This window comes from Capricornis sumatraensis, chromosome 7 (genome assembly GCF_032405125.1).
Source record: "Capricornis sumatraensis isolate serow.1 chromosome 7, serow.2, whole genome shotgun sequence".
Taxonomy (NCBI): domain Eukaryota; kingdom Metazoa; phylum Chordata; class Mammalia; order Artiodactyla; family Bovidae; genus Capricornis; species Capricornis sumatraensis.
In genome coordinates, this window is record NC_091075.1 from 115,015,367 (window position 1) to 115,086,931 (window position 71,565).

At 46.1% G+C, this 71,565-nt stretch overlaps 2 protein-coding genes across 3 annotated transcripts; one reads left to right on the forward strand and one right to left on the reverse strand.

Moving 5' to 3' along the window:
• Positions 1–34,169: 34,169 nt before the first annotated feature.
• QDPR (quinoid dihydropteridine reductase) lies at positions 34,170–53,315 on the reverse strand. Of its 2 annotated transcripts, XM_068975262.1 has the most exons (7): positions 53,211–53,315; positions 50,022–50,114; positions 46,537–46,633; positions 43,531–43,671; positions 38,550–38,658; positions 37,507–37,590; positions 34,172–34,873 (listed from the first exon to the last, which is right to left on the reverse strand). In XM_068975262.1, the coding sequence occupies exons 1-7, from the start codon at positions 53,307–53,309 to the stop codon at positions 34,768–34,770; spliced, it is 729 nt and encodes a 242-aa protein (XP_068831363.1). In that variant the 5' UTR covers positions 53,310–53,315; the 3' UTR covers positions 34,172–34,767. The 2 variants fall into 2 exon arrangements, with proteins under 2 accessions (XP_068831364.1, XP_068831363.1); XM_068975263.1 differs by lacking the exon at positions 50,022–50,114 and having other exon boundaries at positions 34,170–34,873; positions 53,211–53,309.
• Positions 53,316–56,199: 2,884 nt separating this feature from the next.
• Positions 56,200–65,977, forward strand: CLRN2 (clarin 2). Its single transcript, XM_068974767.1, has 3 exons — positions 56,200–56,452; positions 62,543–62,722; positions 65,712–65,977. The coding sequence occupies exons 1-3, from the start codon at positions 56,200–56,202 to the stop codon at positions 65,975–65,977; spliced, it is 699 nt and encodes a 232-aa protein (XP_068830868.1).
• Positions 65,978–71,565: the final 5,588 nt, after the last annotated feature.

Sequence of the window (71,565 nt, forward strand, 5' to 3'; positions counted from 1 at the left end):
GATTCCAACTGTATGCACCCTGTGCTTTATAGCAGGTTCCTACTAGCCTGCTATAAAGCATGGGCAATATATTAACGTATTTTCCCAGTCAGGAATTTTCTGTTTAGCAGTTAGTGGGAACCTGCTATAAAGCACAGGAAGCTCAGCTCAGTGCCCTGTGATGACCTGGAGGGGTGGAATGAGGGGAGGGGGTGGGAGGGAGGTCCACTAGGGAGTGGTCGTATGCAGACATATGGCCGATTCCTGGTGGTGTACAGCAGAGACTATCGCAACATTGTAAAGCAATTTTACTCCAATAAAAAGAATTGGTGCTGCTTGTATAGGTTGTGCATAGTAAAGGATTTGTTTTCAATGCAAATGCACCAACCAGAGAAGAAGTCAGAATAATAATGAAGAGCTATGGTTTCTTAAGTTTGCATATCATATTTATGACTGCAACATGGCATTGTCAAACCTGTAATGTTATGTACCTTTTAACATGTGTGTGTGTGTGTGTGTGTGTGTGTGTGCGTGCGTTCAGTCATTCAGTTGTGTCTCACTCTTTGCAACCCCATAAACAGTAGCCCACCAGGCCCCTCTGTCCATGGGATTCTCCAGGCAGGAATACTGGAGGGGGTTGCCATTTCCTCCTCCAGGCCGTCTTTCTGACCCAGGATTGAACCCGCGTTTCGTGCATTTGGCCGGCAGATTCTTCACTACTGCACCACGTAGGAAGCCCTTTAAACATATACCAGACTAAAAGCAAAACAAACCAAAAAACAAACAAAAACCACTGCCAATTAAACAGCACTATGCTTATTTATCACTCATCATTTTATTTGGAAATGCTTTTCAGGCTCATTTCAACCTGAACTCTTATCTTCCATCATTCTTGTACCAACACAAAATGGAATATACACACAAGATAAATTGCCTGGAGCATTGCTTAAGGTAGTGACACTCAGTGTCCAACTCTTCTAATCCTTTTTGGATTCAGAATAGATATGTTCATTTTTCCTTCCCATATAAGAGCATCCTCTGTGCCATTAAATGCATTGAGGATACAGCATTTCTTGAAAGTGGTACACTGGTTTCTCCAGACCTATTCTTCCATACAGCTGATACCCATTCTGTAAGTTTTGATGCTGAAATGTCTTTTACCAAAAGGTATCCATGAAAGGTTTCTCAAATGGCTACCACGACTTATATTCAATCTTTGAATACCCCTGGAATAAAAACCAAATTCATAGCTTTAGGGACAATGACGACAACTCAACAATCACCTGGCCAAGATCTATTGTAATATTCCACTGATGGTGGGATATATCCCAAGTCCGGAGAAGTTAAAACATGAGCGTTTTGAGAGCCAGTGAAATACGGTGTGTTTCAGGCACTTTCATTCATTGCCCAACTTGTATGTACTATACCCGTATGATATAGCATAGGGCTTCACTGGTAGCTCAGCTGGTAAAGAATCTGCTTGCAATGCAAGAGACTCCAGTTCGATTCCTGGGTCCGGAAGCTGCCCTGGAGAAGGGATGGGCTACCAATCCTAGTATTCATTGGCTTCCCTGGTGGCTCAGATGTTAAAGAATCTGCCCGTAATGCAGGAGACCTGGGTTCAATCCCTGGGTTGGGACGATCCCCTGGAGGAAGGCATGGCAACCGACTCCAGTATTCTTGCCTGGAGAATCACCATGGATAGAGGAACCTGATGGGTTACAGTCCACAGGGTCGCAAACAGTCAGACATAGCTGAGCGATGAAGCACACGTGATATCACAGACAGTAAGTGAGGCACAGAGTTACAGCAAAGGCTTTATACAGGATCACAGTGGAAGGTCTCTGGAGTCATGAATGAGAGTCTCTTTTAACTCCCACAACAAGTCTGAAAAATTGGCATAGATACACTCATTTGAAAAAGTGAAGTCAGAGTGTTAGTCACTCCGTCACATCCAACTCTTTGGGACCCCATGGACTGTATAGTCTGCCAGGCTCCTCTGTCCATGGGATTCTCCAGGCAAGAATACTGGAGTGGGTTGCAATTCCCTTCTCCAGAGGATCTTCTTGACCCAGGGATCGAGCCTGGGTATATCCTGCATTGCAGGCAGAGTCTTTACTGTCTGAGACACCGGGGAAGCCCATACTCAACTTACTGGCAAGGAAACCAGTGATGGAGCTTGGACAGTGAACAGGGTCTTTCTTACTCTTAAATCTATATGCATTCCATTAAAAACATTAAAAGAACATAATTCAGAACTTGGAGAAAGCAATGGCACCCCACTCCAGTACTCTTGCCTGGAAAATCCCATGGACAGGGGAGCCTGGTAGGCTGCAGTCCATGCGGTCGCAAAATGTCAGACACGACTGACCGACTTCACTTTCACTTTTCACTTTCCTGCATTGGAAAAGGAAATGGCAACCCACTCCAGTGTTCTTGCCTGGAGAATCCCAGGGATGGCAGAGCCTGGCGGGCTGCCGTCAATGGGGTCGCACAGAGTCGGACATGACTGAAGCGACTTAGCATACAATTCAGAACTGACCTAAACAGACCAGTCGTTAGAAACCTATAAAGGTTTTCTCCAATTGTTTGAGAAAGGAATTGAAAATAAATATCAGAAGCCCACTGCGTCTTAGTTATTGGATAAAATTATCCTCCCACTGACTGTCTTCCGTTCTTGCTCCCGACCATGGGGTTGGAAATTCTCAGCTAAACCATTTAAAGTCGCCAAAGAATATCTTGGATTTTACTGCAGCTAGAAAATATACCTTGCATAGTTGTGGTAAAGAGGAGCCATTAAGAGCACAGATTTTAAAGCTGCCTGGGTCAGACTCTTGGCTGTACTACTTACCAGATATGTGACCTTGGGCAGGTTATCTCCATAGTTTAGTTTCCTCTTCTGCAAAGTGGAAATGTTGATGACCTTATTTCCCTTATAAGCTGTAGTAAAGGTTAAATGAGTTAATATGTATAAAACATTCAGAATAATATATGTAGTCAGCATTAAGTATAAGCCAAAATATTATTATTCCAAAATATTTCTATACCTAGATTGGTGTGTTACACTTGGATCGTCCAACTCATTGGAAAAGACCCTAAAGCTGGGAAGGATTGAAGATAAAAGGAGAAAGGGCAGCGGAAGATAAGATGGTTAGATAGCATCATCAGCCCAATGGACATGAGTTTGAGCAAACTCCAGGAGACAGCGTAGTAGACGGGGGATCTGGCATGCTGCAGTCCATGGGCTTGCAAAGAGTCAGACACGATTCAGCAACTGAACAACAATGGACAACACCCGGATTGGCATAACTTTATGCCTAAATCGATGTCCCACTGAAATCCTGGCGTTCCAAAAGAGTAGCTGAATAAATCAAGTGAATGAATAGAAGTTGCTTTCACAAGGGGTGTTTCTGGTTAAGGAGCAGGGTATTACCCTTGTGCCAGTAGAGATATGCTCTGTTCATCCCCAGGCATACTTATCAGCAAGTAACTTTTGAAGCATGAGATGTAAAGGGATCTCAGAAATCAGACATCATTCTGTCACTCACATACAATCCAGTTCAGATTTTAAAATACCTTGTTTATAGAAGCTCAACTCTGAGTTCACTTAACCTGGAATGAATACTTAAAACATTATTTTCTAGTGAAAGAAAAGTGATAAGTGTTACTGGCTCAGTCGTGTCTGACTCTTTGCAACCCCACGGACTCTAGCCCGCCAGGATCCTTTATCCATGGAATTCTCCAGGCAAGAATACTGGGGTGGGTAGCCATTCCCTCCTCCAGGGGGTCTTCCCAACCCAGGGATCAAACCCAGCTTTCCTGCATTGCAGGCAGATTCTAGAGTGCCTCAGGTTTCCTCTAAGTGGCATCAGAGGAATAACCTTCAATTAAACCTGAACGTGTAGAATGGAAACGCTTAAGATCAATGCCCACTCTTTTCATTACTTTATAGTTAACAGAGTGACTGCTCTGCCTTGACAGTTACAGCTTACTGTGGGAGGGGAAGCCCCTCCCCCAGGATGGGAGTGGGAGAAGCAGGTGAGATAGGCTGTAATCCTTCAGAAAACGTCTTTTAGAGTCTTCTCATTTTCCTGAGGCTTTGTTTGAAACCTTCTGCTGCTGCTCCATTTCAACTCATGTTGCATTTATGCATTATGAATTTGTTTTGCAATGAACTGAGAAGTGATTTGGGGCTGCCCTGGTGGCTCAGATGGTAAACAATCTGCTTGCAATGCAGGAGACCCAGGTCCAATCCCCTGAGCCTGGAAGATCTCCTGGAGAAGGAAATGGCTACCCACTCCAGTATTCTTGCCTGGAGAATTCCATGAACAAAAGAGCCTGGCGGGCTACAGTCCGTGGAGTCACAAAGAGTCGGACAAGACTGAGTGACTAACACTAACTTTAGTGCAGTTTTTAGAACTGTTTAAAGATGAACGCTCTTGGCCGCTGTCAGAGCACTGGAGGAAGCTGTGCTCTTTGGAGCTGCCCTGAGGAGCTGGCTGACAGAGGGCTGAGGGGAACAAACATTATAACCCGAAAGAGGAGAGGAGATGGAACATGAGATCTGGTGCCAGAGCATCAAAGGAACCTGAGCCCTGGTACCTGAGCCCTGGTCTGGAACATGGGTGTTCACAGCCGGTTTTGTCTACCCAGCAACTTGTATTTATTTCCCTTCAAAGAGTCCCTCATCTCTCATTCTCAGTTTGTGGATTTCCAGTGGGACTGACCACGACCATCCCGAGAATGACCATAACATTTATCCTTCAAATAAATTTGGGGGACATTTTTAAATTAATTAATTTTAATTGGAGGATAATTACAGCATTGTGATGGTCTTTGCCACACATCAATATGAACAGGCCATAGGTATACATGTGTCCCCTACATTCTGAACTCCCCTTCCACCTCCCTCGCCACCCTATCCCTCCCGGCCGTCACAGAGCACCACTGTGCATGCCTGCATTATACATCAAACTCTCACTGGTTACCTGTTTTACATATGGCAAGGCACATGTTTAAATGCTGTTCTCTCAAATCATCCCACCATCGCCTTCTCCCACTGAGCCCAGAAGTCTGATCTTTATATCAGTGTCTCCCTTGCTGCCCTGCATGTAGGACCATCAGTACCATCTTTCTAGGTTCCATGCTGCTGCTGCTGCTAAGCCACTTCAGCTGTGTCTGACTCTGTGCGACCCCATAGGCGGCAGCCCACCAGGCTCTCCCGTCCCTGGGATTCTCCAGGCAAGAACACTGGAGTGGGCTGCCATCTCCTTCTCCAATGCATGGAAGTGAAAAGTCAAAGTGAAGTCGCTCAGTCGTGTCCGACTCTTAGCGACCCCATGGACTGCAGCCTACCAGGCTCCTCCGTCCATGGGATTTTCCAGGCGAGAGTACTGGAGTGGGGCGCATTGCCTTCTCCTTTCTAGGTTCCATGTATATGCATGAATATACGGGTACTTTTTCTTTCTGACTTACTTGACTGTATATAATAGGCTCTAGGTTCATCTATCTCATTAGACCTGACTCAAATGCATTCTTTTTTATAGCTGAGTAATATGCCTGGATAGGGTGCGGAGAAAAGGGAACCTTCTCACACTGATACAATCACTATAGAGAACAGTGTGCAGATTCCTTAAATAACTAGGGATAAGACCACTATGAGGTGAGGTGAAGTCGCTCAGTCGTGTCCGACTCTTTGCAACCCCATGGACTGTAACCTACTAGGCTTCTCCATCCATAGGATTCTCCAGGCAAGAATACTGGAGTGGATTGCCATTTCCTTCTCCAGGGGATCTTCCCGACCCAGGAATCGAACCCGGGTCTCCCACATTGGAGGCAGACGCTTTAACCTCTGAGCCACCAGAGAAGCCCAACAACCCAGCAATCCCACTGCTGAGCATGTACCCTGAGAAACCAGAATTGAAAAAGACACACGTACCCCAGTGTTCACTGCAGCACTATTTACAACAGCTAGGACATGGAAGCAACCTAGATGTGCTTCGGCAGATGGATGGAAAAGGAAGTTGTCGGGCATTTTTTAAAGTAATTTTTTTAAGGTGACCTTATATAATTTTGAAATATTTATTTACTGACCAGCAAACTGGTTTTCTTCAATCAGTAGACCTATAAAATTTTTCTATTCAAAAAACTTTTTTCAAAAGTAAATATTCTCTTAGATAACTAATGAAAACCTACTGCATAGCACAGTGAACTCCATTTGGTGCTCTGTGGTGACCTAAACTGGAAGGAAACCCAAAAGAGAGGGGAGATATATATATATGTATGTATGTCCAGCTGATCCACTTTGCTATAAAGCAGCAACTAACACAACACTGTAAAGAAATCATATTCCAGTGAAAATTAATTTTAAAAAGGACACTGCCAATAAAATGTGACTAGAATTTTAAAAAGTAAATATTTCTACTTTGTGCAAAATATAATCTTTTACATTTTCATTGGAGTAACGTTTAAATGTTGTGATAGTTTCAGGTACACAGAAAAGTGAATCAGTTACACATACAAATATATCCACTCTTTTCAGATTCTTTTCCTGTATAGATCACAGTATTCCCTGAGCTATACAGCAGGTCCTTATTAGTTTTATATTTTATAATAGTAGTGTGTATATGTCAGTCCCAATCTCCCAATTTATCCCACCCCCTAGAATCACAGATGTATTTTTTCTATGTAATATTTTCTAAGTATGCAATATTTTCTAAAAATAATTGTGACGAGTAGAGTAAAATGGAAGAAACTTTCTTTACATTGATTTTCTAAACATTCAAAATAACAGAATAATTATTCTTAACACATTGAGTACTTCAATTTCTTAACCATGTCTGTCTAGTAAAATGTCAGTTATTTTCTGAAGAATGGATGGATTTATCAGTTTTAATGTTTTCACACAATCGCCTGTCCTGCTTTTCCAAACTGTATTACATATTTCATAAACTTTTAAACTGTTGAAAGCTTCAGTTGACATTTGTTTGTAGATTTAAACATTTCTAATATTGCTTATTAGTGGGCACTAAGGGAAAAAAAAGGTATGTTCTGACATGCTGAGGGTTTTTTATAACTGACACTAGTTTAATTACAATAAATTGTGTGGTTCAGTTGCTCAAGCTGCATGTACCAAAAAAAATGTTTAAAATTTGACAGGCAAAGCTCTATTTTCATTAGTAGGATATTACAGCTTATTTGCAGGCAATTTTGAATTATGTATATAATTCAACCAATCCCAAGTAAAAAATTGCAATATAGGCTTTATAATTCAGCCTTCATAATTAAAAAATATATATTTTACTTCGACATTGTGTTGTACCAAAAACTGCATTTTTTTTTATTGTTAGACAAATAATTTTATTTTTAATGTTTACTTTTTGAACGTAATTTACAAGAGTCTCCATAATGCCATATAATTCACCCTCAATAGAATTTCTGAATTTATTTAGTTTCCAATATTTGAGTGAAAAATTTAAACCTTTATAAAATTTAGCTAATGTCATCAGTGTTCCAGAAACAGTCTGCTCCAATTCCTGGGTCCTGAAGTGAAGACACAAAACAAACCTTTAACCAAGCCATACAGACATGTAGTGCCAGCAAGAAATAATGAATGAGTCTTCGTGGTGTAAGCCCCTGACGTTTTGTAGTCATTTGTTTTCAAGGCGTAACTAGCCTGATGGTTCTCAAAGTGTGGTCCTCAACCCCTGTGAATGCCCAGACTCAAGTGTCTGAGAAGTCAAAACTGCTTCGATAATAATACGAGGACACTGTCCGCCTTTCCCACCTTGTTGACCCATTAACGGCGGAACAGCAATGGCGGGTGGCACCACTGGTCCTCATCCGCAGTCACATGGTGCCAACGCTCTGTGCCAGCGCTCACTGCATTTGGTACCCATGCAGCCAGTCTGTTTAAAAATGTAAATTTCACTTCATCACCCAATGAAACAGAAAAAAAAAGGGCCAATTTTATAGGTCTCACTCTTGAGTATACGTCTTCTCAATACTCTTTGTGATGAAATGGAAAGTGGGCAGAAAGCTGTTCACTGTGCTCTGACATGAGGAAGGTCACTTGTGACTGAGTTGCAAGCTGAATTAGCCACTTTTTCATTCAAAAAACTTTTTATTTGAAAGGGTAACTGACAAACAATGGTTACTCAGATTTAGTCAATTGTCAAAGACTTTCTTGCCAGTGCTAAACTTCAGTGAATATTAGAATTCAATTAATATTAGAATGTTAATGCTAGCATTAATATTAAAATATTAATATTCAAGTGAATATTTTAATGTTTTTAAGCTTATATCTGTCATTGTGATGTTGGCACTTTCTAATCAAGATTTTTTTTTCCCCAATGGAATCAGTGGTGATATTAAAGAAGGTGGTTTTCTGATATTATGTAATGAAATATGTCACCATTCAGAAGATCTGTACAACTCAGTGAACCAGTATTTTCCAAATGACCAATTCTGAAACTGAAAATTCATAGGTAAAAGACACTCAACGTACAAGAGAGACCAATGAATTTTAATTTCAGATTCCACACTGCAACTAACCTCTTGAAAACTATCAGTTGATGAATTTTTGTGTTGCATCAGAGAATATTCACAGGTGTCTTAAATACTCCCCACTTTCCAAACTATGTATCTTTGAGAAGCCAGTTTTTCTTCATAAATTTCAAACTGATATGTCACAATGGAGAAGACGCATGAAGTGTTTACCAAAGACCTACAAGAACTAAAAAGCAAACAAACAGAGACAAACAATACACTAGAAAGAATCAGTAGCAGAAAAACTGAGACAGGAGAGTGGATAAGTGACCTGGAGGACAGAATGGTGGAAATTACGCCCACGGAACAGAATATAGAAAAAAGAATGAAAAAACATGAAGACAGCTTAAGAGACCACAGGGACAACAGTAAGCACACCACATTCACATTATAGGGACCCCAGAAGGAGAGGAGAGAAAGGACCCAAGGAAATATTTGAAGGGATAATAGCTGAAAACTTCCCTAATGTGGGAACGAATACAGTCAATCAAATCCAAGAAGCACAGAGAGTCCCAGGCAGGATAAATTCAAGGAGGAACACACGGAGACACATAGTCATCAAACTGACAAAAATTAAAGACCAAGATAAAATATTGAAAGAAACAAGGGAGAAATGACAGATAACATGCCAGAGAACTCCCGTAAGGTCATCAGCTAACTTTTCAGCAGAAACTCGAGCCAGAAAGGAATGGCACAACATACTCGAAGCGATGAAAGGGGGAAAAAGCTAAACAATTTGGCACAAGAGACTGCAGAAGCAGATATGAGAATCCAGCTGTCTTCATTAAGTCAGACATGAAAGATATTTGCAGAAATGTGAATCCATACTGCTCTTCTCATTCATACTTCTGGTTTGAAAAATAAATATTTTTCAATATGACTTAACACGTAATGGGTTTATCATTTTATAGGAATTAATAAATACATGTGTTTACATTTTGTTCCATTTTTATATGGAAATATCAAGAGATATACTTGAACAAAAGCTCTTTGGAGTCCTCAATAATTCTAAGAGTATAGAGGGGATCCTGAAAATCAGTGTTTGAGAACTACAGCTGGATTGTCACAGTCCCAGGAGGACCAGTGAGGAGACAGGAGCCCCACGGGAACTTGAACAGGGAAAGGTTAATATAAAGGTTACTGACTCTAAAGAATTTCCCAACATCATAAAGGAGTAACTATAAAGACGAACCTAGAACTGTAAATAATGCCCTATGGGGCTTCCCTGGCCACCCAGGGGTTGACCGACCACCTTCCAGGTGCGGGGGTGGATGTGAGTTCCATCCCTCCTCGGAGAGTTAAGATCGCACATGCCCCATGGCCAAAAAAAAAAAAAAAGGCATAAAACATTGTAACAAATTCAATAAAACCTGTAAAAAAATGGTCAACATTAAAAAAAAATCTTTAAGTAATCCTAGGGCTGCATAAGAGCATCTAAGGAAGGACAAAACCTTGCAAGAGAGAGCCCCTCCCCCACGGCTGGGATGCCAGAGAACCAGGTGTGGCTGCAGCCCCCTAGATGGGCCTGCAGGTGGGCTTCCCAGGGCCCAGGTGAGCAGGACACACACCTCCAGAGCACAGGAGGGCAGGCTGCAAGGTTGTCGGGGCAGCACAAAGCCTGAGTGCCCGGCGTGCTCTTCAGTAGGACTGTGTGAGGGCTGGCTGCGTGAGCGCTGTGAGCTTGCAGTGGAGGAACAGAGATGCTGACAACCGTGCATCTGAAGCGAGAAGAAAACTGCCGCCTGGAGCCCGGAAGAGCACCCTCTTCTTCCTGCGGTGTCTCTCCAGCGCCCTCTACTGACAAATCCTAATACGCTCTCTACAAAGGAGAATTACTTAACGCTTCATCATGGAGCTGGTAATATTCAAGGTGCATTTGGAACGAAGTGATAAATCGATAGTTGACACACTGACTTAAAACACTCAGTTCAATTCAGCTCAGTCGCTCAGTGGTGTCCGACTCTTTGCGACCCCATGGACTACAGCATGCCAAGCTTCCCTGTCCATCACCAACTCCCAGAGCCTACTCAAACTCATGTCCATCGCGTCGGTGATGCCATCCAGCCATCTCATCCTCTGTCGTCCTCTTCTCCTCCCACCTGCAAACTTGCCCAGCATCAGGGTCTTTTCCAGTGAGTCAGTTCTTCGAATCAGGTGGCCAAAGTCCTGGAGTTTCAGCTTCAGCATCAGTCCTTCCAATGAGTATTCAGGACTGATTTCCTTTAAGATTGGCTGGTTGAATTTCCTTGCAGTCCAAGGGACCCTACACACTACACAGACCTTTTTTTTTTAAACCTCTGTGAATCTTTCCAAAAAGAAATAATGCTCTGGATGCTACAGGTTAAGAAGCACTGATCTTTGTATATCATAGATTTATTCTGAGCCTTCTGTCCTCATTATACATATTCATTGTTGCTGAATTCCAAAATTTGCATGTCAACAACCACATCTGGAAAACACACGCTGCTTAGGAAGACTGCCAGGCACCAAGAGCTGGGTGTGTAGATATGCGGATTAAATTCTATAGCAAGATTTTTTTTTTTTAGTGCAGGAAGGAAAAAAGAGTTGACGAATCATTAATAAGGGCAATTTAGCAAAATATATCAACAAGTTCTTGCATTCAGTGACAATGTTATGACTATGTTCCCATTAGCCCAGAAATCTGGTTACATCGGCTTTAAAAAGGCCCAAATCACACATCTCCTGAACTCATGTTTCCGCAGCCTAGGAATAAAAACCCAAAAAGCTAGAGATACAGCACTGGCCAGTTTTCATTTCCCGAAGAAAGCTGTCAAGGTCTTCCTTGTCCTTCAAGCACTAGCTCAAACACACAGTCTTCCCACCATCCCTTTGCCCCCACACCCGTGGAACTCTCCCTCCTCTGGATCCGGCTTTGTCTTGTTTATGCCTCCACTGAAGCACTTCCCCAGGCTAGCTTGTTTTGCAGCTAGTTTTGTCTGCATCTTTCTCTCCCACTGCACTGTGAGCTCCTCTAGGGGAGGGTCCAGGGCTCCCAGAGCCAGACGCACACGACTTGATGCGGTGAGCCTGCCGCCCGAAGGTCTTGAGCCAGATTTCTTCATTTCAAATGAACAGGAGCTTGAAGTCTCTGGATTGCCAAGGAGCCCAGCCATAGACAGGCACTCGGTTACTTTCTACTGTGAGCAGTCTTCAAGGCATTTTGAAAACAGGGGTCTTCAAGGGGAGTCTTTGGAGCTGGGCAAAGAGTAAACAGAATTTATTTGAGAATTCTGGAATGCAGAAAGTTTATAAATGAATTTAAAACCCAGAAAATATACTCAGGCACTCTTGTATGCTGTAATTCTCTTGCAGTTTGTCTTGATTCATTGCTTCCCTTCTTCTCACCTCCCACCTCAAACCTCAATCCCTCATAAGCTAAGAAATGACCGTTTGTCTGGCAGAATCTTAGGGTATTTTGCTGGAAGCATGCAATGCTCCTCATGCCATTTGAAACTCTCCTAAAGAGTCTCTGCTGGTCAGGATCAACTCGGTGATGAGGCAATGGCAAGCATCAATAAATTTCAGTGCTTTAATGCCTTAATAGTTTATTTCTCACTTCTGTAAAGTCCACTGTGGGTCCTGGCAGCTCTCCAGGGCAGTCGTGACTAAGGCATTAACTCAGTGGTGCAGGGGACTCACCTGGTTCCTCTGAGGGAAGGTGAAGAAGAGCATGGAGATTTCACGTCTGCACATCCTTTGCTCTGACTCAGAAGTGCCACATGCTCTATCAGCCGCAGCCCCTCACCCAGAATGAGACAGGTAACCCCACTAACAGGCAAGGAGGCTAAGAAGTGCTGTTCTGTCTGTGGACAGGGAAGGCGAGGAAACCAGTGGTCGTGAACTCTGGTTCCATCTACTTCCAAGGCTTCACAAGGACTTCATAAGTCAAGGCAGAAGTAAGGCAGGCTGGAAGGGGCAGCTTCTTCTCCCCACTTTGCCTTCTGTCCTAAGACACATCTAAGAAACCAGGAAAGGCGTCCTCAGCACTGGACGGCTCACCTGCTCAGAGCAGACAGTGAGAGGTCATCCTCTTCCCTTTCTCATCTACAATCTTATTTTCCTGGAGGCACGGGCTTCCCTGGTGGCTCAGATGGTAAAGAATCTGCCTGCAGTGCAGGAGAACCAGGTTCAGTCCCTGGGTTGGGAAGACCCCGCAGAGAAGGGAATGGCAACCCACTATGGTATTCTCGCCTGGATGGACAGAGGAGCCTGGTGGGCTACAGTCCATGGGGTCGCAAAGAGTCGGACACGACTGAGCGACTAAACACGAAGGCATGGATGTTCTGAGAGGTCATTTAGTTAGAAACAAAGAAATTAGACAAAGAATTGGCCACTTCAGGACATCTGTCCTTGAAGAGTTCCATGACTAGGAAACGAAGAGAGAGTTAGGTCTGAACAGTTTCAGCCCTCTTTCTAACTTCAGTAATTTGATTTTCATGTTACACCCCATTTTGACTATTAATATCATGACATCTTCCAGAAACAGTCATTAAATACTCACAATATACCTGACTGCAGAAAATGGGGACCCAGGTATTTTTTGAACCACCGTGATGTTTGAAATTTCACACTATATGCTCTTTATAAATCATAAATTATTTTACCCTTTTCACAACCTTTGGGGGGATTGTCATGATTGCTCCCATTTTACAGCCAAGTAAACTGAGGTTCAGAGATTTAAATCATATGACCAAAGTCATGGCAGGTAATAGTGGGGAAAGGAGATCTCAACCCACATCTGTCTGGCTCATACTAAGGGGATCCCACATACTCACTCCAAATTAATTAGAACTTAGAGGTTTGGGGCTTACAGCCTGATTTTTTGGACTTTATGTATTTGAGGAGTATAATCAAGAGATTATTCATTAACTGAAATAACCACAGTTCTATCTGAAATTGGAAAGAATGTTGATCATAGCTTTTGTGTACTCTTCCTTACATCACGATAATCTTTTAAACTGCATCAACTTCCCTTTCTCCCAAACAAGACATTGAACATTATGCCTTTCTGTTACATGGTCCAGACACGCGAGGGAAACCCTACCCCAGGATTAAGTGAGATCGCGCTCACTTAACAAAGTGTCTGTAACAAAGTTAAGCAGTTTATTTTAAAACAACAACAAGAAGAAGACCAACTATTATGTTGTTCGGCAGATTTGTAGAAAATTGGGTCTCTATCTCCTAAAATGAATAGAAATCTGAATAAAATAAAACACTAATACTCTGGTAGATGTGTAAATATTACAAACTGAGACGGAGGTGGGAATCCTCATACGTGCTCTACAGCGGCAAATCTAAGCTTCAAGCACATACTCGTGAGCTGAACATAAGCAATGGTGGATTCAGTTATGGAAGCCACATAACAAAAACAAATTTACAAACATCTTAAAATACTGGAAATTATTGGCAAAACTTGCAACCCAAAGGCAAGATGTAAATTAAGAGAGTATAATATTTGGGGGCTTTTTGAGAACAAACCCTCCCCTATAAGAGATAAGCCTTCTGTTTAGGCCTTCTTACATTTGATTTTATACATATTTTCCTTAGCTATTACACACAAACTTAGGATCCCAGCATCTGAAGCAGTGCCTGGCACACAGGAGGCTCTCAGCAGACATCTGATGAATAAACAAGCGCCCAGATCAACGGAAGAGACTAGATGTGGCAGCGAGGGGAAATACTTCAAAAGCCGGAACAAAACTCTTCTTGGGGAGACAACTGTCTTTTTCTGGATGATACAGTGACGGGAGCTTTTTTCATCCCAGTGGAATACAACTTATTCTTGTTCTGTGGACATCGGCCAAGTTTGTCAGTTTTGTTCCTATGCTCAGACAGTGAAGAATCTGCCTGCAACGCGGGAGACCCAGGTTCAATCCCCGGGTCCGGAAGAATGATAACCCACTCCAGCAATCTTGTCTGGAGAATTCCATGGACAGGGGAGCCTCGCGGGCTTCAGCCCATGCAGTCGCAAAGGGTCGAACACTGCTGAGTGACTTTTTAATTTATTATTTATATTAATTTTTTGGTTGCAGACATTTGTTTATCTATACTGGAGCATGATTGCTTTGCAATGTGGTGTTAGCTTCTACCGTGCAAGGACGTGAATCAGCTGTATGTGTACCTATATCCCCTCCCTCTTGAGCCAGCCTCCCGCCCACTGCCGTCCTGCGCCTCTCGGTCCCCACACGGCTCCGAGCTGAGCGCCCTGTGTTACAGGGCAGCTTCCCGCCAGCCGCTTGTTTTGTGCGTGGGACTGCACATGTCGGGGCCGAGCTGAGCGCCCTGTGTTACAGGGCAGCTTCCCGCCAGCCGCTTGTTTTGTGCGTGGGACTGCACATGTCGGGGCCGAGCTGAGCGCCGCAGCTTCCCGCCAGCCGCTTGTTTTGTGCGTGGGACTGCACATGTCGGGGCCGAGCTGAGCGCCCTGTGTTACAGGGCAGCTTCCCGCCAGCCGCTTGTTTTGTGCGTGGGACTGCACATGTCGGGGCCGAGCTGAGCGCCCTGTGTTACAGGGCAGCTTCCCGCCAGCCGCTTGTTTTGTGCGTGGGACTGCACATGTCGGGGCCGCCCTCCGCATCCACCCCTCCCACCCCTTACCCCTGCGCCCCGTGTCTGCCCTCCGCAGCAGCATCTCTTTCCCTGCCTGGACATAGGCTCATCTGCCCCATTCTTCTCGACCCCGCATAAGGGCATCAATGCTCTGTATTGCTCTTCCCTTCCTGACTTGCTTCGCCTGGTATTTCTGGCAGGATGGCAGACCAGCTGCTTTGAATTTCATTTCCAATGAAAAACCACTAAAATATGAAATGATATCTTTTTTTAATAACATGATGCCCATTTTCTTTCATTTATGGTTTGGGCCTCACCACGTGGCCTGTGGGACCTTAGTTCTCTGACCTGGGATTGAACCCTGGCCCCTGGCAGTGGAAACCTGGATTCCTAACCGCAGAACCACCAGGAAGTCCCTGAAATGAAATATTTAAAAAGCATCTTTTAAATGCATCACCAGGCAAACTGGGAAAGAGGTAAGGTGTGTGGAGGGGCAAAAATACGCAAGACAAATGCAGGAGGTCATGGAGCTCTGAGACTCACTTCCACTGATGTTTTCTGCTACACCTACAGAGCTTGAACTTTCCTGGGCGGGGGCTGAAAAGTAGGAATGTGACCAAAACCATAGACTGCTCAAGGTGGCCAGTTCTTGTTATTTTTACCCCTTTCTAAGGTTGACTTTCAATTCCTACATGTAAAGCTGGTATTACAAAGGGCTAGAACTCACTTGTAAAGAACTAGAAATTAATTTGCGGTTCAGAAGGGGAGTATCTGAAATGGGGAGAAGGGGAGTGGAAGGTCTTACAGCGAGACCAAGCTCTGTGACCCGTTTTCCCGCTGGGTGATGAAGACTACTTGCTTTCACACGTTCTGAGCTCATTCCGCAAAACAGAATGGGGTGTGCTTAAATGACAGCTCCGCTGAGAAGAGATAGAAGTCCCCCGATCAACTAGACTTCTCATTCTTTATCACTGACTAGGAAGGGTTTGGCCTGTTTGTTTGTCTTGATGCAGCCTTCTCCTGACTTGTCCACTCAAAGTCATTCTTTAACCTAACCTAAGGCATTCAGAGAAAGGAAACTAGCATATTCCTGAGGTCTGGCTATGTGTGTGCAGGAACTAATAATATATCTCAGCACTTCAACCTACAAAGGACCTGTGAGGTAGGCACCATTGTGTTGTTCAGTTGCTATGTCTGATTCTTTTCGACCCGAAGGTCCTTCACTATCTCATGGAGTTTGCTCAAACTCATGTCCATAGAGTTGGTGATACTATCTAACCATCTCATCCTCTGCTGCCCTCTTCTCCTTTTGCCTTCAATCTTTCCCAGCTTCAGGGTCTTTTCCAATGAGTTAGTTCTTCACATCAGGTGGCCAAAGTACTGGAGTTTCAGCTTCAGCATCAGTCCTTCCAGTGAATATTCAGGGCTGATTTCCTTAGGATTTACTGGTTTGATCTCCTTGCAGTCCAAGGGACTCTCAAGAGTCTTCTCCAGCATCACAATTTGGAAGCATAGTTCTTTCACACTCAGCTTTCCTTATGGTCCAACTCACACATCCGTACGTGACTATTGGAAAAACCACAGCTTTGACTATACGGACCTTTGTAGACAAAATGATATCTCTGCTTTTTAATACACTGTCTAGGTTTATCAAAGCTTTTCTTCAAAGGAGAAAGCGTCTTTTAATTTCATGGCTGCAGTCACCATCCACAGTGATTTTGAAGCCTAAGAAAATAAAATCTGCGACCGTTTCCACTTTCCTGTTGGCAGGTATCAGTGCCCCAGTTTCACAGACAAGGAGCCTGGGAATCAAAGGCTGCAGTAACAAGTCCAAGTTCACATAGATAGAAACGGGAAAACTTGGGAACTGGGGGCTGCCATCCACTTCAGAGTCATGTTCCACCGTAGGTCTTCCCCGCTGCTCTGGAATCTAAGATCCTTGAAGGTAGGACCCAACTTCCATCACCAGGGCATCACGGAGCTTCAGGACAGGAAGACTGACCAGTAACCAGTAACAAACCTCTGATTCCCAGTGCTGCCTCATGCCACCTCCCTGACAGCTCTGTAGACGTGCAACTCTGCCTTGTATTCACTTCCCACCCCGACACGAGTCTTGATGGGTTTGTTCCCTTGACAAGTACATATTGTCTTAAAACTCAAGGTTCTCTTTCTCATTTTATCCTTGTGTCCCTGGGGAACGGTTTCTCATTCCCCTACTCAGGCAGCCAGTTTAGGGAAATCACACAGGAAGGAGACCTGCTTGTCCACTGAACTGCCAACCAGGAGCGTAAACTACGTTTGGAATTTACAGCCCAGGAAACCATCCAACCTGCTTGCAAAGCATCAGCAGCGGAGGCTCAAAGAAAACCAGGTACAACATAATCCTCTTCTTGTACTCTCATTTACATCCTCACCATATTAATTTTCTTTGTTTCAACCTGAACTAAAGTCAAGGAAGTCTTCTTAGGCAGTGTTATTCTCATGCATTAGACATCCCTAAAATGACAAAATGCTTTAATTCCATCCGCTGATAAAAGTAAATTTGACACCAGCACTAAGCTGTTATTTTTCAAATAACAATGGTAACATTTAATTAGAATTTAACCTGGCTGCTTGCTTTCACTTAACAATGTACAGTACAGTTCCCTGGCCAAAGCAAAGATTGACATCCAGTGTAAACACTGAATTTTAAAAAGAGCTGCTCACTAGTCTAATTATGCGTGGTATCCTGCCATTAATTGCTAGCATTTCAAGTGGCTTGAAGGGTCAGCTGGTCTTCAGTCTTTCTTATTAAGATTGCAGGGTGGATTAAGTCTTTGAGGAGCTATTGCAGCTGTCTATCCGTAGAGTTAACGCTGTGGTTTTCCCAGTAGTCACATCTGGATGTAATAGTTGGACCATAAAGAAGGCTGAGTGCTAAAGAATTGATGCTTTCCAATTGCGGTGCTGGAGAAGACTCTTGAAAAGTCCCTCGGAGATCAAACCAGTCCATCCTCAAGGAAATCAACCCTGAATATTCATTGGAAGGACTGATGCTAAAGCTGAAGCTCCAATACTTTGGTCACCTTATCTGAAGAGCTGATTCATTGGAAAAGACCCTGATACTGGGAAAGACTCAGGGAAGAGGGAAAAGGGGATGACAGAGGATGAGACGGTTGGATGGCATCACCGATTCAATGGACATGAATTTGAGCAAATTCCAGGAGCTGGTGATGAAGAGGGGAGCCTGGCATGCTGCAGTCCATGGGGTGGCAAAGAGTCAGACACGACGGAGCAGCTGAATGACCGGAAACACACAGTTGCCTTGTAAAGATTACTTCTGTAGGGCTTACCTGGTGGTCCTGTGGTTAAGAATCCACCTTGCAAAGCAGGAGACACATTTCAACCCTGGTTTTCCCAATCCAGAGGTCAAACTTAGCTCTCCTATAGCTCCTGCATTGGCAGGTGGGCTCTTTACCACTGAGCCACCTGGGAAGCCTGGCATCAAGACCACCCTACCTGTAAAATACAGTAACCAGGCGTGTTTGTCCATGACAACAAATTTGAGAACTGGCCTTCAGTCAACACAGACATGACTAAAATCCCAGCTGGTCCATTAAATCCATTGCATGACCTCTCTGGGTCTCAGAGTCTCTGGTGGGGATTAACTGAGATGATATACAAGGAAGATGTACAAAAATCCCCCTGAGATATCTGCAAAGACTTTATTCTCTTGGGTCCCTCCAGCTGGACCAGCCTCTAACACTGTCCTGATACATGTTCTGTTCACAATCTGTCCCCTCAAGACCTGGATGTAGAAATCACTCTTTCCCCAATAGAGAGGAAGAGGGGCCAGAGATAAAATGTCAGCCAGTGTGGAAAAAAGCAGAGACATTACTCTGCCAGCAAAGGTCCATCTAGTCAAAGCTATGGTTTTTCCAGTAGTCATGTGCAGATGTGAGAGCTGGACCCATGGAGAAGGCTGAGGGCTGAAGAATTGATGCTTTTGAACCGTGGTGTTGGAGAAGACTCTTGAGATTCCCTTGGACTGCAAGGAGATCCAACCACTTAATCCTAAAGGAAACCAGTCCTGAATATTCATTGGAAGGACTGATGCTAAAGCTGAAACTTTACTACTTTCTGTCTGATGTGAAGAACTGACTCATTGGGAAAGCCCCTGATGCTGGGAGCGACTGGGGGCAGGAGGAGAAGGGGACGACGGAAGATGAGATGGTTGGATGGCATCACCGACTCAATGGATATGAGTTTGAGCAAACTCCAGAGATAGTGAGACAGGGGAGCCTGGTGTGCTGCAGTCCGTGGGGTCACAAAGAGTCGGATACAACTTGGCAACTAAACAACAAACCTGTCTCCTAGTGTGTGGAGGTGATGGGGCCTTTACAGAGATTTGTGGCGTATTGATAGGGGAAGAGTCCTTTTCGGTCTAAACAGTTGTTTTTCGTGCATATGTTGTCATCTGTCCACAGGAGGATCGTGCTTTTAAAAGGTTGCAAGCTCCATCACGTTTAGGAAGGATCTACAGTAAGTCCCCTACATACGAACTTTCAAGTCATGAGCTTTCAGAGATACGCACCTGCTTTCCATAACGACAGGCGTGGGTGAAATCGCAGCTTGCCCTCCGTCTCCCGTTGCTGACGACCCTTCACCCCTCACATCTCCTACCTCCTCTCCCTCCGCCAGGCAGTCACCCTTCTTGCCTCTTCACTCGATGCCAGCCCCTGGGCACCAGCTGCTGTACTGCACTGCCGGACTTTTCAAGGTACTGTGCTGCAAGATTAAACGTGTTTTCTTTATTTTTGTGTGTTTGTTCATTATGTATCATTTGTATAAAAAGTGCTATAACCCCATTACAGTACAGTACTATATAGCCGATGGTGTTAGTTGGGTTCCTAGGCTAACTCTGTTGGACTTTTATAAATGAGCTCTCAGAAGGAAACCCATTCGTCTGTGGGGCACTCACTGTGCTTGTTTTTTTAACCTGACTTTCCACTTCAGTGAAGAAAGTTCGCAAGAGGAATCCAGAGGAGAAAGGGTGAGAGGAGAGGAGGAAGGAAGGCAGGGAGGGAGAAAGGAGTTGGGATGAACAGCAGCGAGTCTCCAGTGCCCGAGGTTCTGTATCGATCTTAGGCCTCCTCAGAAAGCTGAGCAGAGGCCCCTGAGAAAAAGAAAATCGAACCAGTTTCACAGGCTGCTTTTCCTACGCCAGCCTTCTCATCTGTTGCTGACGCCTGCCCCCCTGTGGACATTCTTACCATCGCTTGGATTTTCAGAAACGGAAGGGCTCACGGTGGAAAACAACGTTTTCAGTTTTCAGAGCGTCCCCAGTGCCTGCAAGATAAAACTCACTAAACAAAGAGCCTTCGGGATCCAGTCCCTGCCAAGACAGCCTCCTCTCCGTGTCCGCCCGCACCAGCCTTCATAGTTCCCCAATAACAGCTTCGATCAGAGACCAACCCTGGGGTCAGACCAGAGTTCAATCTCCAGTCTTCCTTTTCTCCTCAGCTGTTGACTCTGGGCAAGTCACCTAACCTCTCTGAGCTTGTTCCTCATCTGTAAAATGGGCACAATAATAGCACATACCTCCTGGAGCTGTTGTAGGGTTAAATGCCATAAAGCATGAAAACTGTCTTACAGGTTACACACCTCAGTGAACTTCAGGGGCTCTGCGCTGTGTGCCAAGTCACTCAATTGTGTTCGACTCTTTGGGACCCCATGGACTGTAGCCCACCAGGCTTCTCTGTGCTTGGAATTTCCCAGGTGAGAATACTGAAGTGGGTTGCCATGCCCTTCTCCAGGGGATCTTCCTGACCCAGGGTTTAAACCCATGGCTCTTACACCTCCTGCACTGGCAGGCGGCTTCCTTACCACTAGCACCACCTGGAAAGCCCTCTCTGTAAATTCATTCTTTCTGCCTCTAAGGTTTAGTCACTAAGTCGTGTCCAACTCTTTGCACCCCATGGACAGAGGAGCCTGACAGGCTACAGTCCATGGGATTCTCCAGGCAACAATACTGGACTGGGTTGCCATTTCCTTCTCCAGAGGATCTGCCTCTAAACCATTCATTTAATAAGAATTTTTTTATGAACTACACAGATGACAAATAAAGCAGTCTTTAAAGACCCACAGTCAAGTGGAAGAGAAAGAAATATAAATAATCATGATGTTTTTTATTTTGGCAAAGGCAGTGGTAGAGTTCAGGGTAGTTTTTCGTCCTTAGCTCAGTCGTATCTGACTCTTTGGGACCCCATGGACTGTAGCCCACCAGGCTCCTCTGTCCATTGGATTCTCCAGGCAAGAATACTGGAGTGGGTTCCCATTCTCTTCTCCACGGGATCTTCCTGACCCAGGGATTGAACCCGAGTCTCCTGTATTGCAGGCATGTTCTTTATCGTCTGAGCCATGAGGGATTTTGAGTTCCTCCAAAAAAGCGAACGTAAGATAAAGAATTGTAGGCATTGATTCATCTGGGGAAGTGGTCCTACGGGACAGGGCTGGGGGCTTGGGAGGAGTGAAGAGGAGCAAGGAAGAAAGCCCATAGAAGGCACTTTATCGAGTGGAATCTTGTGGACAATTGAGGCTTGAGCCCACGGGGACTCTCTAAGGAGCCACAAGGAATGTGACTCGTATTGACTGCCTGGAGGACTGAAAAGGGGGGCATTTATCCAGCAGCTCTTATGTCTCAACTGTCGAGATTGTCCCTTAGAGAGCTGACTCCCTCACTCTACCAGGCCCGTGCTCCTGCAAACACCCAGCACATCTCTGCATGCTTCCTGAGCCCCAAAGTCAGGGAAGCCCAGAGGCAGAGAGCAAAATTAGCGGGACAACTGAGGAATCGTGGGCAACTTACACCTGCCCAGAGCTGGTGGCCCAGGAATGGCTGGAATAAATGAGGGCAGGCAGGACTCAAAGAATTGATGCTTTAGAACTTGGTGCTAGAGAAGACTCTTGAGAGTCCTTTGAACAACAAGATCGAACCAGTCCATCCTAGGGGAAATCCACCCTGAATATTCATTGGAAGAACTGATACTGAACCTGAAGCCCCAGTACTTTGGCCACCTGATGCGAACAGCTGACTCATCGGAAAAGACCTTCATGCTGGGAAAGACTGAAGGCAGAAAGAGGAGAGGGTGGCAGAGGCCTCACTGATGCAACAGACATGAACTTGGGCCAACTACCGGAGACGGTGAGGGACAGGGAAGCCTGGCGTGCTGCAGACCATGGGGTCGCAATGAGTCACGCATGACTTGGCAACTGAACAGCAGGATGCAAGTCTGGGCACCACAGGTGTCCGATGCTGGCCCAGGAAATCATAGGCGCGGAGGACGGACCCTTAACACAGCTCAGCCTCTGGTCAAAGAGCTGGGGTTTCATCACACAGAGTTTCCTGGGGTGAATGGCTACCCTAGGGCCAGATCACATTGCCCTCATCGGGGGTGGGGGGAACAGACTGCTGAAGGACTGAGCTGGAGCAATGCCAGGGGGACGGAGGGCAGAGGTAGATGAAGGGGGTGGTCAAGGGGTCTCTGCAGGAGGTGAGGTGGGCAGGGTTCGGTGAGACAGTAGTCAGTGTGGTCGGTGACTCTGGGTGACCCATGGTTCTAACCTGAATGCTACCGTCCAAGACAGAAAAGATTTGCCCCTCGTGGATTGCTATGGTTTCAACGATTGAGTACACACACCCTCCCCGCAAATCCCTATGCTGAAATCCTAATGTCTGATAGGATAGAATTAGGAGGTGGGGCCTTTGGGAGGTGGTTAGATCATAAGAGTGGAGACTTCACGAATGGGATAGTTGTCGATGTTCAGTTGTGTCAACTCTTTGTGACCCCACAGACTGCAGCCGCCTCCCTTGTCCTGCACTAACCCTGTGAGTTTCTCAAACTCATGTCTGTTGAGTTGATGATACCATCCAATCATCTCAGCCTCTGTCATCCACTTCTCCTCCTGCCTTCAATCTTTCCCAGGATCAGGGTCTTTTCCAATCAATTGACTCTTCACATCAGGTGGCCCAAGTATTGGAGCTTTAGCTTCAGCATCAGTCCTTACAATAAATATTCAGGACTGATTTCCTTTAGGGTTGACTGGTTTGATCTCCTTGCAGTCCAAGGGACTCTCAAGAGTCTTCTCCAACACCACAGTTCAAAAGCAGCAGTTCTTTGGTGCTCAGCCTTCTTTATGGTCCACCTCTCACACCCGTACATGACTATGGAAAAACCATAGCTTTGACCAGACAGACTTTGTTGGCCAAGTGACGGCTCTGCTTTTTAATATGCTGTCTAGATTTGTTATGGATTTCCTTCCAAGGAGAAAGCTTATTTTAATTCCATGGCTGCAGTCACCAGCCACAGTAATTTTGGAGGCCAAGAAAATGAGGTCTGTCACTGCTTCCATAAGGATACAGCCTTTGTGACAGGGATTAGTGCCCTTGTACAAGGCCCCGCAGAGCTCCCTAGCCCCTCCTGCCATGTGAGGACACATTGAGAAGTCTGGGACCCAGAAGAGGGCCCTCCTCAGTCCTGTTGGCACCCTGATCCGACTTTCTTCCAGTCTCAGGCTCTAGGAAATAAAGTTTTGTCATTTGTAAGCCCTCAGCAGGCGGGCATCTCAGCAGCCAGAGTGGATTAAGACAGGGATGGGTGCTGAGCTCTGACATAACACGTTCAAGTTCCCTCTGGACACCGCAGTGGGAAGGGCCAATAAGCAGATAGGAACCGGAGTCTAGTAATTAGAGAAGCTTCAGCACTGGAGTACGGAGAGACGGAACAGGAGGTTGAAAGGGACCTGGTGAGTCAGTTTTTCTGTTGATGCCCGCAGGTGAGAGCATGATAGCTACCCGGTGCCTGCGTTGGTGTGGGGCCCCTCGAGAGCCTGGGAAGTCGCTGCCACAGTCCTTGCACACCTACCTCCAGCTTGTGACAGATCAGAGGATGGAGAGGGAGAGATGAACTACAGAAGAGCTGTGGCTCGTCCCTTCCCTTCTGCGTTAGAGAGAGGGAGACTGACTCGCGGGGCAAGCCAGAGGTGGCCATGCGGGAAGGAGCCAACCTCAAGGCCTCTTGGGAAGGATGCTGCCCAGGAGAAGTGGCCTGGTGAGACAAAGGAGCCCAACACAGAAAGGTACCGTGGCATCAAAAAGTGATAACTATGGTAGTTTCTTCCCTGGTGGCTCAGATCATAAAGAATCTGCCTGCAACGCAGGAGACCAGGGTGTGCGTAAAACCTCCAGAGCTTACTCATCTTCTCGCTGCAAGTTGTTTAGCTATGACTGTAGAGCCTGTGTGTGAAGGAGCTAGGCAGCGTTCTGGGGCAGCAGTTTCCAAGAGTCACTGAAACAGCTCCGGGGACACTTGGAGATAAGCCAGTCACACTTCCAGCTAAGCTCACAGCACCACCAAGTGGACATTTTAAAATATACACTGTGTTGTTAGTTTCTTAAGTCTTGTCAGACTCTTCGTGACCGCATGGACTGTAGCATGTCAGGCTTCCCTGTCCCTCACTGTCCCCTGGAGTTTACTCAAACTCATGTCCCTTGAGTCAGTCATGCTATCTAGCCATCTCACTATGTGTAAAACAGATAACTAATAAGAACCGACTGTATAGCAAAGGGAAGTATACCCACTGTGGTGATCTAAATGGGAAGGAAATCCAAGGAAGAGAGGGTATACGTATGTGCGTGGCTGATTCACTTGCTGCACAGCAGAAACAAATGCAACGTTGTAAAGCAACTACACGCCGATTAAAAAATAAAAACACCTCTCATCTTAGTGGTTTCCTTTTCTACACCTGCAGCCACAGGCACCTAAAGCCCACCGTCACCACTGGCTGAAATGCTGATTCAGAGCCTGTTTGTCTCTCTCCTGCCGACCAGCTTCATTGTTGTGTAGTCACTAAGTTGTGTCCAACTCTCTGTGACCCCATGGAGCGTAGCCCACCAGGCTCCTCCGTCCATGGGATTCTCCAGGTAAGAATACTGGAGTGGGTAGCCATTCCCTTCTCCAGGGGATCTACCTGATCCACAGATCGAACCCAGGTCTCCTGCATCAGGTGGGACAGCTAGTGGCCTCCTAAACAGCAAGCCCCTCTCCTCTGCCTCCTGAGAAGTCTGGTTTGGAAGGTAATGCAGAAAAATTGTGAATTCAGAACAAACAACACCAAAAAAGTGATGTTGGAAAAGTATTTTCAAAATGTCGAGTCAGCTTCTGCCCATGGAAATAAACTTGTTAAAAAAAAAAAAAAGGAAGAAAGAAGCAAAATCATTCTGCGTGAAATTTTTATTAACAAAAGTCTGCTTCGCCACAACAGGTGTTTTTCACATTCCGTGAGGATTTTCTCATGTCAATAAGAACTGTTTGAAATGTCATCTTTAATAGTGATATTAGATTTGTCATTAGCATAGCTAGTTGTGCTAGTCGTATGGCTTATTTGCAGGCCGCTGTAGCATAGTGACTGAGAGCACAAGCTTTGTAGTCTGAACGCCTGCTCAAAGTGCTGGCTCTCACTACATCCTGTGTACACTTGGGCAAGTAACTTCTCTCTATGCCTCATTCTTCTCAGCTGTAAAATGGACACAAACACAGGAGTTTCTTCAATAGAATCATGAAGAAACTGGTTAATCCTTGTAAAGCTGGAAGTAAAGAAAGTGCTTGATAATGTTAGCTACAGTGATTCAGTTCAGTTCAGTTCAGTCACTCAGTCGTGTCCTACTCTTTGCAACCCCATGAATCACAGCACGCCAGGCCTCCCTGTCCTTCACCAACTCCCAGAGTCCACACAAACACATGACCATCGAGTCAGTGATGCCATCCAGCCATCTCATCCTCTGTCGTCCCCTTCTCCTCCTGCCCCCAATCCCTCCCAGCATCAGGGTCTTTTCCATTGAGTCAGCTCTTTGCATCTGGTGGCCAAAGTATTGGAGTTTGAGCTTCAGCATCAGTCTTTCCAATGAACACCCAGGACTGATCTTCTTTAGGCTGGACTGGTTGGATCTCCTTGCAGTCCAAGGGACTCTCAAGAGTCTTCTCCAATATCACAGTTCAAAAGCATCAATTCTTCGGCACTCAGCTTTCTTCACAGTCCAACTCTCATATCCATACATGACCACTGGAAAAACCATAGCCTTGACTAGATGGACTTTTGTTGGCAAAGTAATATATCTGCTTTTGAATATGCTATCTAGGTTGGTCATAACTTTTCTTCCAAGGAGTAAGCATCTTTTAATTTCATGGCTGCAGTCACCATCTGCAGTGATTTTGGAGCCCCCCAAAATAAAATCTGACACTGTTTCTGTTTCCCCACCTATTTCCCATGAAGTGATGGGACCACAGTGATTACTGAACAATATTTCATTGTTGGTCTTGTGAGTTGTTTCAAAGATTGCAGAAATTAATACATTTGCTATAATTCCTTGTTCTTTTCTCTGTTTTCTTTTTCGGCTGTGCTGGGTCTTAGTTGCTGCTGGGGCTTCTCTTTAGTTGCAGTCTCACCACGGTGACTTCTTCTGTTGCGACTCCTGGGCTCTAGAGCACAGACTCAATAGTTGTGGCACGAGGGTTAGTTGCTCTGTGCCATGTGGGATCTTCCCGTACCAGGGATCAAATCCGTGTCTCCTGTATTGCCAGGTAGATTCTCTGCCACCGAGCCACCAGGGAAGCCCTCCTTGTGTCTTTTTATCTTATTGAAGTATAGTTAATTCACAATGTTGTGTTAATTTCTGCTGTTACAGCAGAATGATTCAGTTATATACGTGTGTGTGTGTGTGTGTGTATTCTTTTCCATTATGGTTTATCACAGGATATTGAATATAGTTCCCTGTGCTACACAGTAGGACCTTGTTGCTTATTCATTCTATCTTGTTTCTGATTGTTTCACAGAATCTAAGATACGGGGCTACTAGATCAAATGCTGGAAAGTCTTAAGAGTATTGATAGAGATCCGATGACTCTCCTGAAAGCTTTGATGTGAGCCTCTGATCAGCAGGACTGGAAAACCCATGTCAGCACACGCATTGAAAATAGTTGCTGGTTTGTGTCAGGGAGGAAGAGAGTGTCCTCCACCCTTCTAGATTCTTCTGGCTGGTCTAAGAATTAAATTGACATGAGACAGATTAATAGGAGAAGAGCAAAAAAAAGTTTATCAACATGTCCGCTTGGGAGGGACCCAGGAAAACGGCCAGAATGGCCAAAGTCCTGACCTTGGGTACCATCTTCAGCTGAAGACGAAAGAGGACCTTGTGGGCAGTGGTTTGGAATATGGAAGGGGAGAAAGACAATCCATGTGAAGATGGAAAAGAATAAACAGATGTTTGCTGGACCCTGCAGAGACGAGGGGCACGGAGTGGACTCTGGTCTCGCCCCACCGCACCCAGCCCAGATTCTTCTCAGCTCTCTCTGGAGGCGGCTTTGTTCTCAGAACAAGCTCTTTCTCTAGATTCTTTAGGCACCTGATTCTTCTTGTCTTTTCATTGCTGAGACATGTCTGCAGCTCCACGGACTGCAGTACACTAGGCTTCCCTGTCCTCCACTGTCTCCCAGAGATTGCTCAGATTCATGTCCACTGGGGTGATGACACTATCTGTCCTCTGTTGCCCCCTTCTCCTCCTACCGTCAATCTTTCCCAGCATCAGAGTCTTTTCCAATGAGTCGGTTCTTCATATCAAGGTGGCCAAAGTACTGGAGCTTCAGCATCAGCATCAGTCCTTCCAATGGATGTTTGGGACTGATTTCCTTTAGGATGGACTGGTTGGATCTCCTTAGGCCAAGGGAGAGGTCAAAAGAATGAAGTCCTAAATCTCATTCTTCTTAATCCGCCTGGGAGTTCCCTGGTGGCCCAGGCCTTAAGGCTCTGAGCTTCCAATACAGAGGGTGAGAATTCAGTCCCTGGTCAGAGAACTATGATCCCACTTGCCACCAAAAAATATGAAAACAAGAAACAAAGTTCAAATAAGAAAAATAGATAATCAGCCCAAAACAACCCTCCTGCCAAACAGATACATGTTGGGGCGACAGATCTTGCCCCCTTATGCTTAACGATTGCTTCTGCCATCTCGCTGATTCCGTTTGCATTTCTTCAATGATGAGTAAGGTGGGACATTTAATTTTCTTCTCAGTCCAATTTCTAGTTCAAACTACTTTATCCAGAGACAACCTACTTTGCAAAACATTTTGGGAAGAAAATTCTCCCTGAAGATGGACCTCATATCTCGTGCTCTGTGACAACCTAGAGGGGCAGGATGGGGTGGGAGGTGGAAGGGGATCCAAGAGGGAGGGGACGTGTGTAACCTGTGGCTGATGCATGTGGGTGTATGGCAGAAATCAACACAGCATTGTGCAATTATCCTCCAATTTAAAATAAACATTTTTTAACTTAGAAATTCTCCCTGAAAATGGAGCAAACATATCTTTGGGACACTGAGGCAGAGGGCAGAAAGGGACTCAGGAGTATTCCCCAGGACACAGTCTCTCAGTGCTAAAAACATTCTAGAAACCCATCAGGTTTCTATCCATTATCCCCTGCACATAGTCTGGTCTGGACCCCCAGATGGCAGATGCCTCTGGCTGAGATGTGCTTTTCTTAGCCTCCATGATGATTTGTCCTTCTTTCTTTCTCGCTAGAATGCCCTGAGTAGTATTTATTTTAACCATATTAAAAGACACAGGCATCACTTTGCTGACAAAGGTCCATCCAGTCAAAGCTGTGGTTTCTGCAGTAGTCACATAGGGATGTGAGAGTTGGACCATAAAGAAGGCTGAGCGCTGAAGAACTGATGTTTTCAAGCTGTGGTGCTGGAGAAGACTCTTGACAGTCCCTTGGACTTAAAGGAGATCAAACTAATCAATCCTAAAGGAAATCAACTCTGAATATTCATTGGAAGGACTGATGCTGAAGCTGAAGTTCCAATACTCTGACCACCTGATGCGAAGTGCTAACTCATTGGAAAAGACTCTAATGCTGGGAAAGATGGAGGGCAAAAGAAGGGAGTGGCAGAGGATGAGATGGTTGGATGGCATCATCAACTCAATGGACATGAATCTGAGCAAACTCCAGGAGATAGTGAAGGACAGGGAAGCCTGGTGTGCCGCAGTCCACAGGGTCACAAAGAGTCAGACATGACTGAGTAACTGAACAATAACAAAATGGTAGTGTCACAGTAGAACTGATCTATGGGGAAAACATTAGCCTCACCTTGATTATGTTCCACCAGTGGAAACCCAGAATCAGAGCCTTCCTATCCATTTTTCCAAGCCCCCGGATCCCCTCTCGACCCCACAGTGGATGAAGCAACAGCCTTCATGTTTTCCTTAGACATGATGCTTTAGCCTTTCCATTTCCTGGGGTTGTAAACAGCTGCAACTTGAACAAGCTTGGAGCAGCAGCTGGCTCTCCCAGACTCTCAGCTGGGCCACCTGCCACGGCGCATGGTCACAGTGGGAAGGCCTCGCTCCAATGCCTGGTCACTCAGCTGCACTGATCCAGCCCCTCACGCGTGTCTGGAAGCATGAGTGACGACATTGTCACCACCTCCCTAGTGAGAAGTGGACACTGCGAACTTGAGCACCAGTGACTGTGGGGGCAAATTAAAACTGCGGACGCCAAAGCAGACTCTTTCCTGAAACAGGCCCACTACTTCCCCCTGAAATATGATGCTTGCGTGCTAAGTCACTTCAGTGGTGTCCAACCCTTTGTGACCCCATGGACTGTAGCCCACTAGGCTCCTCTGTCTGTGGGATTGTCCATCCAAGAATACTGGAGTGGGTTGCCATTTCCTTCTCCAGAAATACAGTAATAAGAGTAAATAATCATGTTCTAGTTTATTGAATAGGGGCCTCCCTTGTGGCTCAGTGGTCAAGAACCCTCCTGCCAATGCAGGAGACTTAAGAGATGTAAGTTTGATCCCTGGGTCAGGAAGGTCCCCTGTAGGAGAGCATGGCAACCCACTGCAGTATTCATGCCTGGAGAATCCCATGGATAGCAGAGCCTGGCAAGGTTTGATCCCTGGGTTGGGAAGGTCCCCTGTAGGAGGGCATGGCAACCCACTGCAGTATTCATGCCTGGAGAATCCCATGGATAGCAGAGCCTGGCAAGGTTTGATCCCTGGGTTGGGAAGGTCCCCTGTAGGAGGGCATGGCAACCCACTGCAGTATTCATGCCTAGAGAATCCCATGGACAGCGGAGCCTGGCAGGCCACAGTCCATGCAGTCGCAAAGAGTCGGACATGAAGCAACTTAACACGGCACGCAGCACACAGTCCTCTGACTAGAGCATCTAACAAGCAACACGGGGTAGGGGATCTGCAGAGAGCTGGCTGCATCACCTACTTGCATCTCACCCTGGGAGCACGCAGGTTAGTTAGCTAACTGCTACAAGCCAGCCTACTTATGCATTTACTGAACAGCTGAAGATGTGTTTACCTGCGTTACTAGCTCAGTTGCGTCTGACTCTTTGCAACTGCATGGACTCGAGCCCACCAGGCTGCTCTGGCCATGGAATTCTCCAGGCAGGAAGACTGGAGGGGGTTGCGCTCCCTTCTCCAGGACACCGAGGATGGGGAGAAACAGGATGGCAAACAATGGAGTCAGGGTTCAGGGGCATCGAACGTTCACTCCTCCCCTCCTCTACCTTCTTAACCATCAGGAGCAGGCAGCAGGAGAGGAAAAGGCCAGGGTGGTACAGGTCAGCTCCTTGAGGGCCAGGGAGGGAGGGCAGGAAGCGGGAGACACATATTGCCCAATCGCCACACGGGGCCCTGGGCTCTGGTCCATACGGTGGCTGGTCACTCTGCACGCCCAGCCTCGCCAGTCAGGTGAGTCCCTTGTCCTCCTCACCCTGGGGTGAGGGCCTGAGGAGAGGGAAAGACGGGCTCCTGTGAAAACCGCCCCTGGGTGTGGGCCCTCTTCAGGATACGTGAGGAGGAGCGGCCAGGATGCTGACCTCTGAGCTGGTGAGAGCCCATCGGGGACAAAGCAGAAGCCTTCCTCTGGAGCATGGCCGGAAATGGGCACCTGGGCCCAGGGACCCTCAAGTGCGCTCTGGTGAAGGCAATCGGAAAATGCCCTCAAGCAGGCTGCAAATCACACGTCTCAGCCTAGCTCTCCAGAAAAGACTTTAGCCATAAAGTAAAGCTGAGAGCAAAGCAGAGCCAAATGCCTGGTCGACTTTGCCAGATTCTGTTCAAGAAATAGAACTCGCATATGAGCCAGCAATCCCACTGCTGGGCACACACACCAAGGAAACCAGAATTGAAAGAGACACGTGTACCCCAATGTTCATCACAGCACAGTTTGCAATAGCCAGGACACGGAAGCAACCTAGATGTCCATCGGCAGATGAATGGATAAGAAAGCTGTGGTACATATACACAATGGAATATACTCAGCCATTAAAAAGAATACATTTGAATCAGTTCTAATGAGGTGGATGAAACTGGAGCCTATTATACAGAGCGAAGTCAGTCAGAAAGAAAAACACCAATACAGTATACTAATGCATATATATGGAATTTAGAAAGATAGTAACAATGACCCTATATGCGAGACAGCAAAAGAGATGCAGGTGTTTAGAACAGTCTTTTGCTGTCTCGCATATAGGGTCACTGTTACCATCTTTCTAAACTCCATATAAAGAACAGACTTTGGGGCTCTGTGGGAGAAAGCGAGGGTGGGATGATTTGAGAGAATAGCATATTACCATATGTGAAACAGATCGCCAGCCCAGGTTCGATGCATGAGACAGGGTGCTCAGGGCTGGTGCACTGGGATGACCCAGAGGGATGGGATGGGGGGGGGGAGGACGGAGGGGGGTTCTGGATGGGGAACACATGTACACCCATGGCTGGTTCATGTCAATATATGGCAAAACCCACTACAATATTGTAAAGTAATTAGCCTCCAATTAAAATAAATTAATTAATTTAAATTAAAAAAGAATAACATCCAGGAGACTCCAGCAAAACACTTAAACTGAGTCGGGGCTTCCCTGGCAGTCCAGTGGTTAAAACCCCACCTGCCAATGCAGGGGACGTGGGTTCGCTCCCGGTCGGGGGAGTAAGATCCCACGGGGCAGCTAAGCCCGAGCGCCGCAACTGCTGAGCCCGTGAGCACTGGAGCCTGTGCTCGGCAACGAGAGAGCCCGCACGCCACAGTGACAGACGCTGCAGGCCGCAACGAACACCCGACGCAGCTCAACATCAACTAAACAAACGTAAAGAAGGGAGCTGAGACAGAGGTCTCTACGCACTCGCTCCCTCTCTTCCCTGCTCTCCGACGTGGAAGTCAGTCGCCCAGTCGTCTGATTCTTTGTGACCCAAGGGACTGTAGCCCTCCAGGCTCCTCTGTCCATGGGATTCTCCAGGCAAGAATCCTGGAGAGGGTTGCCATTCCCTTCTCCAGCAGATCTTCCCGACCCAGCGGCTGAACCGAAGTCTCCTGCGCTGCAGGCAGATCTTTATTGGCTGAGCCAACAGGGAAGCCTCTCTGAAGCTTGCCCGAATCTCTGACCCCCACCGCTCCCCTGAAAGCGCTTGCCAGCGTCATCCGGGATCTCCCTGCCGCCAAGTCCAGTGGTCTGCTTCTAGCGGTCATCTTTCTTAACGTCTCAGCAGCATCTGGCCTGTGCGTTCTTTCCACCTCCATATGCTTCTTCACTTTACTCCTAAGACAGCACATTCCGCCGACTGGTTGTTCCTTCCAGTGTCCTTTGCCGAGTTCTCTCTTCTTCCCAATCTTAAGAGAGCTCAGTTGCTGGTCATCTCTGTCTTCTCTGCACACATTTTATGTTTTGCTAGTGTCTTAGTTCAGGCAGCTGTAATCAACTACCTTGGATGGGGTGGCTTATAAATGACAGAAATGTGTGTTCTGGAGGTTTTGGGAGCTGGAAGCCTGAGAGCAGGTGGCCAGCATGTCTGGATCCTGGTATAGACCCGCTTCTCAGCTGCAACGCCCAGCTTCTCGTTGTGTCCACCCGTGGTGGAGATCAGAGCAGAGGGAAGCGAGTGTCCAGGACTCTCGTAAGGACACTAATCCCATTCATGAGGGCTTCACCCTACAACCTCATCTCATCCTAATTATGGCAGCTTGTTGGTCTACGGGTATGGTTCTTGCAAGAACTGGGCTCATAAAATCGTCTCCCGAGGACATGAACTTGACTGTGTGACTAAGCACACGTGGTGGATGAACCCTGAAAACACGCTAAGGAAAATACACGCGTGTGCTCAGTCATGTCTGACTCTGTGTGACCCCATGGGCTGTATAGCCCGCCAGGCTCCTCTGCCCATGGAATTGCCCAGGCAAGAATACTGGAGTGGGTTGCCATTTTCTCCTCCAGGGGCTCTTCCAACACAGGGATCCAACCCATGTCTCCCATGTTTCCGGCACTGGCGGGCAGATTCTTCGTCCACTGAGCCACCTGGGAAGTAAAATCAGTCAGACACAGAAGTCTACACCGTGCATGACTGTATTTACATTCTGAAACATGCGGAACAGGTAAATTCACAGAGTCAGAGAGCAGACTGTTGGTTGCCAGGGGCTGGGGGCAGGAAGAAGAAGACTGACTGCTTAGCGGCTAAGGAGCTGGATTTGGGGATGATGAACATGTTTGGGAACTAGACAGAGGAGGTGGTAACAGACTACTGTGAACATAGTAAATGCCACCAAATTTTTCACTTTAAAATGGCCAATTTTGTTATATGAATTTTACTTCAATGAAAAAAAAAAGGCTTTGAAAGAATTAAGGAGAGGAAAAACATGGTAAAGCCCTTTGTGAACCGCAACCATCTGGTGACTGGGCTTCTGGGCTCACTCTGATGCTTACTGACCGTGAGGATGACAAGGCACTGCTGTGGGCCTCAGTTTCACCACCTGTAAAATGGGTTGCACTGCACCACCAGTTCTCAGTCGGAGCAGCCCGTGTGAAGTCACACGGAGCCCTGCTTTTAAACACACGGGCCGCCCTGCAGATTCCGGTACGCCCGCGAGGGAATCGTGCCTGTTGCCATGCTGAAAACACTTATTTCAGGGTTTCAATCCAACCCCCTTTCTAGAACATCAGGCTAAAGAGCACGGGCAGCCCACAATTCAGTGCAGTCAGCCGTGACCGTTCATAAGATGCGTTTTGATTAGAGAAGGCAATATCACAAAGGAAGTGCATTTATTAGGAGGATAAGTGCCACACCATCACAAGCGGGCACGCGGCAGCTTCACAGGAAAAAGACACCGTGACAGAGTCCACAGGATTTCGCTTCTACCGCAGAAGGAGTTTTAAGGCAGATGAATTTGAGGCTATGAAAACTACATCTGTGATACAGGCACAACATTCAGAAACAAGTCAGGCTCCAAATGTCCCCGTTCCCAACAAATCTCTCAACAAGTTGGTCGACAGCCACTGTCAGGGACTCAGACACAGTCTCAAAGGCAATTCAACACAACACCGATGCAGAGGGGGTCGTCCCGAGACCTCCCAAAATCTCGTGGGTAACACTGACCCACGGCGCTGTCTGTGAGCCTCACATGCTTTTATTTCACACAAATTTGGACACTGTCCTAGAAGAACAAATGCACATTAGGCGAGAGGAAAACAGGACTTAGAATCACGTCCCACAAACAGGATTACAGAAAACGAAGGCCACACTCGGCCGCACGGATGGACCGATGACCTTTCTGACAGACAGTGAAACGAAGCTTATAGAGATGCTGCGGTAAGCTCCGTCTTCCCCTCTGTGGTCACCACCTGGATTAGGCTTCCTGAGCTTGGTCGATTCTTCTCTGTGATCCAGTCATGGAAGGTTCTAGAACAAAAAGAAGAAAAGCTTTACATTCTAAAAGCAAAAATCTGGACACAGGCTTATCTTCACATTAGGGCCAAGCAGCAGGTGTAAAAAAGCCTCCAAGGCCTCATGGACACACATCCAGGTCCCCAGCGATTCTAGGACTTCACTGACTGCAGTTGCTGAGTGGTTAGGATTTGGCAAGATATTCACTTGGCTATTTTCCTGTGTTGCTGGAATCTGCATTGTTGAAACACAGTGATTTTATGTGATTAAAGAAAGATTTTCATGAGATCATCCTAAGAGACATGGGCACCAGTCTGGCATTCTGTGATGACCAGGAGGGATAGGAAGGGGGGAGGGGAGGGAGGGAGGGGAAAATTTGCATTGCTGTTACGGCAGAAACCAATACAACATTGTAAACTTTTTTAAAATATATATTTAAATTAAAAAAAAAAAACAGAATAAATGGAAAAAGAATTAGAAAAAAAAAGAGAGAGACTTGGGGAGAATACTTTATACTTTGTTATATTACCTCCCAGAAAGTAAAAAAGAAAGAGAAAAAATTATTATTATTTTCTTAACAAACACTTATGGAACATCCACGGCTGTGCCATGCAATGGAAAAACATATTAAAAAAAAACACATTACTGCAATAAAACACATTTGGTGCCAGGATGGGGCATTTAATAACCAGCTTTGTGTGGGGAGGGGTGTTGGTTGCCTGGGTGTTGGTTGTGGTTCAGTGTGTGCGTGTGTGTGTGTCAGTCACTCAGTCGTGTCCAACTCTTTGTGACCCCATGGACTACAGCCTGCCAGGCTCCTCTGTCCATGGAATTCTCTAGGCAAGAATACTGGAGTGGGTTGCCATTCCCTTCAACAGGGGATCTTCCTGAGACAGGGAGGGAACCCAGATCTCCCGAATTGCAGGTAGATTCTTTACTGTCTAAACCACCACGGAAGCCCTTTCACAAGGTATACGAATATAAAAACTCAAACTCTATACCTTCAATCTATATCATTTTTTGTCAGTTATATCTCAGTAAAATCTAGAGTCACACACACACAAAAAAAAAAAAAACGAGGAAAGAAAAAGGGTACAAGGCATTATTAAGGTTTAACAAGAGGCTGACAATTTTTATTTCTGTATTTTTAATTCGGCCACACCATACAGCATGCGGGATCTTAGTACCCCTATCAGGAACTGAACCTGTGTCCCCTGCATTGGGAACACATAGTCTTAACTACTAGACTGCCAGGGAAGGTCCCTGGTCATTTTTAAAGCATTAACTCCTGCTGTTGAGAACACGGTCCCCTCTGACGTCCCCCATCCCACAGGTGGGACTGTGGCCCCTCCTTCACTGGAGAGTCCTCAGGAGCTCCTGAGGTCTTTAGCGCCAGTGAGTGACCTGCTGGACCAGAGCTGACCTTCAGCTGTCCAGTCACTCGAGCTGCCACCGACCAGGGGCTGAGCAGGTGCAGACGAGCTGCTGCTGCTGCTGTCCACTCACTCAATCGTGTCCGACTCTTGGCGACCCCGTGGACTGTAGCCCGCCAGGCTCCTCTGTCCATGGGGTTCTCCAGGCAAGAGTACTGGAGTGGGTTGCCATTTCCTTCTCCAATGTATGAAAGTGAAAAGTCAAAGTGAAGTCGCTCAGTCGTGTCCGACTCTTAGCGACCCCATGGACTGCAGCCTACCAGACTCTTCCAGTCCAGGCAAGAGTACTGGAATGGGGTGAAGAAGCTCCTGCTACAAGCATTTAATAAGACCAGGGTTATGAAGTCAAGTGGCTTGGCACATAGGTGCTACGTAAGTGCTTGTTCCAAACATAAAAGTTCCAACTATTTCCCGATTCCATCTAAATAAAAGGCAGCCTCAGCCCAGAAGCACATCACAAGCTCTACAAACATCCCATATGAACACAGCCGTCCAGGCGGCTCACCACTCACTCTGCTGGGTGAGGTGGTCCCTGCTCCCTCATCATCGTCCGCAGGCCCAGCACAGCCCCCAGCCTAGCCCCCAGCCTCAGTGGGTGCTCAGCGAACATGTGCTCAACACCCCCTTAAACAGAAGGGTCTGGGGGAACTGAGATCCAAGTGAACACAAGCAAGCAGAAAGCACATCCTCTCCTGACCTTCCAAAGCCACTCAAATTCACAAAGGGCCTTGGGGGCCGAATATGATCTGGGGGACAAAGGACGCTTTTCTGAGGCTCAGCACTAATTCAGACATGTGGGCCCAGAGGTCCCACCCAGGTCAGTGGCTCACTCCATGCAGCTGTGCTTGTTAACAGAGAGAGCCAGTGTTCCAGGCGCCGGGCTCACCCAGCACTTCTGTGGGTCAGACATGGCCTGAGAGCCTGTCCCACTCTACGACGGCTTATCTTCCCGAAGGTCATCACGCACCCCCATTGTACAGATTGAGAGACTGAGGCCTAGAGGAACTGAACCACTCCTGTTGGAGGGGGAGGCACCATTAATCCTTCCAGCCTGTGAGGTTCACACGGAGTTGCAAGGCGCCCTTGGAGGTCAGGACCTCTTGGAGCAGCTGGGTTGACTGATAAGCCAGGAGAACACGGGCCTGTTCTTTCACCCGCAAGAGGGAGGCATGGAGGCGGGAGCTGCTGAGTCAGTGGCGTGACTGCGATACTCACTCGACCAGGAACTCCAAGGGCGTCCAGGAGCTGAAGTCGGCTTCGGGCATCGACTTCCTGTTCACCGGGGTGTCCAGGGTGACCCTGCAGAGCAGAGACAAGCCTGTTATGTGTGTGTCCCCACTCCCGGGAGACGGCACCAAGGGTGACCGCGCCGACGTGAACAGACCACTCGAAGCTCACCAGGGAGGCCGGGAAGCCACCCCCGGTCAGAGACCACAGACCAGCCCAGCCCTGAGCCAGCAGGCGCTTTGGGTAAGAGCCACGTTTTGCCGTTTTCTAAACCAGTCTTTACTGCAGTAAACTCTTTTTCTGCCTGCATCTCCATTCCCTCCCTAAAATGCGGCAGACTCATTTCTTAGGATTTTTTTTAAGTGTAACAATAATATTTCTTTAAATATGGGGGAAAGACAGCCTCATCCTTCATTGCATACTGTTTTCCAGGTAATCTTATGACTTTCAATTACAGAATACAGAATTCTGAGATGAATGACTTTCTCCAGAACTTTCAGGTCTGGGAAATCACTCAAAATAATAGCCTTGGGACCACGTCACAGAATCTCAGAAATGAAAGGTGAGAGGACCGTCCAGTGCCCCAGCACACTGACATCATCTTTCAGGACTAAAGCCAAGAGACAAGGTCTTTGGTCCAGAAATCCTTCCAGAAACATCTCCCAGAGTTCCCCAAATTCTCTTCCCACACCCACAGACCAAACAGGAGTCTTTCTTCCACGTTGACCTTAACATGACTTGAAAGACAGAGCTACAGATATTAAAATTAAATGTGTCCACTATTTCTTAATTAAGAGGGACAGAAGGACAGAAAATGAGGAAGACGCAGGCCAGGAAGACCCATCCCATCAGCTAAGCAACCATCCAGGAAAGCCCAGGATAATCCAAAAGCTGAACAAGTGTCATCAGGGCCTTTGGCGACTCTCGGGGGTCGAGGTGACAGCACGCACTCATCCCTGGTGTGGAGTGACTCCAGGACCGACGTGAACCCTCGGCGGGGGTCAGGCGTGGAGGGACCCCCAGCCACTTACGGGAGCAGGGCGACAGCCGCAGCACCGGGTGGCAGGCCGCTGTTCTTCCCGGCCAGGCTCCGGCAGAGCTGGTGAACTGCGGCCTTGGCCATGCCGTAGCCGATCATTCCTGGGAAACGAGGAGAAAACATTTCAGGGACCACCGGCCGCCACTGGCATGTCCAAAGGGCAGCATGCCAGGGTTCCAAGGAGGCCGCGAAGAGAGAACTAGGGAAACTGGGAAGGACATAACCTACTATTCACCTGGCACTTAATGGCTATCAGAGAAGCCACGAGGCTAATCCTAGTTCTACTGCTAAGGAAACGGAGGTGTGGACAGGCCCAGGCTCACACACAGACTCGTGTCGAGCCCAGCAGAGAAGTGAAAAGCCAGGCAAGGGTTCTGAACCCTGGAATCCATAACAGCCTGCGAGCAGCCAGCACACACCGCTGGGTGCCCTGTGGGTTGGCAAAATCAAGCAGTAGTTTGAAGTACAGGCTTTAGAGCCAGGCTGTGCAGGTTCAAAGCCCAGCCCTTCTCATTTGCCACTACAGGAATCCTGGGCAGGTTCTCAAGACCTTTCTAACCCTCAGTTTTCCCATCTGTAAAAATGGGGATAAAGTACTCAATTCTAGGCTCAGAACAGGGGAGGACCTCCACACATGTTGCCCATCATATTAATGTAAGTGCTGTGCCCTGGAGTCCAGCTCCCATTAAAGGGCACCATTTCAATCATATGAGACTGCTTACACATGGAGTCTAAAAAAAGTATGGGGTTGGCCAAAAAGGGCCCTCAGGTTTTTCTGCAAAACGTTATGGGAAAACCTGAACGAACTTTTTGGCCAACCCAGTACAAAGAAACGTATTTACAACACAGAAATAGACACAGATGCAGAAAACAAACTTATGGTTACCAAGGGAGGGAAGCTGGGGCGGGATACACTGGGAGACTGGGATTGACACGTACATACTACTATATATACCATAGAAAAGAAGGACCCCCTGTGCAGCACAGAGAACCGGACTCATTACTCTGCAATGGCCTAAATGGGAACAGAATCTGAAAAGCAGTGGCTATATGTGTGTGTGTATATATATATAACCGATTCACTTTCCTGTACAGCAGAAACTAACACAACATTGAAAATCAACTATACTCCAAAAAAAATTAATTAAAAAATAAACCACACTTCCTATCAGCCTTCCTTTCCTCCCACCAGTCAGTGAACGCTTGCTGACAGAAGCAAGGCACGTCTTTCTCTTTTTTAACTGAAGTATAGTTGATTTATAATGTGTTAGTTTCTGCTGTGCAGCGAAGTGATTCAGTTACAAATACACACACACATATACACACACACACATACACACACACACATATACACACACACACATGCACACACACATACACACACATATACACACACACACACACATATACACACACATATACACACACGCACACATGCACAGTGGTGGTTTAGTCGCTAAGTCATGGCCAACTCCTGTGACCCCATGGGCTGTAGCCCACCAGGCTCATCTGTCCATGCAATTTCCCAGGAAAGAATCGTGGAGTGGGTTGCCATTCTCTTATCCATGGATCTTCCCAACCCAAGGCTTGTACCCTTGGTTCCTGCATTGCAGGTGGATTCTTTACCAACTGAGCCACCAGGGAAGCCCCATATATATATATATATACACACACATACATTATGCATTCTTTTTTAATACCCTCTTCCATTAGGGTTTATCACAGGATACTGACTAGTTCCCTGTGTGATGCAGTAGGATCCTGTTGCTTACTCAGTCTATATTTAACAGCTTCTTAGGACAGGGCTCTGTCTGTCCCACAGACACACGGCTGGCAAGGTCTATCTCGTCTCAGAAGCACCCCACAGCACCCAGCTGTAGGGGCGCTAAATGCAGCCATCACAGCAACAAAGAACGGCTCATTGCTGCCAACACCCCTCCGCCTTCAGAAAACCACTACTTCCAAAGGTCGGCCGCTCCTAAAAACCCCAGCAGGTCGGCTGTTTAAAGTATAACAGCTCAAGAGGCACCAGTCTGGTGGGGGGTGGGACTCACAGCCCAGCGGAGCGGCCAATCACTGAACCACTTCCACAGTGACTCAAATTGCAAACGAGGGTCAAGGTCTCAAAAAGTTATTTAGAAGCACAAGAAGACTATTTCGCCATGCCTGCTTTTCTTGGCTTAATCAGGGGCAGAAGGCGGACCAGGGCATGAAGATCTAACAAACTCTAGCGATTAAAATAAACCTGTGGAAGGGCTGGGATGAGTTGGGAGGCTGGGATTGACATTGCATATACACTGCTGCCGCTGCTAAGTCGCTTCAGTCGTGTCCGACTCTGTGCGACCCCATAGACCCACCAGGCTCCCCCATCCCTGGGATTCTCCAGGCAAGAACACTGGAGTGGGTTGCCATTTCCTTCTCCAGTGCATGAAAGTGAAAAGTGAAAGTGAAGTCGCTCAGTCCTGTCCGACTCTGTGCGACCCCATGGACTGCAGCCCACCAGGCTCCTCCATCCATGGGATTTTCCAGGCAAGAGTACTGGAGTGGGATGCCATTGCCTTCTCTGTGTATACACTACTATGTATAAAATAGGCAACTAATAGGGAACCCACTGTATAGCTCAGGGTTCCATGGTGACCTAAATGGGAAGAAAATCCAAAAGAGAGGGGATGTATGTATACGTATAGCTGATTCACTTTGCTGGGCAGTGGAAACCGACACAACATTTTAAAGCAACTGTACTCCAATAAATATTATAACAAATAAATGAGTGAAAAATCACCATTCCAACAGCTTTAAACAAACTAGCGCATGAATTTCATCCGACCAGCCCGTCCCCAGCACTCTCTCTTGTCCCAGGACCCTCTCTTCATCCCATTCAAACAGCATGAAAGCAAGGAATCGGATGAGGAGAGAAACAAGCAAGCAGCAACCAGCAGCCCTGAAGGTTTAATTTTACAGAATTCTGTCCAACGCTGGTGAGGATCATGTGCAAAATATGGGGAAAGAATGCACTTCATCAAGAAGATAAACAAGTATAAAGAGATCAGTGCAGTCCCTGAAGACCGATTTCTAAACACAGCGCAGATCCTTATACGGTACAGGAGAGAGATCACCATCTCTTGGATACCGTTTATCCTCCAGTGGACTGTCCACAAATAAACAACCTTGGAAACAGGAGGGGAGTGGGGGCTTTCTCAGCGTTTCCACATGAAAAACTTTTCATTTTTGAACACCTCTTCTTGGGTTTTCAAGGACTATTAAGCCTGCTCATCGCCTGCTTTCAAAGACTTCCCCAGATTTTTCTGGAGTCTAAATCAAAGTGAAAAGATTTCATGACTCAGATAAGTTTAACAACATCTAACTAAAGAGCTAAAAGAGAAACAAACTCATCAACATCTGAAGGAGTAACTGAGCAAAAAGAAACCTGGAGTAAATAATAACAGTTCACATTTACTCCTGACTCTCCGCAATACCTGTCTTAAAGCATTTACATCCATTAATATGTTTGCAAGTCCCAACCACCATATAAAGGAGGTATTACTGTTTCTTCTCATTATACAAATGACAAAACTGAGGCTCAGAGAGGTTAAGTAATTAGCCAAATATCACACAGCGACCAAACGGCAAAACCACAATACAAAACCAACCTGTATAGTTCCAGATCCTCCTATAGTCTTAACCAGTATCTGAAACTATAAGCAAAGAATGATACTAATGGACCAAAAGCAAGGGTAGAAAGCTGTTTCGTCCTTCAGAAAAATTAGTGTTTCAGTCCTAGGGTTTTCTCTTTTCAATGTCAAGCTATTACTCATTTCTATATTTACTCTCTAGAGTCTCCGATTTTAACAAAAATCAGATCTCAGCCAGACTACCACTGAACATTTACACAGTGTGAATTACTGCAAGAACCATGGATTTATAAGATCATTTTCTCTGTGAAACCTAATAAAATGAGTGGCAAAAAAAATACTAATTTGTAAAAGCTTCACAGTTCAGTTCACTACATGAAAACTGAAAAAGATGCTCAAGCTTTCACCACTTACTAAAGAGGTCCTAAAACACTCCCCCCTCTCTTTTTTTCAAGAGTTTAATTTAGGTGGTAGAGACAGTTTCTGGCTCCCTGAACTATGTTCCCCGCTCCCTGCTTAAATCCCTTTATCCCAATCCAAAGGGAGAGTGAACTGTGCCCAACCCCTCACTAAATTCAGATGGTGAAGTCTTAACCATCCCCTGCTCGCACTTCAGTAAAAGTGTCAGTCACTCAGTATTCGGAGAAGGCAATGGCACCCCACTCCAGTACTCTTGCCTGGAAAATCCCACGGATGGAGGAGCCTGGTAGGCTGCAGTCCATGGGGTCACTAAGTCGGATATGACTGAACGACTTCACTTTCACCTTTCGTTTTCATGCATTGGAGAAGGAAATGGCAACCCACTCGAGTGTTCTTGCCTGGAGGATCCCAGGGACGGGGGAGCCTGGTGGGCTGCCCTCTATGGGGTCACACAGAGTTGGACCCAACTGAAGTGACTTAGCAAATCAGTATTATCCGAATTCTCCAGGAAAGAACACTGGAGTGGGTTGCCGTTCCCTTCGCCAGGGGATCTTCCCGATCCAGAGATTGAACCTGGGTCTCCTGCATTGCAGGTGGATTCTCTACCATCTGAGACACCAGGGAAAAGCCCATATTAACGAGGTGAGAGTCCCGGAGTGGGTCCCAGACACACACACACGAGACAAGCGGGTGCCAGAGGATTGTGGTCCTTGGCCAGCACAACCGTGAGGACCGTGAAAAGACGACGGGTGCTGCCCCTAAGAAGATGTGGGCCTAACAGGAAACAAGGTCCACCCAACTGCAAACAGCCCTGGAGGGTAAAGGGCTCTAGTATTCCCCCTCCTATGGAAGCGCTCAGCACCCCAGCGAGCGAGCAAGTGTGAGCGTTCCCATTTCACAGATGAGGAAACGGAGGCTCACCAGGCGTCCCGTCCAGGGCGGCCCTGGCCCCCGCCAAGGTCAGGAGGCCTCCTTCCTTGAGGTGCTTGGTGGCCAGGTGGCTGGAGATGGTGGATGTCCACACGCTCTGCTTCCACATCAGGTCACAGTTTTTAAAGAGCGCTGAGCAAAGAGACACACGAGGTCAGCATTCACAGGGAAGAAACTGAAGGGTGAGCTTGACCCCCAGCACCCGCCACTCCAGGAAACCCCCATGGCCACTCTGGGTCTGCAGGGAGATCTCACACACACACACAGCCCAGGGCTTGTGCTCAGAGATGCAGGTTCAAGTCCAGGCCATGTGATCAGCCAAGGCTCAGCCTCCTCACCTGTAAACTGGTTAGTGTTAGTCGCTCAGTCGTGTCTGACTCTGCAACCCCATGAACAGTAGCCCACCCAGCTCCTCTGTCCATGGGATTCTCCAGGCAAGAATACTGGAGTGGGGTGCCATTTCCTTCTTCAGGGGATCTTCCCAACCCAGGGATCAAACCGAGGTCTCCTGCATTGCAGGCAGACGCTTTACCGTCTGAGCCACCGGGGAAGCCAAACTGGTAAACATCAGCCAACAAACGAGGACTGTTGACAGACGGGTGGGACCGGCTTTAATTCAAACACTGCCCTGCTTTATAAATGGCGTTAGGGGACTTCCCTGGTGGTCCAGTGGTTAGAACTCCATGCTCTCACAGCCAAGGGTCTGGATTCGATCACTGGTCAGGGAACTAAGATCCCCGCAAGCCACATGGTGTGGCCAAAAAAATAATTTTTAAAATTACAAATATAAATAAAAGACTTCAGATCTTTAATTAGAACCTATATGTCTAAGTCAAGTTTTATCTGTGATAAAAGATCTCAGAGACTATGGCGACATAAAGAGGGCTTTCACGGACTAACAGTGTTTCATGGCTAAAAGTTTAAAGCCAACTTTGAAGACTCTTTAAAAGAAAGCTGAAATAGCAACTACCTCGCATCTGTTTTAACCCTCTGGCCTCGCCAGAGACGTGAGGAGGAGCAACTGCTAAGGGAGGTCACATCAGCAGCTGAACGACCCTCCCCTTCCCTGCTCACAGGAGACACGGAACCCAGTGCCCCCGTGACCCTGAGACAGAGCCCCGCCGATACAGAAGGAGGGTCTGCAGTAGGTGATGACCAAGGCGCTGCATTTCCCTGTTAAGAAGAACTAGGGGAAAAAGGGTGGCCCCACAATGATCACTTCCTGTTCCCCAAATACGCAAGAGGCCATCAGGTGCTCTGCCAAGCTGATCCCCGACAAACTGACAATTTCACATTTAGGTGTGGTTCGCAGAGAAGGAAAAGGAAATGGCCACCCATGCAGTATTCTTGCCTGGAGAATCCCACGGACAGAGGAGGCTGGTGGGCTGCAGTCCATGGGGTCGCCAAGAGTCGGACACGACTGCGCACACACACACACGCGTGTGCACACAGAAAATCAATTCCTTTCTAAATCACTTTGGCTGATAAATGTAGAAGGAATGACGGAACTGGAAAACTACCATTTTCCAAGCCCCAGTGGAATGACTGACTCAGGTAGATCATCAATGGATGTTTACAACCACTAGTTTTGGGGAATTTGGGTTTCTCAAGGTGTTTGGGAACAGGATACTCATACATGATGCCAAAGCACCATCTCATGGGTCACTTACTAATTGCAAATAGAAAAATGGACTTTACGACTGAGATCTATCTCCTTAAGCCTGAGCCAGCATCAAAGTTGGCATCACACTGGATGGACGGTGGAGCAGGCCGTGGGGTACGGTGAGGACTCATAGGGGTGCAGAGTGAGGCCCACATCACTCAGGAAGCATCCTCACCTCCAGAGTATTTAACCTGAATCTAAGCAAGTCTCCAGACCTACCTTCCAGTTCACAGGAAACACCGGGGGCAGAGGAACAAGGTAACTGATACCTTAAAGAAACAGTCTGACACATTCAGGGTGGGGGACATTCTACATGGAAACTGCCTTGGACCTGCCAAGCCTATCACAGGAAAGAAAAAAAGATTCTAGATTAAGAGACTCAAACAATAATACAATGCAGCACATACACCCTGATTAGAATAAATCTAGGGAAAACAGCTATGGAATAGACTGAAGTAACTGGAACATGGGCTGATATGATTAATCTTACAGAATTACTGGTGACTTTCTTAGGTATGAGAAGGGCATTACACTAACGTGAGAGAACAGCCTACTCCTTGGAGACACACACTGAAATACAGTCAAGTGTCAAAGCACTTTCAAATGATTAACAACAGCAGCAAAAATACACACACAGAGGACACGCATGCGAGAAAGCACGAGAATGCAAGTATGGCAAACATTAACAAGGACTGAACGGTTCTTTCATCTTTTCTGTATATTGGAAAATGTTCACGATAAAAAAATAGCAAATAAACTCACAGCCTCAACAAAAGCTCAGTTGTGAACTTCTGAATGATCTCTCCATTCCATTCACTTTCCCAGTTGCCAGTAAGGAGCCCTGAAAGACTGCGGGGGGGACCATGCTGACTTCGTCCTGTCTCCTTTTTAATCTCAAGGCCCCTCTGCCCTAACTCCTCTGAGCGTCCGTGCATGCTGAGTCACTTCAGTCATGTCTGACTCTTTGCCCTCTATGGACTGTACCCACCAGGCTCCTCTGTCCATGGGATTCTCCAGGCAGGCATGCTGGAGTGGGTTGCCATGCCCTTCTCCAGGGGATCTTTGTGGCCCAGGGATGGAACCCAAGCCTCCCGTGGCTCCTGCAATGCAGGTGGATTCTTGACTACTGAGCCACCAGGGAAGCCCCCTGACCTCCTTTATGGGAGGTTTTTTCTTCCTCTGTAAAACGGGGTGTTGATCCCCACCTTAGAGCAACTAAAAGGGTTCTGGGCAGCAGAGAGGAAAGCATCCAGCCTGGCACATAGCACAGGCCCGGCCCGTGCACCTGAACAAACAGCAGAGCAGGTGAAAGATTAACTCAGAAAAGGACTCACACTTGGACTTGGCATTGCCCCCAGCCCATCCTCCAGCCACGCAAAGGATCGCGTCCACCTTCTCTGTACCCAGGAGTTTCCCCACCTCAGCTGTCACCTGAAACAGATGGGCCAGAAAAGAGGCACAGATTGTCAGGTAAACCTCAACAAGCTGACGCCTGACGTTGCTATAGTCACCTCCATTGAGCTTTCACTTTTTCGTAAGTCAGTTTACAGTACCTGGCAATTAACACTTTGAAAATCAGATGCAGGACCAATTTACAATGAACATTTTGGACAGTAAAGCCTGACTGCATTTCAGTGTGATTTTCATAAAGCAACCTAGAGTCTTCTGAATATTCTAAAGGGTGGAGACGTACACATTCCTGGGATAAAACAATAAATAAAGTAGGAAATGTTTAAAAAAAAAATCACAAACAAATTCATGAAGCGTTCCACATTTTTTTTTAAAAATCGCCTAGGATTTCACTGCCTATAGCTAGATTTCTGGTTATTTCTTTCCAGAATTTCTTTGCCCATCACAGAATTATAATCTGAAATAATCAATTCTACTCTCCCTCCAATACAAACACCCCATTAACTGTAACTCCAAAAAAAAAAACCAAAGCCAAAGAGAAATTTTTTCCTTTAAAAAAAAAAAAGCAATAAAAAATAATTAATGGCAAAATGTTGGTAAGCAATGAATACATGGGGGTTCATTTTAATTCTCTACTTCTATTTGATTAAAATGTTTAAAGTGTTAAAAACATACACATGTCTTTTGTTATAGTTTATTAAAACAAAAATCTGAGTAGACACACAACCCTGGCCATCATCCATGAATCTTTTCCATATTTTCCTGGAATGGCTGAATGGATCATAGCCTGTCAACAGCTCTGTTAAGATCAAGCTTCTAAAGAAGCAGCTTAACACAGGCAGCAGTAACATTTCAGTCTCTGACGGCTTTCCCTAACAATTTCTGAGCCTCAAATCACTCTTTCAGGGGAACTGCCTGGTGGTCCGATGGTTAGGACTCCACCCTTCCACTGCCGGGGGCATGAGTTCCTTCCCTGGTTTGCGAACTAGGATCCTGCAGGCCACGGGGCATGGCCAGAAATAAATAAATTATTCTTTCATAGAGACCGATTTGGCAATGGAAACCAATCTTTCCTCTGCTCTACGTTCTATACCAAAATCTTTCAATTTAAGTAGATCCCTGACCGTCCCTTGGCAAGGACCTGACGTAACCCTGGTCCAGCTTGTGAGATCTTCCTCCTGTTACCCCGGTTCCCTGGCTGCCTCGCCTTCATTTCTAAGCCACATCCCATCGTCGACAGCGAGATCTCATCCGCCAGAAGCTGCGTCATCTCCCCGACCTCTGTACCCGCACACAATCTGCCCTCTACCTTTTAGGGAAGCACGGAGCCCACAGCAACAACGCTCCTGCTTGATTTGTCTTTTTTTTTTTTTTTTTTACCACCTCTGTGTTCTATTTTTATAATAAAATTAAAATGAGGCATTTTAAAATTCCTTGCCCTTAAATTCTTCCTTCTGCCTATCCAACCGTCTTCTATAGGTTGAGTTTTTTTCTCACTTCATCTTCTGTCACTAGTGAATTTTCAGCCTAAGGGAGCCAATTTAAATATGCCTGTGTGTGTGCTCACTCAGCCGTGTCCAACGCATTGTGACCCTATGGACTGTAGCCCGCCAGGCTCCTCTGTCCATGGGATTCTCTAGGCAAGAACACTGGAGTGGGTTGCCATGCCCTCCTCCAGCGAATCTTCCCCACCCAGGGATTGAAGATGCATCTCAAGTCTCCTGCACTGGCAGGTGGGTTCTTTCCCATTAGCGCCACTGGGAAGCCCTAATTTGCATGTCCTAAGGTTGAACTTCCTCTTCTAAAGCTTTAGAATCAAAACCTGGATGTCATGCTATTTGTCCAGAAATTCCTGATTGAGAGACTAGGGGATGAGTAGGTGCAGGAGGGGTTAAAGATGTTAAAAGCTAAGCTTTCCCCAATCTTCGTCCTAAAGATGCACCGTATAGTCAAGTCTCAGCTGTGGACAATTTCACATTCGAAATGGGACACAGACATCAGAAAGCTGCGGCTAAAGGAGCAGGAGGGACACTGGACCACGTCTGGAGGAGCTGCAGCTGTCCACGCCCAGGGCCTCCCTTGCGCCTGGTTTCACTTTTCCTCGCTTTATTCACACGAAGCTATTCTGCTGAGAAGCAACCTTAACGTGCAGTCAAGAGCACAGGCACCACCCCCTACCAGAGCCCAGGTTCAAACCCCGGGTCTGCTACCTATGACCTGTCTGAGCAAATACCTGCAACTTCCGTACCCATTTCTAAAAGGGAGATAAGATGAGACTTGGCTTTGGGGGTGTTAAAGAGATTAAACGGCCTACTGCAAATAAGACACTTCTTACGATGTCTGACACACAACAAATCCATACTGAGTTTTCCTATTAAGTCCAATAAAACCAATAAGAGCATTAAGCACAGGAATCATTAGGAGGCTTCCTTGGACTGCGAGCTGCAGGGTTGGCATGAAGACCACAGATACCACATCCTTCATGCAGCTGGTGGGAAGGGCTCTTCCAGAAATGCAGACCTGCTTAAGAGCATTTCAGATACTTATACCAAGACATCCAACGAACTGTCAACAGTTCCTCCTCGGGGGCACAGTCACAGGGAGAAAGAGGGATATTTCACAATTATCTATATAGCTGTAGAGTTCTGCCTGACTTCTTTATATTACACCTGCTCGAGAAGATTCCCCTGGAGAAGGGAATGGCTAGCCACTCCAGTATACTTGCCTGGAGAATCCCATGGACAGAAGAGCCTCATGGGCTACAACAGTCCTCGGGGTTGCAAAGAGTCCGACGTGACTCAGAGACTAACACTGTCACTTTCACTTTATAATTGGAAATGACCTAGTTTGTTAGTATTTTTGCTTTGGGTGGGAGCTCCGCTTTCTGGAACGTATCTTCAATAAATAAGAGATGGAGATTAAGATGTTCACCACAGTATTCTTAACATTAGTAAGTAAAAGAAGTTAGAGTAAAAAAAGAAAAATTGCCAAAAAAATCTTAAATGTACAAGGACAAACCGAAGAAACTGTGACCAATCCAAAGAAAAATTACAAGTTGACACAGAGGTTTATTAAGTGATTTGAGGAAGAATTCAAGCTAAGTTAAGTTGAAAAAAAAGAAGCTGACCATAGCTTATAAAATACGAATTTATCTCAACCTGCAAGACTTCTAGTATGCAGAGGAAGCACAAGAAAATGGGCCAAAATGTGAACTAACTAGTGAGCTAACTAGACATGGATCATGGGCTACTTGTCTTTGTATTTTTTCTCACTTTTTCCAAATTTCCCTCCACGAGCACAATGGCTCTCATAATTAGGGAAACAACATCTGAAAGAAGGAGAATACTCCGCCCATGGAGCCCTCTCCCCAGAGCTCCCCACCCCACGTGCAATGCTTCCCTGGAATCACCTGGTCGGCTTGCTCCGTGAACGAGTCTGTCATTTTAACCACGACGTTGGCACTGGCCTCTTCGTTCTCCTGCATGTCGATGCTGGCAACCCACTGGAGCGAGGAGAAAACACGTTTGGTCCAGAGGCAGTCAGGCATGACAGATTCAGGCGGGAGGAGACAGGTTAGAGGCTTAAGCAAAAACCCACTAGAGGAAGGACCTAGCAATTGATCTCTAGCACCCCCTGCAAGGCTTTCCGGCTTTGGCCAGCATACCCCTTCCTGATCCCCAGGCCAGTCCACTGTACCTCCAAACACCTCTTCCCCTTCCACTCTCACCTCTGAAAGCCAAACCCTGCTGGTGCAGAGATGCCCGAGACCAGGGATTTGCAAACCTTTCCTTAAAGAGCCAGAGGCTAAGTCTTTCAGGCTGTGATGGCCATACGACCTCTGCTGCAACTACTCAACTCTGCTATCACAGCTAGAGAGCAGCCACAGAAAACAGCCCAGGAATCGATGAAAGAGCCTGGCTGTGTGCTGAGAAGACATCAGTCGAGGAATTATGAATTTTATATAATGTTCACCTGTGGCTACTCTTCTTTGGATTTCTTTTCACCAATTAAAAATGGGGAACTCCTTTTTAGCTCTTGGGCTCTGTGATAACAGGTGCCAGGCAAGATCCAACCAGTGGAGAACTGGAATTTTCCAACCCCTGTCCCAGAGCACAAAAGGATGACTGTGGGCACGCATGTCAGGTCAGAGTTTGAATCCTGGTTCTGCCATACAGCGACTCTCTCATTCACTCACTCGGCAGAGGCTCCTCCCATGCAAAATGAGGGCTGTCAGCAATCAACTGGGTTAGTGAGAGAATTAAAAGAAATGCAGGATGCTACGGTGGACAAGTGGCATCACAGACCCAATGGATACGGGTTTGAGCAAACTCTGGGACATAGTGGAGGACAGAGGAGCCTGGCATGCCGCAGTCCATGGGGTGCCAAAAAGTCGGACACAACTGAGCGACTGAACAATATCGGCTGCTGACACTCGGTGCTGACTCAGAACGCTCCAGGGCCCTGCAGTCAGAAGGCCCCAGAGATACACATCTTCCCCACAAGCTTTGAAGAACAGAGCATCCATTCAAAACACTCACTGCTCTGTGTCACAGTGAGGAGGGTACTGAGACAAAGAAATAGCTCATCCCAGAGCCCCCAGAGCTCCCAGGAAGGAAGGGAGGGAAAGACAGAGTCACGGGTAAGTCAGCTCTCCAGATTCACCATGTGAAAGGACACCCACCGTACACCCCCTTCCACCCCGCCCTGAGAGGAAGCACAGCCCTTGCATCTGTAACACATGGATACAGGAGCCCTGTATTTCTTTTTCAATTGGAGAATAACTGCTTTACAATGTTGTGTTAGCTTCTGCTGCACAACAGCGTGAATCAGCTGTTTGTTTGTTCAGCTGCTCAGTTGTGTCCTTCTCTTTGCAACCCCACGCACTGTGGCACCCCACGCTTCCCTGTTCTTTACCAACTCTTGGAGCTTGCTCAAACTCGTGCCCACCTAGTCCTCTGTCGCCCCCTTCTCCTGCTGCCCTCAGTCTTTCCCAGCAACAGGGTCTTTTCTAATGAGTCAGCTCTTCGCATCAGGTGGCCACAGTATTGGAGCTTCAGCATCAGTCCATCCAATGAATATTAGGATTGATTTCCTTTAGGATTGACTGGTTTGATAGGGTTAGGGTTAGGGTTAGGGTTGGGGAATCTGTACCATTTTTCTAGATTCTATATATACATGTTTTAACTCTGTATTAACGTTACTGGAAAGACTAAATGGAACTATGAGTATGTAGGGGCTCTGATGTGCAGGAGCTTAGTGCCTGGCCCTGGGCTGGCAGTCCTTAAATGTTCCATGGTTACCACCCACCGCTCCCCCACCCACCCCCCTGCAGATCTGGGAAGACATCTCAAGACAGGTAAATGGTGGGTATTCAGAACCCTTCGAAGCATATTCCTATACTAATATGAGATGAAAACCCTGGCTGCCTTTCTCCCTGATCCCAGGCTGCTGCTGCTGCGGGCAAGTAAACCCCCAGGAAAGCTCCCGGAGCTACAGCGGGGTCTCTGAGCAAGAAGCCACTGCAACTGAAGACACTGTGGGCGGAGTCTCCACCTGGAATTCTCGGGGCAGGCTGGGGGCAGGGGGCAGGGTCCCTGGCTCGGTGACAAGCGCACCTCCTACCCATGATGCCAAGTACTCCAAGTAGTCTTTGCCAAACAAAAGGCATTTGCAAGCTTTCAAAATATCACATACAAGGGAAGCTAATGGAACAGGGGTATATATCAACAGGGGGTTTCCCACGTGGCGCTAGTAACTTGAAAAAAAAAAAAAAACACGCATGCCAATACAAGAGATGCGGGTTTGATCCCTGGGTCAGGAAGATCTCCTGGACAAGGAAACGACAACCCACTCCAGTATTCTTGCCTGGAGAATTCCATGGACAGAAGAGCCTGGCGGGCTTCAGTCCACGGGGTCGTAGAGTCGGACACGACTGAAGCAACTGAGCAGGTATATATCAATAACATATCTGACTCTATGGACGTGAATCTGAGTGAACTCCGGAAGTTGGTGATGGACAGGGAGGCCTGGCGTGCTGCGATTCATGGGGTCGCAAAGAGTTGGACACGACTGAGCGACTGAACCGAACTGATATCAATAGTAGCTAACATTTAAATAGCTTTTACCAGCATCAGGTAATTTACAACTTATGCGTAATGACACCAATTATTTAATCCTCATAACACCTCTAAGAAATAAATACAATCAGTACCCCCATTTTACAGATGGGGAAAGTGAGGCTCGCTAACATGAAGCGGTCAGTTCAGGGTCACAGGGCTAGTAACCCCAGTGGCCGTGAACAAGGCAGTGATTTCAAATCCTTCCCTCCGTGACCTCTCCCTCCGGTTCTGGTCTGTCTAGAATCATCCTCGACACTCCGGACCCCGCAGAGGCCGGAAAGCAGAGCCCCCTGCACCAGCCTCCCGGCTGCACCAGCCTCCCGGCAGAGCAAGGCCCTGCACCTCGGCCCGGGTGCGCACGCAGACGTGCAGACCTATGCACCTGCAAGTCTCGGGGGTTTCAGCGGCCCCCAGCTCCCTTCCAGCCCGCCCTCCAGCGCGGCGCCCGAAGGCTCCTCCGCGCCAGCCCGCCGAATTACCCAGCTGCGGGCCCGGAAGGCCTGCACGCATCGCGAGCCCAGCGCGCCCCGGCCGCCGTACACCAGCACCCGGCGCGCCTCGCCAGCGGCCGCCGCCATCCCTCCGCTGCGTTCGGCTGCCGCTGCTGCCGCCGTCCCGAGCGCGAACGCGGCGCCCCGCCCCGCCCCGCCCGCCTGGCCAAGAGGGGCCGGCGCCGCGACCGCGCCCCAGCCCAGCCCGCTGCTGCCGCCTAGCGCGCGCCACGCGCCGGAGCTCGGCCGGCCCCAGCCCCGCGCGCAGGAGGCACTCTTTATTCAGTAACGCCCCTGCGTGACACCCACTGGGAGACGTGGTCTCCAAGTGCTGTTTCATATTCCTTTGCGCAACAAGCCTGGGACAGGTTGTGTGTGTGTGCGTGATGTGATCTCCAAGAGGTGTGTGTGTGTGTGTGTGTGCGTGTGTGACAGAGACGTGGTCTCCAAGTGCTGTTTCATTTTCCTTTGCACAACAAGCCTGGGACAGGTTGTGTGTGTGTGCGTGATGTGATCTCCAAGAGGTGTGTGTGTGTGTGTGTGCGTGTGTGACAGAGAGACGTGATCTCCAAGTGCTGTTTCATTTTCCTTTGCACAACAAGCCTGTGACAGTTTGTGTGTGTGTATGTGTGTTGCTCAGTCGTGTCCGACTGTTGCGATCCCATGGATTGTAGCCCACCAGGCTCCTCTGTCCATGGGATTATCCTGGCAAGAATACTGGAGTGGGTTGCCTTTTCCTTCTCTAGGGTAAGAGCAGAAGGGAGTGACGGAGGATGAGATGGTTGGATGGCATCACCCGCTCAATGGACACGAGTCTGAGCAAACTCAGGGAGATAGTGAAGGACAGGGAAGCCTGGTGTGCTGCGGTTCACAGGGTCGCAAAGAATCAGACATGGCTTAGAGACTGAAAAAAGAACAGCTCTAGGGGATCTTCCCCACCTAGGGATCAAACCTGTGTCTCGTCTGTCTCCTGCATTGGCAGGTGGATTCTTTACCACTAGCGCCACCTGGGAAGCCCTGTTATATGAATTGTCACTAAAAAATATTAGAAATTAGAGAGTTATTTTATTTGGTGGTCAAGTTTAGGACTCAGAACCTGGAAGACAGCATCTCAGTAGCTCTGAGAAAACTGCTCCCAGGAAGCAGGAGGGGAAGTCAGGCTACATACAAGTTTGCAACAAAGGGAACAGGCAGTCTGAACATCAAAGATCAGGTATCAAGTTAAGGAACTTGGCTTTCTATGTCTGGGAAGAAGCAAGCCTTTGTGCTCACTGAATTCATTCTTTCATATGCATCTCAGCTATCTGGGGCCAATCCTGTTTCCTTATTCACCTTGCTTCTTGCATTCTCCCAGCTCCTCAGCAAATGGGGCTGGGGGAAGCCTGAGGGGGGCCGCCACACCCACTGGATCACATGGATCACAATCAGTTTTGGGGAGCCCTCATTCACCTTTGGAGGCCAGCAATGGCTCATGGCTGTTTCATTCTTTGTTTATTGATATGGCAGGAGATATTTTCATTTTACAGTATGTTGTTCATTACCAGAAAAAAAAGAATTGCTATGTCAAGGTCATTGTGATGAAGAAGCATTTCAAAGACCTGATCTCCAGTCCCAACCCAGACCTTCAGTTTCCTCAGGAAAGAAGTGTCTGGAATGGCCTGTCCCCTGCCTGCCACAATGGGTTGCAGCACCGGCAGGGGTGAGCCTGGTTCCCTGAACTCCTGTTGGTTAACAATGCAACCCCCAGGATCCCCTCCAGGGATCTGAGACCAAAGGAGGAATTTCACTGGGCCACTTCAACCCCACTCTGCCCCCAAACCTATCTGAGTGGCTGTTGCCAGCCTCACGGGACATGAAGTTGACATTCGGTGATTGTCCAAAAATTAAAATTTTAAACGCACAGTATAAGACAGAAATTGGGGAATACTGCATTCCTTGTGCCTGTAAGTGAAAAGAAAGTGACATGTCTTCACCACCGTGTGTTCAGTCTTTCAGTCTCGTCCCACTCCTTGAGACCCCATGGACTGTAGCCCACCAGGCTCCTCTGTCCAAGGGACGCTCCAGGCAAGAATACTGGAGTGGGTTGCATTTTCCTCTCCAGGGGCTCTTCACTATCAGAAGAGACACAGACCCCGGCAGGGTGATGGGAGAAGGTTATTTGCTAAAACATTAGAAAAACACTTTCCCATTCAGATGACATGACCTGTGAGGGATAAAGAGGGTGTGTGTGTGTGTGTGTGTGTGTGTGTGTGTGTGTGTGTGTGTAAGTGTTGGGTCCAGGCTGCCCCAAGCCATCTCAAAGCTGCAGTTTTACCCACAGCGGATCTACCCGGTGATAAATTCAAGAATCATAGAACCTTGCTTACACATTTCAATTAAAAGGGTTGGGAACAGAGGTCATTTCCCGGCGTTCATAACACTTCTAGGGGTTCTGACAGCAGTGACATTTCAGAGAAAGCAATGCCCAGGCACGCACCAAAGAGATCAACATCTGATACTGCGCATTGTTGGCAACATTGCAAGGCTAGTCTTTCCATCTTTGCTTTCCTTCTACCGTTTGCATTTTGTGAAACTGCTTGTTGTATCTTTTAGACTCAGATCTTCCTGATTTTGCCTGCTAATAGCTCCTTCGTCATTAAGAGAGCCGCAGTAGGGTTATTCAAATACTCGAAATGAAGAACAGTTAAACTCTCTGCTGAAACCTTAGTCTAGTGGGAGATATAGGGTTACTTCCTCCGGTAACACACTCCTCCACACTGCAGGCAGGTGAAGACGTCTCTGTAGAGACTTCCCATGTGGCTGTAGTAAACATGGGCTGTGGGGGCAGGAGCTGAGGGAGGACCAGGAGACGCACCTGAACTCGAGCCGGTGTGTCTGGAAGAGCCGACCCCGAAGCAGTGGATCACCCAGTGTCCGGAAGATGCTGAGGACCCCCGGGGTTGCTGGGACCCCTGGGGCGTGACCGGCACCCAGCAACATGCCTGGATGGTTCAAAAAGGCGTGGTACGGGCTGGCCTCTCTGCTCAGCTTCTCCTCCTTTATCCTGACCATCGTTGCCCTGGCACTGCCCCACTGGCTGAGTGGGAAAATCCTCTGTCAGACGGGAGTGGACCTCGTCAACGCTACGGATCCAGAGCTGGTCAAATTCATCGGAGACATTTACTACGGACTCTTCCGCGGTTGTAAGGTGCGGCAGTGCGGGCTGGGGGGCCGCCAGTCCCAGTTCACCAGTGAGTATACTGCGGCCGCAGAAGCTGCTTTAGAACACTTATTTGTAAATACTTACTTGTATGGGGTGCGTGCATGCGCGCTCAATTACCCCGTCGAACTCTTTGCGACCCCATGGACTGTGGTCCACCCACCAGGCTCCTCTGTCCATGGGGTTTTCCAGGCAAGAATACTGGAGTAGGCTTCTGTCTAAACGCAGAATTGAAGAGCCGCTTCGGTCTAAGGCATGATGACAAAATCTACGGTAAGCCAAGGACTTACTCTTGTTCAGCATCAAGAAAAGATCTTTTTTTTTTTTTTTCTTTCTGCGGAGGTTTGTAGATCTTTGTAATTTACCTCTATGAATAATCACTGTTAATATGTTGAGTGCTTACTTGTGTCAGGCATTCTACGAAATGCTTTCCACAGCTTGTCTCTGTTAAGCCTTGTAACAAATTTATAAGGAAGGCATTATTAACATTTCCATTTTGCAGAGGGTTACACTGACACTTGGAGAGTTTATTACCTAACTTGCCTGAGGTCAACCAGCCAGGAAACAGTGTCAGACTTCAGATGCAGGCCATGCAACTGGGGTGCACTCAGCCAGTCTGGCCTGCGAGTGTGGACCAGCTGCTGAAATGAAACTTACACTTCTGTTTATATTAATATAAAAGCTTCAGAGTCTGAGAAAAAGCCAAAGAGCTCTACATCCGAACACTGGAATCAGACTACCTGGGTTCAAAGCCCAAACTCGTTGTTTCCTGGCAGGGAGAGCTCAGGCACAGCTGCTGTCTGGGAACGTGAGCAGGTACTGACCTGGGCAGGCAGACATCCAGGTCACGTCAGAGCTGCTCTGCTGTAAACAGAGCAGGAATCCAAGTCCAGTGTATGGAGGGTCCTCTGGGAAGGAAAAGCCAACCCCAAAAGGCCAATATTTTGCATGTCTTCAGAATGAAACAGATTGCCGGTGAGAACAGCAGCCTACAAATTCATAAGTAACCCACAGAATGGAAAAACAAGGGAATAAGGAATTTTCTTCATTATTTGATTTCTGTATGCCAGGACTGTAGTGGAGAAGGATATGGCAACCCACTCCAGTACTCTTGCCTGGAAAATTCCATGGAAGGAAGAGTCTGGTAGGCTACAGTCCGTGGGGTCTCAAAGAGTCGGACACGACTGAGAGACTTCACTTTCTTTCTTTCTTTAGCCAGAGTATCCTCTTAAACATATAAAGAGAGAAAACTGGAACCACTGACAAATAATGCACATTGGCTTCACTTATATACATAAAGGATATATATATTAAAAATTGTTAGGTATAGCAATAAAAAAAATTCTTGGGGAATATTTCTATTTACCCAGAAATTAAATTGAACAAGAGATACTGAAAAAATAGCTAGGTCTTTTAAGAATATGAGGGGATAAAATATATCAGCAAATCTGACTGTACTGTACAGTCGAAACTAACAACCACATTGTAAAGCAACTATACTCCAATAAAATGTAATAAAAATTACATAGAAAGCTGAAAACACATTTAACATGAATAAGTAAATAAATATAACAAAGAAATAGGACAAGCTGAAAGGAAATGATGACAACTGTGTGCAGTACTTGGTTCTGAGCTGGGTCCATTTACTGTAAAGGACGTCACTAGAATAACTGATGGAACTTGAACCGGGCGTCAGGACTAAACAGCAGTTATACGCCAGTGTTAACCTAATGATTTTCATAGTTGTATCATGGTTGTCAAAAAGAATGCCCTTTTTGAGGAAACTGCCCCTGAAGTACTCAGGGTTGAAGGAGCAACATACCCTCATATGGTTGAGGGGAAAAAAAAATTATTGGTAGCGTTAAGGTTATTTCAAAACCACTTACACACAAAAAAATTAAGTGGGAGATGGCACAATTTTTAAAACAGTTGTAGATAATTTGCAAAATTTTTATTCTGTATTGGATATTCAAGATTTATATGATTTGAAGAGAAAGCAGAGTATATTTCTCGCTACCTTTAGATGTACAGCTCCTAGAGCCAACATCACCTACCTAGGGGGTGCATCAGAGCCCACCACCCCCAAGACAGAATCAGGATTTACCTGCTACTATCCACAGAAATTTGAAAAAATCCTGCTCCTAGGGCCTGTGTGCAGATCAGGAGAATTGTGGGGTGGATGTGAAAGTGCTTTGTAAACTGAAGTAGGAAGGTTTGGTTAGGTCTCGTAAGACAAACAGCCTCCATTCCCACCTTCATAGGGATCTCCCCTAGAGTCACCCAGGAAGGTCAATTTCCAAATCAATCAGGGAGAAAAGCAAAGAGCTATATATACAGGATGACTTCCCAGGTAGTTCAGCAGTAAAGAATCTGCCTGCTGATGCAGGAGACTCAAGAGACCTCAGGTTCAATCCCTAGGTAGGGAAGAGCCCCTGGAGAAGGAAATGGCAACACACTCTAGTATTCTTCCTTGGGAAATCCGGTGGACAGAGGAGCCTGATGGGCTACAGGCCATGACGTTGCAAAGAGTTGGAACAACTGAGCGACTGAGCATATATATAAGCTCTTGCATATGCAGCACAATCGTGATTAAGATCCTTGTTTATACCCAGACTTTGTGAAATAAAAGCAAAACAACCTAGCCATTTGAGTGGAAAGAAAGAGACAGATGCTTATTTAGCCGCGTTCACATATTCACCCATATTGTAGAGTGTTTGTGGGCCTGGTATTTGAGGAAAACAGGGATGAACTAAACAGAGGAGTGTCTGCCATTAGAAGTTTTCCATCCCGGAAAGAGAAAGGCAGTAAGTGATCCCTGAGCAGTGACACATTAGTGTCACAAGCTTCCTTCTTTGTTCTTTTCCTTCATCCATTTCTGTGCTGGAGAAGAAATCTTACTTATGCCCATCTACCTGATGAGGAAACTGAGGATCTGAGAAACCAATAATTTCTGTAAAAGCAGCTGATGTAGTGCCTGAAAGGTAGTATGTGCTTGATCATTTTCAGTTTGCTGGGGCCCTTGTCATCTCTCACCCCCAAATATTCCATCCACAGCCAGACCTGGAACTGACCTCAGATCTCACACTTTTCTTGTTACTGTCTATTTTAGAGAACAGGCCTCTCTCAGATGTGTCTTTTGCAAATATTTTCTCCTGTTCAGTGACCGTGTTGTTGTTGTTTTTTGACACTGTCCTTCAAAGGGCAGAATTTTTTTCCATTTTAATGAAATCTAATATATCAATTATTTCTTTTTTGAAATTATTTTTTGCCTTGCTAGGGGTAAAAAGGACCTCTGGATCTCTCTAGGATATTATAAATTATGTAATAATAAGGTAATTATCTAATTTGAGATGCTGATAGGTTGATTAATCACTTCTGGGATTCAAGCAAGGTATCTTTTGTACACAGTAAGAATACTTATTCAAATTCAGGACTTGCCTGGTGGTTCAGGAGCTAAGACTCAACACTCTCAACGCAGGGAGCAACTAAAGAGGGAAGATCCCACGTGCTGAAATGAAGATCCGAAGCAGCCAATAACAAATACGTTGGTGTTTTTTTTTTGACAAGGAATATTCAAATTCAAAATAAAGCTTCTAGAATTTCAGCTCTGCAAGAACTAAATTTTTACATTTTTGCTTATCCAAGTTATCTGATTTTCCTGCTATGCTGTGTGTGTGTGCTAAATCCCTTCAGTCATGTCTGACTCTTTGTGACCCCAAAGACTGCAGCCCGCCAGGCTCGCCTATCCATGGGAATCTCCAGGCAGGAATACTGGAATGGGTCACCATGCCCTCCTCCAGGGGATCTTCCCAACCCAGAGATCGAACCTGCCTCTCATACATCTTCGGTGTTAGCAGGCAGGTTCTTTACCACCAGTGCCACCTGGGAAGCCCCCACATCACTTCATATGTCCCCAAATGCCCTCGCCCATCATAGTAATTGGTTATTTCTCAATTTTTTATTAGATCAAATCTGGAGATGGTTTCATATCACTACATGGATATGATTAATTCTTTTCAAAAGCTATATTGTGTGGATTGTGCTTTAATTAATTAAATCAGTCTCCTACTGATTCATGGGCTTCCCAGGTGGTTCAGTGGTAAAGAATCTGCCTGCCAATGCAGGAGATGCAAGAGACATGTGTTCTATCCCTGTGCTGGGAAGATTCCCCTAGAGGAGGAAATGGCAACCCATTCCAGTATTCTTGCATGGGAAATTTCATGGACAGAGGAGCCTGCGGGGCTACAGTCCATGGAGTTGAAAAGAGTTGGACAGAAATCAGCACAGCACCAATTCGTGTTTTCATTTCTCTCCAACCTTTTGCTACTTTAATGAATATCTGATACACAGACACACATATATATACATATATATATACAGCTTTGAGCACATGTGGGAGTGCTTTTCCTAGAAGTGAAATTGCAATAAGACATGCTGCCAAATTCCTCTCAAAGAAAGTTGTATAAATTAATATCACTACCAGGTTTGACAGCATCTCCTTCCCTATACCTTCATCAACACCACGTGTTAGCCAACCTTTGGTCTTTGCCAATCACAGAGGTGATGATTTTCTATTTTAAGTGTTTGGTGAGGATTATCATGCTGGTCATATGTCCTAAGGATTGCATGAGCAAGTAAGGGGATAAGAAAACAATTAGGTAATCAGGCACAAGCTACCACATTTGGAATGAAAAAAAAAAAAATGCTGAGAGTTTGCAATAAAAATAAAACTCTAAAGGACACTAAGATATAAGGAATGGAAATGAAAACGAAAAGTCCTACAGGGAAAAGTCCCATGGGAAAGAGTCCAGAAAAGTTCAGAAACTTTTTCCAGGGTAAAGTTTCTCAGGCCGAGGAGATAACCACATGAAGATAAATACACATGGAAAGCTAAAAGGAAAATTCGATCAGAACTGAAGATGTAACTGTGCTGTGTCTGGAAACTTCTGAGTGGAAATGACACTTTAAATGGAGAGAGACCAAAATTCTTGTTCTCAGACTTGGCAGACACCAGCCTTCTCTAAATAAAAATGGGCAGGTAAGCCAGCAAAGGAGCGGGGGAGGGAAGGGGACGGGGTCAGGCAGAGAGTGGAGCCAGGAAAGCTTTGAGTCCTGGATCTCAGTTGAGGTGAGAGAAGGGCTGGTCAATTTGGTGCCAAGTAGTGAAGCAGGGAGGTGGGAGTGCGCAGGATGGACCCAGGTTAGACCAGGAAGTATTCAGTAGAAACCTCAGAGTAGTTGCAGAGGAAGGGGTTTGTCCAGGTGTTTTTGTTTTTGTTTTTGTTTTTTTTTAGCTTTCATCATTTTTTTTAGTCTTTATTGAATTTGTTACATCATTGCTTCTGTTTTATATTTTGTTTTTCTGGCCATGAGGCATGTGGGATCTTAGCTTTCCCAACCAGGCATTAAACCTGTACCCCCTGAACTGGAAGGCCAAGTCTTAACCTACTGGACCACCAAGGAAGTCCCCATTTTCATTGTTTAAAATCATTCATATATAATAACTGAAACCAGTGACTCTCAACTCTACATACCATATGGTATATAGGACTATGGGGCTTCCCTGGTGCCTCAGACAGTAAAGAATCCATGTGCAATGCAGGAGACCCAAGTTTAATCCCTGGGTCAGGAAGATCCCCTGGAGAAGGAAATGGCTATCCACTCCAGTCTTCTTGCCTGGAGAATCCCATGCACAGAGGAGCCTGGTGGGCTACAGTTCATGGGGTTGCAAAAGATTTCGACAAACAACACTCTGACCCTGATGAAAGCTTTGTGATCTGCCTTCTTAGACTGCTTCTCGTGCCAGGCTCTTTTGCTAAAGAGACACCCCTTGGGGCTTGTGTGGATCAACTCACATCAGATCCCAGAGCCGCAAGGCTGATGCAGCTTAAACACCCAGCTGGGGTATATTCCGATTTTGCATCCACCCTAAGGAAGTGAAGTTTGTTGGGGAACTGCTATGGGGTAAATTTATCTGGGAAGTCTCTTGCTTTCTGGAAGCCCAGCACTTGCTGCCTTGCCCTCACTCTGCTGTGCTAACATCTTCACGGTAAGCAGCCTGGGCCGAGTACCTTGAGCTGAGCTCTGAGGCTGACGTGTTGGCTGGGTCTTGTCTCCGCAGTCTTCCCACACCTGGTGAAGGAGCTCAACGCGGGCCTCCACGTCACGGTTCTTCTGCTCCTCTTCTTGGCCTTGGCGCTGGCTCTGGTCAGCATGGGCTTTGCCATTCTCAACATGATCCAAGTTCCGTACCAGGCAGTCAACGGCCCTGGGGGCATCTGTCTATGGAATGTTCTTGCAGGTAAGGGAGGCCCCATGGGGAGAGAGATTCCTGCCCACATCACCCGGAGGCTGAGTTCCAAGCAGGTGGGCAGAAGGTGTGAAGGAGTGAAAATACCCCACCTCAAGCTTCACTTCCCTGCGTTTGTTACCTTCTTAATGGGCCCCAATGTACTTTTTACTAAAAGTTGAAGAATAGCTGTCATCATGAAGAATCAGGTCTTAGTGTGTATGAGTGGCTGAGGACTTGGAGCAGCAAAGAGGTTGGGATGAGAGACAAGGAAAGACAGAAAGATGGAGGTTGGAGAGATGGGGACCCTGGGACCAGTGGTAGGGGAGCTGCTGCCATGAGGCTGGAGGAACCTCACAAAGAACAGAGGAGAAGGAACCTGGGGGCTCACGGTCCTTATTTTCTGTAACCCTCACAACCTCCCTATGTTTGTTGTTGTTGTTCAGTAGCTAAGTCGTGTCTGACTCTTTGGGACCCCATGGACTGCAGCCCACCAGGCTCTCCTGTCCTTCGATATCTTCTGAAGTTTGCTCAAATTCATGCCCATTGAGTCCATGGTGCTATCTAACCATCTCATCCCCTGCCACTTCCTTCTCCTCCTGCCTTCAGTCTTTCCCAGCATTAGGGTCTTTTCCAATGAGTCACCTCTGTGCATCAGGTGGATAAAGTATTGGAGCTTCAGCATCAGTCCTTCCAATGAATATTCAGGGCTGATTTCCTTTAGGATTGACTAGTTCGATATCTCTGCAATCCAAGGGACTCTGCCATATTATTAGACCCATAGTTACAGATGAAGAACCTGAAGCTCAGAGATGTTAAAAGAGGCACTGAAAGTCACATAGTCATGAGTAATAGAGGCAAGATTCCAACCCAGGTATAACTGAGTCTAAGCCTTTTGTCTTTTCATTAGTCCATGGTGTCATCTATGACCACCATGACCTATTTTCCAAGACAAAACCCAAGTCAAAAGATGTCTATAAGTGTGTGCAGGTATGTTGATTTAGGAGAGTATCTGGTATATTGACATTAATTCACCTTTAGTTCAGCGCTGAAAAAAATCACCTGTAATGAAAGTAACAAAATCCCCAAAAATGATTTCAGAAAATCCAGGTCAAATGGTGAAGGTGTCCTGATGTCAATAACCCCTCACTACCTCACTACCTTATACAGGATGACCAGCAAGTATAAAAACAAGTAATGTTGGTTTTCTCCACTTAAAAAAAAAAAGAAGGCAAAATTGAAGGCAAAAGGAGGAGACAACAGAGGATGAGATGTTTAGATAGCATCACTGACTCAATGGACCTGGATTTGAGCAAACTTCGGGAGATAGTGAAGGACAGAGGAGCCTAGTGCACTGCCCTCCATGGGGTTGCAAAGAGCTGGCCATGACTAGGGACTGAACAATGACAACAATGTTGCTTTATCATGCATTAGAACCTAATGTCAGTAAATCAGTTATTACATACTTGTCTATATTTGCAGACAATGGCCATCATGTAGAATTTCTTATAGATGTGGCTCACTCCCACCTAGACTTGCATATCTCTGCCTGAATCCTCACAGTGACTGGCGTGTAGAGAGTGTTCAATCTCATTCTTTAAATAAATGCTTGTCTAGGTCAATTTCCTTCCTTCTTGAGGCAGTACTCTCAAGCTCGGAGTATTTTTAAGAAGGCAATTTGGCAAAACTTGACTCTCAAAAGGCATAAAAATATGAATAGCCTTTGATTAAACAACCCCATACAGTAATTTATGTTAAGAAAATAACTGGAAAAGAGCACAAAAATATACATTAAAAGGTGTTTCCTGCAGCACTTTATAATATAAAAAATTGGAAGCAATGTAGAAATCCAGAAATTAAGTTACCCTTAATTAAACTTGATTAAGTGTGTCACTGGAATGAAGCATCATAGACCAATTTAAAGTGGTGCTGTAACAGAATATTTAGCAACATGGAAAAAAAAATTTTCAAGTTAGAGAGAAAAAATCAAGTGTAAAACAGTAGAAGTACCATAATACTAATTCTGTTAAAAAAGAGAGAAATGTAAAGAAATATGCTAAAATGTTCCAAGTGTTTTCATTTGACTTTTAGGGAAAAAAGCAAATTTGTCTTTTCATCTTTATGATATTCTTGGATGTCCAAGTTTTTTTCAAGGAAAGAATAATAATCTAAAGAAAGAGAATAATAAATGTGATTTTAAAATACGAATTAAAATCAGGGTAGGAGAAAAGTTGAGCAAAAGAGAGAGAGATGGGGAGAGGAAAAGAAACAGAGAGAACCCAGAAGGTCCAGGTCCGAAGCAGCAGGTAGGGAAAGACATAAAGTCTGTCCCTCTTGCCTCTCCTTTCCTCCTTCTCTTATCTCTTCTTATCACTAAGCTTGGAAGGAGGATATTAAAGAGGAGAGAACTGTCTAGCCCTCTGCTGATCTTCCAGTCCACCCCATAAGATGCTCTTGTGTCTTTCCTTATAGCCTCAGGGTCTGCATACACAGGCTGAATTAGTTAGAGATTGAGTTTATCCAGCGTGGGTAAGTGCCCTGCACTGGATAAAGAAAAAATTAGAGGGCTTGAGATTCAAAGTTGATCTGATAGGAAGCTTATTCCCACACCTCTTGCCCCTCACACAGTGAACTACCTGCTGCTTTAAAAAGCAAATTAAAATTTGTGTCACCCTCAGAATGTTTTAAGGGGCTTCCCTGGTGGCTCAGTGGTAAAGAACCTGCCTGCCAATGCAAGAGACCTGGGTTTAATCCCCAGTTTGGGAAGATCTCCTGGAGGAAGAAGTGGCAATCCGCTCCAGCATTCCTGCCTGGAAAAATCCCATAAACAGAGGAGCCAGGAAGGCTACAGTCCATGGGATCCATCGCAAAGAGTCGGACACAGCCAAGCAACCTAAACCTCAAAAGTTTGTTGCTTGTGCCCCAGAAAAGCCACCTCACCTCTAGGAGTCGAACTGCAGAAGAAAGGGCTGTGTATGAGGGTGTACTTTCCGGGTTTCAGGCGGAGTCATGGCCTTGGCCATCGCCAGCTTCATGACCTCGGTAAAATTTCACGACCTGACAGAACGAATCGCCAACTTCCAGGAGAAGCTGTTTCGCTTCGTGGTGGTGGAGGAACAGTATGAGGAATGCTTCTGGATCTGTGTGGCCAGCGCCTCAGCCCACGCCACTAACCTGGTTGTGGTGGCCATCAGTCAGATCCCCCTGCCGGAGATCAAGGCCAAGATCGAAGAGGCCACAGTCACAGCTGAGGACATCTTGTATTAATAACCTGCACCTCAAACCAGTTTTTGGTGTGAATGGAAACCTCCCTTTTCTTTTTCCACGTTTCACAGTCCAGAATGTCTGTGTTACTGGCAGAAAGAATAAAGAAGTAGAAGGGGGGAGGGTAGTACGTGCACCAGAAAAGAAAACTTTCTGAATTTATAGCGTCTCTGTACTTCTTTCTCACTGATCTTGGAGTTAGAGACTGCCACTTGCCGCCTGTCTGTGATGCTGGACGATTCACTTAATATCTATAAAATGGGAATATTAATGACCTTGCAATGTTGTAATGAGGTTTTTGTTGTTGTTCAGTCACTAAGTTCTGTCTGACATTTAAACCCCATGGACTTCAGCATGCCAGGCTTCCCTGTCCTTCACTGTCTCCTGGAGTTTGCTTAAACTCATGTCCATTGAGTTGGTGATGCATCCATCCATCTCATCCTCTGTTGCCCCCTTCTCCTCCCGCCTTTAATCTTTCCCAGCATCAGTGTATTTTCCAATGAGTTGGCTCTTCACATCAGGTGGACAAGTATTGGAAATTCAACTTCAGCATCAGTCCTTCCAATGAGTATTCAGTGTTGATTTTCCTTAGGATTGACTGGTTTGATCTTCTTGTTGTTCAAGGGATTCTCAAGAGTCTTCAACACCACTGTTCAAAAGCATGAGTTCTTTGGTATTCAGCCTTCTTTATAGTCCAACTATCACATCTGTACATGACTGCTGGAAAAACCTTACCTTTGACTATGTGGACCTCTGTCAGCAAAGTGATGTTACATGGATGATAGTGTTTGTGTACTGGCTGGCACCCTGTACATATAAGACAGTACACATTCCAAGAAATGTCTAGAGACTCTTGGTATATTTCACTCAATACTAGGAAAGATGCTAAGAGGAAAATGATAATATGCCTGACCTCCAGAGACACCTAGTCTTTCCACAGGACACAGGAATCAGAGAGCAACAATAACAGTAAGGATGAAAATAACCACCCTTCTTTAGGGGCTTCTCTTGTGGCTCGGCTGGTAAAGAAACCACCTGCAATGTGGGAGACCTGATTTTGATCCCTGGTTTGGGAAGACCCCCTGGAGAAGGGAAAGTCTACCCACTTCAGTCTTCTGGCCTGGAGAATTCCATGGACTGGCTACAAAGAGTTGGACATAACTGAGTAACTTTCGCTTTCACTTTTCACTCTTCGTTGGAGTGGCTACTGCCTGCATTTCTAAAAGTTTTACATATAGTAAGTCATTAGGTCCTCAGCACAGGTTTGTTGGTATAGTACTACTTAAGTCCTATTTCATAGATGAAGAAACTAAGGTATAAAGAGGTCGGATCTCTTGCCAAGGTCAGGAATTAAATGGAGGGAAGTCTGAAGCCAAAGGGTACATGTTTAACCACTTGGCTAATCTGACGTTTGGTGTACAAACAATCACAGAGCAATGGGATCAGTGTTATAACAGCATATGGAAAAAGGACCCAAGAAGGAGTTCATGCTTCAGGAGGGGATGCGATGTGCATCCCAGAGTTGACACTCGATCTAAACTTTGAAAGAAGAGGAGACTTTTTCCAGCGGTAAAGGAAGCAAGGTTGAAGGATTCCAGGTCAAGTCAGCAATGATAAGGAGGCACGGCATATAACATTACAAGTGTTAAGTGTGTTAGCCGCTCAGTCCTGTCTGACTCTTGGCAATTCCATGGACTGAATCCCCTCAGGCTCCTCTGTCCATGGGATTCTCCAGACAAGAATACTGGAGTGGGTTGCCATGCCCTTACAAAGGGGACTTGAAAGTATGTGCCCAGCAGGGTTAGAATATTGCTTTATTGCAGCTGTTGGACAAACCCAGATGCTTTGTATTAGGTTTTCCTAAATCGTGCTGTGATAATGGTTAATTTTATGTGTCAACTTGGCTAGGACATGGTACAGAGATGTTGGAGAAACACTACTCTAAATGTTGTTGTGAAGGTATTTGGCAGGGGGTGATGGGGTTAAACAGTAGATTTTCAGGAAAGCAGATTGCCCTCCATAATTATGGGATGGTCTCATCCAATCAGTTGAAGGCCCTAAGAAAGAGACTGACTCCCCCAAGGGAGAGGGAATTCTGCCAGCAAACTTCCACTGGACCCAAACTGCAGCTCTTCCCTTGGTCTTCAGACTGCCAGCTTACCCTATAGATTCTGGATTTGCCAGTCTCCACAGTCATGTGAGCCAATTCCTTGTAATATATATATATATATATATCATACACACAGACACACACAAACACATACAGACACACATACAAACACACACACACATCCTATTGGTTCTGTTACTTTGGCGCATGACTCTAGTACACAACTGTTTGTTGTTGTTCAGTCAGTGACTCTTTGTGACCCCATGAACTGCAGCACACCAGTCTCCTCTGTCCTTCACCATCTCATGGAGTTTGCTCAAACTCATGTTCATTGAGTCAGTGATGCCATCCAGCCATCTCATCCTCTGCCACCCCCTTCAGTCTTTCCCAGCATCAATGTCTTTCCCATGAGTCAGCTCTTTACATCCAGTGGCCAAAGTATTGGTGCTTCAGCTACAGCAACAGTCCTTCCAATGAGTATTCAGGGTTGATTCCTTTAGGGTTGACTGGTTTGATCTCCTTGCAGTCCAAGAGACTCTCAAGAGTCTTCTCTGGCATCACAGTTCTCAAGCATCAATTCTTTGACACTCAGCCTTCTTTATGTTCCAACTCTCACATTGTACATGACTACTGGAAAAACACAACTCTGTTAACTCTATTAATTCATTTTCCCACTATGCCAGCTGGGGTGAATCCTTTCCCAGCCCTCCTGTCTTCATGCCAGGTAAAAGTTATTCCCCCCGCCCCCACCCCTGCAGATTAGCTTCCACTAAAATGACGCCTGATATGGACTCACCCTTCTTCTCTTAACAATGAGCCTCAGAAAGTTTCCATGGAATCTCTTCTAATTGCTTGTGATTCCCTCTGTGTCCTGCCCCTTTCAACTCTCTGTCCCCACTCCAGACACAGCTGCAGTCCTACTTAGCAGACTGTTGTCACTCATCAAATATGCAGAATGGCACACAATGGAAGGCAGAAAAAATGTGATAGGATATGCATACAAAAGACAGAAGCAGGCTGCAATGCCGTCTTGAAAACATGTGGAAAGGTCAATGTTCTATCAACTTTAACATGAAGTCCTGCAGACAGTTCTTTACAATCAATAGTATAAACACAAAATTGGGGCAACAGTTTATATGATAAATATCTGAGGGCCGTGGGACATGTATTCATTCATTCAACAAGAGGTGAAGTTTCTGCAAGTAGAGCAGTGAACAGACAAAACTTCCTGCCCCTGCAGAGATTTTGTTCTCTGAGAAGCTGTGGTTGGGTGGGTATTGGTGGTTGGTGACTCATCTCTGACAGCTTGTGAGCTCCTAAAAAATGCCAGCCTAAGCCTTAGCTTTCACCCTGATCAGACTCAGGTCTGTGCAGACTCTCAGGTGGTGGAAGAGTGAATTTGGTTTTGCTTCTAATAGTAGAATTGCCTTATCAAGATGGCAACCTTGATGAAGATCCATCTGCTCCATGGTGTCAAAGGGCAGGTGAGTGTGTAGTTTTTCAGTGACAGGATCTACAGCTTTCCAAAAGGTTTCGGAAGTGTCTATTTTCAAGCCCTGGTCCACCAGGCAGCAACCTCCATGCTTCTGGAGATAGTCAGGTTTGGTCTGAAAGGTGTCTCTCAGGAATATCACAGAAGAGCTTCCTATATAGAACGTACTGAGTTTTGTTAGGAGTGAGGGGAGGAGGAGTGGAGACGATACATGTCTGGGCCACAGTGCACTCACATGAGACTCAAAGGTACAGAGAAAGTATCGCACCTTTATTCTGACCGTAGTTAATCTGGTCATTTTATGAGTCAAAAAAAAGAAAAATAAATGCACAATTCAGTTTATTATTTTTCTTGAAGACTTACATTTTTTATTACATTTTTCATTTTTTAAATTAAATTTATTTATTTATTTTAATTGGAGGCTAATTAATTTACAATATTGTAGTGGTTTTGCCATACATTGACATGAATCAGCCATGGGTGTACATGTGTTCCCCATCCTGAACCCCCCTCCCACCTCTCTCCCTATCCCATCCCTCTGGGTCATCCCAGTGCACCAGCCCTGAGCACCCTGACTCATGCATCAAACCTGGACTGGTGATCTCTTTCATATATGACAGTATGCATGTTTCAATGCTATTTTCTCAAATCATCCCACCCTCACCTTCTCCCACAGAGTCCAACAGTCTATTCTTTATGTCCGTGCCTCTTTTGCTGTCTCACATACAGGATCATCATTACCATCTTTCTAAAATCCATAGATATGTGTTAATATACTGTATTGGTGTTTTTCTTTCTGACTTACTTCACTCTATATAATAGGCTCCAGTTTCAACCACCTTAGTAGAACTGATTCAAATGCATTCTTTTTAATAACTGAGTAATATTCCATTGTGTATATGTACCACAGCTTTCTTATCCATTCGTCTGCTGAACAGTGTAAGAGGATTGGTTCACTTTCTCCTCACCCTCTCCAGCATTTATTGTTTGTAGACTTTTTGATAGTAGCCATTATGACCAGCATGAGATGGTACTTCATTGTGGTTTTCAATTGCATTTTCTTCTTTGGAGAAATGTCTGTTTAGTTCTTTGATCCATTTTTTGATTGGGTCGTTTATTTTTCTGGAATTGAACTGCAGGAGCTGCTTGTATATTTTTGAGATTAAGTCTTCATCAGTTGCTTCATTTGCTATTATTTTCTACCATTCTGAAGGCTGTCTTCACCTTGCTTATAGTTTCCTTCATTGTGCAAAAGCTTTTAAGTTTAATTAGGTCCCATTTGTTTATTTTTGCTTTTATATCCAATATTCTGGGAGATGGATCACAGACGATCCTGCTGTGATTTATGTCAGAGTGTTTTGCCTATGTTTTCCTCTAGGAGTTTTTTAGTTTCTGGTCTTACATTTAGATCTTTAATCCATTTTGAGTTTATTTTTGTGTATGGTGTTAGAAAGTATTATAGTTTCATTTCTTTACAAGTGTTTGACCAATTTTCCCAGCACCACTTGTTAAAAAGATTGTCTTTTCTCCATTGTATATTCTTGCCTCTTTTGTCAATGATAAGGTGTCCATAGGTACATGGATTTATCTCTGGGCTTTTTATTTTGTTCCATTGAGCTCTATTTCTGTTTTTGTGCCAGTACCATACTGTCTTGATGACTATAGCTTTGTAATACATTCTGAAGTCAGGCAGGCTGATTCCTCCAGTTCCATTCTTCTTCCTCAAGATTGTTTTGGCTATTCGAGGTTTTTTGTATTTCCATACAAATTGTGATATTATTTGTTCTAGTTCTCTGAAAAATACTGTCGGTAGCTTGATAGGGATTGCATTGAATCTATAGATTGCTTTGGGTAATATACTCATTTTCACTATATTGATTCTTTTGATATATGAACATGGTATATTTCTCCACCTATTTGTGTCATCTTTGATTTCCTTCATTAGTGTTTTATAGTTTTCTATTTTTAGGTCTTGTGTTTCTTTAGGTA

Bases quoted from the DNA above. Each gene is read 5' to 3' on its own strand.
- QDPR (XM_068975262.1), bottom strand. From the start codon at position 53,309: ATGGCGGCGGCCGCTGGCGAGGCGCGCCGGGTGCTGGTGTACGGCGGC. The intron at 50,115-53,210 runs GTAATTCGGCGG...TCCTCGCTCCAG, and splicing joins CCTTCCGGGCCCGCAGCTGG to TGGGTTGCCAGCATCGACAT. The intron at 38,659-43,530 runs GTGAGCCTCCGT...CTCGTTTCCCAG, and splicing joins CGCCCTGGACGGGACGCCTG to GAATGATCGGCTACGGCATG.
- CLRN2 (XM_068974767.1), top strand. From the start codon at position 56,200: ATGCCTGGATGGTTCAAAAAGGCGTGGTACGGGCTGGCCTCTCTGCTC. The intron at 56,453-62,542 runs GTGAGTATACTG...TTGTCTCCGCAG, and splicing joins CCGCCAGTCCCAGTTCACCA to TCTTCCCACACCTGGTGAAG. The intron at 62,723-65,711 runs GTAAGGGAGGCC...TCCGGGTTTCAG, and splicing joins TCTATGGAATGTTCTTGCAG to GCGGAGTCATGGCCTTGGCC.